Raw genomic sequence first — 72,089 nt, forward strand, 5'->3', positions numbered from 1 at the left:
AGGAAACCGGCTGTTCCCGGATTCATCCACCCCTCCAGCTGACTGCCTGTGGAATTCTGACTGAATTAACCTGAAAATCGCAGTGAAACTCAGTTTGGAGGCAATTAATATCTGTCACCTCAGCCAAAGTGTTCCATTTTATTTTCATAAACACAAAAACTCACCTTGGTCATGTTACCTGTAGATTTCTAAGCTTCAAACGCCTATTTGTTGTGTTTTTTATTTCATAATGGCTATTCTGTACAAACTCTTCTTTGCATTGCATCAGAATACAAAATTTGGGAAGGAAGAAGGCAAAGCCAACTCAGACCCTGAAAACATTTGGGAAATTGCCACACAAGAAACCACAAATCGGCTGAGGCACTCAAAACAATGACAGCAAGCCAGAAGTGGAGCAGGCCAACAGCTGTGCCCTGATTGAAAAAGAACCATCCTCTTGTGCCCTGAACTCAATATGCCAGCCTCAAATCCAAAGCACACATCAGAAAATTCATTACAAAACATGATAAATAAGAAAAAAGAGAAAAAAGCCAAAGAAATGCAAGAATCCATAATGATATTGGGTTTGATTTAGCTGCAAGGAAACCGGCTGTTCCCAGATTCATCCACCACTAAAGCTGACTGCCTGTGGAATTCTGACTGAATTAACCTGACAATCACAGTGCAACTCAAGAAACCAAATTTCAGCTGAGGCACCCAAAAGAAAGACAATAGCCAGAATTGGAGCAAGCCAACAGCTGTGCCCTGTTTGAAAAAGACCATTCTTCCGGTGCCCTGAACTCTATATTGCAGCCTCAAAACCAAAGCTCACATCAGAAAATTCATTACAAACCATGATAAATAAGGGAAATGTGAAAAAGCCAAAGAAATGCAAGAGTCCTTTGTGATATTTGGCTGGATTTAGACACAAAGAAACTGGCTGTTTCCAGATTCATCCCCCCGTTCCACAGACTGACTTTGGAATTCTGATTGAATTCACCTCAAAATCGCACTCACACTCATTTTGGAGGGAATTAGAATCTGTCCCCTCAGCAGAAGCGTTCTATGTCATTTTCCAACACACAGAAACTCATCTTGCTCGTGTTGCCTGTAGATTTCTAATCCTGAAAGGGCAATGCGCTGTGTTTTTTTTTTTTCTTTCATAATGGCTACTCTGTCCAAAATCTTGCTTGTATTGCATCAGAATACAAAATTTGGGAAGGAAGAAGGCAAAACCAACTCAGACCCAGAAAACATTTAGGAAATGGCCACACAAGAAACCACAAATCAGCTGAGGCACCCAAAACCATGACAGCAAGCCAGAATTGGAGCAAGCCAACAGCTGTGCCCTGATTGAAAAAGAACCTTCCTCTTGTGCCCTGAACTCAATATGCCAGCCTCAAAATCAAAGCTCACATCAGAAAATTCATTACAAACCATGATAAATAAGAAAAAAGAGAAAAAAGCCAAAAAAATGCAAGAATCCATAATGATATAGGGCTTGATTTAGTCGCTAGGAAACTGGCTGTTCCCGGATTATCCACCCCTCCAGCTGACTGCCTGTGGAATTCTGACTGAATTAACCTGAAAATCGCAGTGAAACTCAGTTTGGAGGCAATTAATATCTGTCACCTCAGCCAAAGTGTTCCATTTCATTTTCATACACACAAAAACTAACCTTGGTCATGTTACCTGTAGATTTCTAAGCTTCAAACGCCTATTTGTTGTGTTTTTTATTTCATAATGGCTATTCTGTACAAACTCTTCTTTGCATTGCATCAGAATACAAAATTTGGGAAGGAAGAAGGCAAAGCCAACTCAGACCCTGAAAACATTTGGGAAATTGCCACACAAGAAACCACAAATCGGCTGAGGCACTCAAAACAATGACAGCAAGCCAGAAGTGGAGCAGGCCAACAGCTGTGCCCTGATTGAAAAAGAACCATCCTCTTGTGCCCTGAACTCAATATGCCAGCCTCAAACCAAAGCTCACATCAGAAAATTCATTAAAAACCATGATAAATAAGAAAAATGAGAAAAAAGCCAAAGAAATGCAAGAATCCATAATGATATTGGGTTTGATTTAGCTGCAAGGAAACCGGCTGTTCCCAGATTCATCCACCACTAAAGCTGACTGCCTGTGGAATTCTGACTGAATTAACCTGACAATCGCAGTGAAACTCAAGAAACCAAATTTCAGCTGAGGCACCCAAAAGAAAGACAATAGCCAGAATTGGAGCAAGCCAACAGCTGTGCCCTGTTTGAAAAAGACCATTCTTCCGGTGCCCTGAACTCTATATTGCAGCCTCAAAACCAAAGCTCACATCAGAAAATTCATTACAAACCATGATAAATAAGGGAAATGTGAAAAAGCCAAAGAAATGCAAGAGTCCTTTGTGATATTTGGCTGGATTTAGACACAAAGAAACTGGCTGTTTCCAGATTCATCCCCCCCTTCCACAGACTGACTTTGGAATTCTGATTGAATTCACCTCAAAATCGCACTCACACTCATTTTGGAGGGAATTAGAATCTGTCCCCTCAGCAGAAGCGTTCTATGTCATTTTCCAACACACAGAAACTCATCTTGCTCGTGTTGCCTGTAGATTTCTAATCCTGAAAGGGCAATGCGCTGTGTTTTTTTTTTTTTTTTCCTTTCATAATGGCTACTCTGTCCAAAATCTTGCTTGTATTGCATCAGAATACAAAATTTGGGAAGGAAGAAGGCAAAACCAACTCAGACCCAGAAAACATTTAGGAAATTGCCGCTCAAGAAATCACAAATCAGCTGAGGCACCCAAAACAATGACAGCAAGCCAGAATTGGAGCAAGCCAACAGCTGTGCCCTGATTGAAAAAGAACCTTCCTCTTGTGCCCTGAACTCAATATGCCAGCCTCAAAACCAAAGCTCACATCAGAAAATTCATTACAAACCATGATAAATAAGAAAAAAGAGAAAAAAGCCAAAAAAATGCAAGAATCCATAATGATATAGGGCTTGATTTAGTCGCTAGGAAACCGGCTGTTCCCGGATTCATCCACCCCTCCAGCTGACTGCCTGTGGAATTCTGACTGAATTAACCTGAAAATCGCAGTGAAACTCAGTTTGGAGGCAATTAATATCTGTCACCTCAGCCAAAGTGTTCCATTTTATTTTCATAAACACAAAAACTCACCTTGGTCATGTTACCTGTAGATTTCTAAGCTTCAAATGCCTATTTGTTGTGTTTTTTATTTCATAATGGCTATTCTGTACAAACTCTTCTTTGCATTGCATCAGAATACAAAATTTGGGAAGGAAGAAGGCAAAGCCAACTCAGACCCTGAAAACATTTGGGAAATTGCCACACAAGAAACCACAAATCGGCTGAGGCACTCAAAACAATGACAGCAAGCCAGAAGTGGAGCAAGCCAACAGCTGTGCCCTGATTGAAAAAGAACCATCCTCTTGTGCCCTGAACTCAATATGCCAGCCTCAAACCAAAGCTCACATCAGAAAATTCATTAAAAACCATGATAAATAAGAAAAAAGAGAAAAAAGCCAAAGAAATGCAAGAATCCATAATGATATTGGGTTTGATTTAGCTGCAAGGAAACCGGCTGTTCCCAGATTCATCCACCACTAAAGCTGACTGCCTGTGGAATTCTGACTGAATTAACCTGACAATCACAGTGAAACTCAAGAAACCAAATTTCAGCTGAGGCACCCAAAAGAAAGACAATAGCCAGAATTGGAGCAAGCCAACAGCTCTGCCCTGTTTGAAAAAGACCATTCCTCCGGTGCCCTGAACTCCATATTGCAGCCTCAAAACCAAAGCTCACATCAGAAAATTCATTACAAACCATGATAAATAAGGGAAATGTGAAAAAGCCAAAGAAATGCAAGAGTCCTTTGTGATATTTGGCTGGATTTAGACACGAAGAAACTGGCTGTTTCCAGATTCATCCCCCCCTTCCACAGACTGACTTTGGAATTCTGATTGAATTCACCTCAAAATCGCACTCACACTCATTTTGGAGGGAATTAGAATCTGTCCCCTCAGCAGAAGCGTTCTATGTCATTTTCCAAAACACAGAAACTCATCTTGGTCGTGTTGCCTGTAGATTTCTAATCCTGAAAGGGCAATGCGCTGTGTTTTTGTTTTTTTTTTCTTTCATAATGGCTACTCTCCAAAACTTGCTTGTATTGCATCAGAATACAAAATTTGGGAAAAAGAACGCAAAACCGACTCAGACCCACAAAACATTTAGGAAATTGCCACTCAAGAAACCACAAATCGGCTGAGGCAACCAAAACAATGACAGCAAGCCAGAATTGGAGCAAGCCAACAGCTGTGCCCTGATTGAAAAAGACCATTCCTCCAGTGCTCTGAACTCCATGTTTCAGCCTCAAAACCAAAGCTCACATCAGAAAATTCATTACAAACCATGATAAATAAGGGAAATGTGAAAAAGCCAAAGAAATGCAAGAGTCCTTTGTGATATTTGAAAGGATTTAGACACAAAGAAACTGGCTGTTTCCAGATTCATCCCCCCCTTCCACAGACTGACTTTGGAATTCTGATTGAATTCACCTCAAAATCGCTCTCACACTCCATTTGGAGGGAATTAGAATCTGTCACCTCAGCAGAAGCGTTCTATGTCATTTTCCAAAACACAGAAACTCATCTTGCTCGTGTTGCCTGTAGATTTCTAATCCTGAAAGGGCAATGTTCTGTGTTTTTTTTTTTTTTTCCTTTCATAATGGCTACTCTGTCCAAAATCTTGCTTGTATTGCATCAGAATACAAAATTTGGGAAGGAAGAAGGCAAAACCAACTCAGACCCAGAAAACATTTAGGAAATTGCCGCTCAAGAAACCACAAATCAGCTGAGGCACCCAAAACAATGACAGCAAGCCAGAATTGGAGCAAGCCAACAGCTGTGCCCTGATTGAAAAAGAACCTTCCTCTTGTGCCCTGAACTCAATATGCCAGCCTCAAAACCAAAGCTCACATCAGAAAATTCATTACAAACCATGATAAATAAGAAAAAAGAGAAAAAAGCCAAAAAAATGCAAGAATCCATAATGATATAGGGCTTGATTTAGTCGCTAGGAAACTGGCTGTTCCCGGATTCATCCACCCCTCCAGCTGACTGCCTGTGGAATTCTGACTGAATTAAGCTGAAAATCGCAGTGAAACTCAGTTTGGAGGCAATTAATATCTGTCACCTCAGCCAAAGTGTTCCATTTTATTTTCATAAACACAAAAACTCACCTTGGTCATGTTACCTGTAGATTTCTAAGCTTCAAATGCCTATTTGTTGTGTTTTTTATTTCATAATGGCTATTCTGTACAAACTCTTCTTTGCATTGCATCAGAATACAAAATTTGGGAAGGAAGAAGGCAAAGCCAACTCAGACCCTGAAAACATTTGGGAAATTGCCACACAAGAAACCACAAATCGGCTGAGGCACTCAAAACAATGACAGCAAGCCAGAAGTAGAGCAAGCCAACAGCTGTGCCCTGATTGAAAAAGAACCATCCTCTTGTGCCCTGAACTCAATATGCCAGCCTCAAAACCAAAGCTCACATCAGAAAATTCATTACAAACCATGATAAATAAGAAAAAAGAGAAAAAAGCCAAAGAAATGCAAGAATCCATAATGATATAGGGCTTGATTTAGTTGCTAGGAAACCGGCTGTTCCCGGATTCATCCACCCCTCCAGCTGACTGCCTGTGGAATTCTGACTGAATTAACCTGAAAATCGCAGTGAAACTCAGTTTGGAGGCAATTAATATCTGTCACCTCAGCCAAAGTGTTCCATTTTATTTTCATAAACACAAAAACTCACCTTGGTCATGTTACCTGTAGATTTCTAAGCTTCAAACGCCTATTTGTTGTGTTTTTCATTTCATAATGGCTATTCTGTACAAACTCTTCTTTGCATTGCATCAGAATACAAAATTTGGGAAGGAAGAAGGCAAAGCCAACTCAGACCCTGAAAACATTTGGGAAATTGCCACACAAGAAACCACAAATCGGCTGAGGCACTCAAAACAATGACAGCAAGCCAGAAGTGGAGCAAGCCAACAGCTGTGCCCTGATTGAAAAAGAACCATCCTCTTGTGCCCTGAACTCAATATGCCAGCCTCAAACCAAAGCTCACATCAGAAAATTCATTAAAAACCATGATAAATAAGAAAAAAGAGAAAAAAGCCAAAGAAATGCAAGAATCCATAATGATATTGGGTTTGATTTAGCTGCAAGGAAACCAGCTGTTCCCAGATTCATCCACCACTAAAGCTGACTGCCTGTGGAATTCTGACTGAATTAACCTGACAATCACAGTGAAACTCAAGAAACCAAATTTCAGCTGAGGCACCCAAAAGAAAGACAATAGCCAGAATTGGAGCAAGCCAACAGCTGTGCCCTGTTTGAAAAAGACCATTCCTCCGGTGCCCTGAACTCCATATTGCAGCCTCAAAACCAAAGCTCACATCAGAAAATTCATTACAAACCATGATAAATAAGGGAAATGTGAAAAAGCCAAAGAAATGCAAGAGTCCTTTGTGATATTTGGCTGGATTTAGATACGAAGAAACTGGCTGTTTCCAGATTCATCCCCCCCTTCCACAGACTGACTTTGGAATTCTGATTGAATTCACCTCAAAATCGCACTCACACTCATTTTGGAGGGAATTAGAATCTGTCCCCTCAGCAGAAGCGTTCTATGTCATTTTCCAAAACACAGAAACTCATCTTGGTCGTGTTGCCTGTAGATTTCTAATCCTGAAAGGGCAATGCGCTGTGTTTTTGTTTTTTTTTTTTTTTTCTTTCATAATGGCTACTCTCCAAAACTTGCTTGTATTGCATCAGAATACAAAATTTGGGAATAAGAAGGCAAATCCGACTCAGACCCACAAAACATTTAGGAAATTGCCACTCAAGAAACCACAAATCGGCTGAGGCAACCAAAACAATGACAGCAAGCCAGAATTTGAGCAAGCCAACAGCTGTGCCCTGATTGAAAAAGACCATTCCTCCGGTGCCCTGAACTCTATATTGCAGCCTCAAAACCAAAGCTCACATCAGAAAATTCATTACAAACCATGAAAAAAAGAAAAATGAGAAAAAAGCCAAAGAAATGCAAGAGTCCTTTGTGATATTTGGCTGGATTTAGACACAAGGAAACCAGCTGTTTCCGGATTCATCCACCCCTCCTAGCTGACTGGCTGTGGAATTCTGATTGAATTCACCTGAAAATCGCACTCACTCTCGATTTGGAGGAAATTAATATCTGCCCCTCAGTGGAAGGGTTCTATGTCATTTTCCAAAACCCAAAAACTCATCTTGGTCATGTTGCCTATGATTTCTAATCATCAAAACCCAGTATGTTCTGTTTTTCAATTTCATAATGGACCCTCGTTCTAAACCCTTGTTTGTATTGCATCAGAATACACAATTTGAAAAGGAAAAAGGCAAAACCAACTCAGACCAACAAAACATTTAGGAAAAAGTTGCTCAAAATGAAAAATTGGCTGAGGCACCCAAAGCAATGACAGAAAGCCAGAATTGGAGAGAGCCAACAGCTGTGCCCTAATTGAAAAAGACCATTCCTCTGGTTCCCTGAACTCCTTAAGCCAGCCTCAAAACCACAACCCACATTAGAAAATTTATTACAAACCATGATAAATAAGAAAATGTGAAAAATGCAAAAAAGAAAAAGAAATGTAAGAGTCCTTTGTGATATGGCGCTTGTTTTAGTACAAGGAAACCAGCTGTTTCTGGATTCATCCACCCCTCCCAGCTGACTGACTGTGGAATTCTGATTGTATTCACCTGAAAAGAGAGAACATTTATAAGTATATTGGGACTGTGGAACCTGTCATTTACCAATCACATGTTAGACTGAATCATAGACCAAATATAGGGAAGAAATCCTATGCATGTAAACCTTGTGGGAAGTCATTCAGTATTAAATTCTGCCATACCCTCCATCACAGCACTCATATTGTGGAAAACCCTCATGTGTGTAATGATTGTGTGGAAACCACTCACCAGAAGTCAGATCTCATTAGACATCAGAGAATTCACACAGGGTTGAAATCTTACAAATGTAATGACTGTGGGAAGTTCTTTGGCCAGAAGAAACACCTCATAAATCATCAGAGAATTCACACAGGTGAGAAACCTTATGAATGCAATGACTATGGAAAATCCTTTGGCCAGAAGGCAAACCTCATAAATCATCAGAGAATTCACAGAGGGGAGAAACCTTATGAATGCAATCATTGTGGAAAAGCCTTTGCTGAGAAATCAAAGCTCACAAAGCATCAGACAATTTGTACTGGGGGAAACCTTATGATTGCAACGACTGTGGAAAAACCTTTGCTGAGAAGTCAAACCTCAGAAAGTATCAGAGCCTTCACACCATGGAGAAAGCTTATAAATGAAATGACTGTGGAAAAGCCTTTGGTTCCATCCTTGCATACCAAGGATAAATCCCACTTGGTCTGGGTGGATGATCTTTCTGATGCATTGTTGGATTCAATTGGCCAGAATTCTGTTGCAGATCTTTGCATGTATGTTCATCAGGGAAATTGGTCTATAATTACTTTCTTTGTTGCACTTTTTTCAAGTTTAGGAATGAAGGTGATGTTGGCTTCATAGAAAGAATTTGGGAGAATCGCCTCTCTCTCAATTGTTTTGAATAACTTGAGAAGAATTGCAGTTAGTGCTTTAAATGTCTGTTAGAATTCAGCAGTGAAGCCTTCCAGTTTTGGGGTTTTCTTGGTAGTGATAGTCTTTATTACTGGTATCATTTCCATCTGGTTATGTGTGTGTTTACGTTTTCTATATCTTTGTTGCTCAATTTAGGTAGGTTTTATGGATGGAAGAATGGTGGAAAGCCTCTTTGCTGTACTTCATAACTCATAAGATATAAGAGTATCCACACAGGGAATTTTCTACTTGACCTTTTTGTGCAAGTTATATCTCATGAAATATTAGAGAATTCACCAAGGGGAGAAATGCATGAATATAATACATGTGAATAGCCTTTGTGGTGCAAATCAGACCTCATCAAACATAAAAGAATTCTCATGGGGAGCAATTTTATGAATGTAATGACTCAGAGCCTTTTACCATAATTCAGCCCTCATTGTACATCATCAAATTCATATAGGGAAAAACTCCTTTGAAAGTAAAATCCCTTTAATTAGAAGCCATACCTCATACGACAACAGGGAATTCACGTGGGAGAGAAACCTTATGGGTGTAATGAGTGTTGGAAAGCTCTGCCCAAATCTCTCCTTATATCAGAATGCACAACATATATATCTAATGAATGAAATAAATGTGAGAAAGTCATTTCACATAGGTAATGCCTCATAATCCATCATGGAATTTGAACAAGGGAGAGACCTTAACAATATAATGAAAGTGGAAGAGCTTTTCTCCAAAATTCATGTAAGTATTGTGACAAAACCTTTTGCTGGAAATCACATCCTATCCAACAGAGACTCATGTAAAGGAGAAAGCTTATAAATATTATTAGAGTCAGAAGTCAATGGTACATCAGAGAATTGACACAGGTGGTTTCTTAGGCGTATACTGATTGTGCAAAAGCATTTTCTTTATTTCAGGCTTGTATAGATACAGAATTCACAAAAGGTGATAGTCTTTGCATGCTGTAAATACAATAAAACCTTTAGCCAGAAATTAGACATCAACAGACTTCAGAGAATTCATAAGGAACAAAAGTCTATGCAATGAATTTGGAAAATGTATTTCTGCTATAAATCAGTCTTCAATTCCCATGAATAGACTCACAAATGAGAAAACATGCATGCATAGAAAAGTTTTGTACCATAAATTATCTCTAGATGGTAAACTAATAACTCACACAAAAGAAAAATCATGAGTGTAATGGAATTGGGAATCGCTTTGCTATAAGGCAGATTTCCAGAAAGCTTAGCAAGATTACAGAAAAGTCTCTGAAAATGTAACATGTCTGAAAGATTTGTTGGCATCACAAACTGGAGGATAGCTCAAGTGCATGTGTTTTTGTGCCTGGCATCCAAATTGATATCTCTTTTTCTTTGATGAATTCCATGTTTATTTATTTAGCAGATTTAGAGACAAAGGATTCCTGTCCATTGATTTACTACTATATGCCCACAATTGCCATGGTAAGGTATATGGCAAAAACTGAGTGCTGGGGTCTGTGAATCTGATTCATCACTGATAACATTGAAGACATTGGTTCCTGGTTCTTATGCTGCTATGCATGGAAATGTTTCTCTAATTTCATTTTCAAATAGTTCATTGTTAATATAAAGAAATGCTTCTAATTTTTAAAATTTCATTGAAATAATTTGTGATTAATGTGTCCTAGTCATGCATTATTACAGGGTGTAGTGCAATATTTGCACACATTTATGCAGTAAAAAGTGATCAAGCTAAGCAACTACAGTTTTATTAAGTTTTTAAAAAGTTATTTATTTGAAAGACAGAGTTACAGAGAGAAGTAGCAGCAGAGAGAGAGAGAGGTCTTCCTCTGCTGGTTCACTCCCCAGATGGCCACAATGGCCGGAGCTCTGCCAATCTGATTCCAGGAACCAGGAGCTTCTTCCAGATCTCCCACTTGGGTGCAGGGACCCAAGGACTTGGGCCATCTTCTACTGCTTTCCCAGGCCATAGCAGAGAGTTGGATCAGAAGAGGAGCAGCCAGGACTAGAACTGGTACCCACATGGGATGCTGGTGCTTCAGGCCAGGGTGTTAGCCCACTGTGCCACAATGCTGGCCCCCAAGCAACTACAGTTTCTAATTCTTCTCCATGATTTGAGACTACCAGCTCCTCTCTTTCAGTTCTTTACACAGAACCTAATATGGTTGAATGTAGTCATCTCATTATATTATGGGACACCAGAAGTTCTTTCTGCCTCTTTGTATTTTGTTACCTATTATCCAATCCCCCTCTATCCCTAGCTGCTTCCCTTCTCAGCCTCTAGTAATCACAGTTCTGTGTTCAGATCCATTATTTTCTTTCACTTCCACATGTGACAAGGACCAGGTGACATTTGTGTTCCTGCTTCTGGCTTATTTCAATTAATTTAATAATATTTTGTTCTTTTTTTGTATCTAAAAGAGGTTGCCCTGTCCATTGTTTTTCACTGATGGACAGCTAGATTGGTTTCAAATCCTGGCTGCAGTGAACTGTGTTATAGTGGCTGTGTTATGGGAAAATTGCTGTATCTTTGATATGCTCTCCTCCTTTCCTTCTAATAAAATTTCCTTATTCTATATAGCCAAGAGCAAGATAACTCTCACATGGTAGGTCAATTTTTATCTTAGTTTAATTTTTGTTATTTATTTGAAAGAGTTACAATAGAGGTAGAGACACAGAGAGGTCCTCCATTAGCTGGTTCACTCTACAGATGACTACAAAGGCCAGAGTTATGCCATTCTGAAACCTGGAGACAGGAGCTTCCTCTGGGTCTCCCACATGGGTGCATGGGCCCAAGGACTTGGGCCATCTACTGCTATCCCAGGAGATAGCAGAGAGCTGTATTGGAAGAAGAGCAGCTGGAACTAGAACTGGCACCCAAATGGGATGCTGGCCCTTCAGGCCAGGGCTTTAACTCATTGCACAACAGCGCCGGCCCCAATTTTTATCCTTTTTAAGGAATGACCATACTGTTCTGCATAACATCTGTACTAACTTGTGTTTTCACCCACCATATATGACGGTTTTCTTTTCCCATGTGCTCTCTAGCATTTGTTATTTTTTATCAGTTTGGCATAAAAATGATATAGTATTGTTCACGTTTTTGTGTATTTTGAAATCAGTTAATTTGTTTATTAAATCTTTATTATTTGAAAGGTGGATTTAGAGAGAGAGGGAAAGACATAGATAGCTTTCATCTGCTGGCTCACACCCCAGAGAGTTTCAACAGTTGAGCCTGGGGCATGCTGGAGTCAGGAGCTTCATCCAAGTCTCCCACATCAGTGGCAAGGACCCAAGTCCTTCGTCCATCTTCTGCTGGTTTCCCAGGTGTTTAGCAGTGAGCTAAATTGGAAGTGGAGATTCCTAAACTCAAAGTGGAACTCAGATGTTATGCTGGCCTCACAGATTGCAGCTTTCCCCACTTGGCCACAATGCCAGCCCCTCTATCAATTTAATTCCTCAAAAATAGCTCAGTAATGTTGGCATCTATCTCATTTTGTTTTTTCTCTGTTATTATTCAACTTATTGATGTCTTATTTTTGTTCACATTATTCCTCTCAATTGCTCTACCTGAGGTGAGTAGGGCTGCTGTGTTGCTTAAATGAAGTGTATGCTTTAGATTACTCATTTAATGAGTGCATGTCATTCACATAGCACTTCACTGAAGTTCTACTATGTCCCAAATCCTCTTCTAGGCACAGAATTTAGACCACTTTTCTCTTAGGCCCAGATCTTGCCTTTAACATACTACTTGGAATTTAGTAGCTCATGAAATCTGCAGACTGCATAAATGAATGAATATCTTAAGGGCTGTGCTTTTGTGGAGGAACTTCATAGGAGACTGAAGGAATAAAATAAATCAAAAGTATCCACAGTATATAGAATGTATACTATTTTACAAGTCACAGAGAAGAGGAAGAAGAAGGAAAGTAGTAAGACTAGAAAGTTTGTAGCAAGACTAACAGGCGCTGGTCAAGAACTTAATAAGCACATTAGGAAAGCAGTAAGGTTTCTTTTTTTTTTTGAGGAAAAGTTTTTATTTCTAGTGATGAAATTGGCAACAGAACATTATGAAAGTTTAAAAATACAAAGAGAAATTGTCTATAATTAATAGATTCAAAATTTGACAATCAGTGAATATCATTATTAGTCATTACCAACAACAGTTATTGATTTGAAAGGCAGAGTGACAGGAAGAGGGAACCACTGTTTCACTCCCCAGACACTTGCAATAGCCAAAGCTTGACCAAGCCAAAACCAGGAACTGGGAATTCATTCTGGATGTCCCATTTGGGTGCAGGGACCCAAGCACTTCTGCCATCTTCCGTCTCCTCCCAGGGTGCACACTAGCAGAAACTTGCCTCAAAGCAGAGAAGCTACCACTCAAGCCAGGCATTTGTATATGGGATGTGGGTGTGTGGTGGTGATAGCAAGCCCTTATAGATAAAAAAAAAAAAGACAAAGTTATTTCTATGCCAAGGAAATTACTCTGTAGTCTTTCTCTTATAAACTACGTATTGCTGAACCTAGATAATTTTTCCTTTATTTAACAATGACATGAAAATGTCAGTTGAGTTGGCTTTCCTGAAGACCTTGTTTCTTGAATATTAGTGGCTAGCTGAGATAAATTCTTTTCATCTCTTTCTCGCTTCGGCAGCACATGTGCTCGCTTTGGCAGCACATATACTAAAATTGGAACGATACAGAGAAGATTAGCATGCCCCTGCGCAGTAAGGTTTCTTTACCTCCCTGTAGACTCTGCTCTCCAGAGGTGAACAGGGTCCTCTAAACCCACTTGCTGCACACACAAACACCTGAGTGTTGTATTCTCCCACAGGTGTTGGAGACTGATATGGTGCTCTGATTTATATTTACATAATGGCTAGTGACATCGGGCATATTCACATGTTTTGACCATTTACATTTCTTCTGAGAAATGTCTATTCAGATGTTTCTTCACTGTATTTTTTGGAGTTTTTCCAATTCATGTAAATGTTCTGGAAATCTGTAAACATTCAGAGTTTTAATTTTTCCTGCCATCTGTTCATTGTATCTACACTCTGATGTTTACTTTGTTGTGAAGAAGTATCTTAGTTGGATATACTCAAATGTCTCTGTTTTTATTTTTGTGACTATTGCTATTGGAATCTTACTCAAAAGCTATTGTGTGTTGACAATATTTAGAGATCCCCTATGTTTACTTGGGTTTGGGTCTTATGATTACATTTTAATTCACTGTGAGTTCACTTTCACATAGTGTAAGAGATGTTGGAGTCTCTTTTCAGGCTTCTACATATGGATAATCAAGTTCCTCTGCACCACTTGTGAAATAGATTCTTCTTTCTCCAGTTCATTTTAGTTCCTTTGTTAAATATGAGTTGCTGGTAGAAATTTGGGTTTATTTCTATGCTACCAAGTCTTTTCCATTGAACTATGTGTCTGTTATTATATCAGTGCTAACACTTCTTCTTTTTTTTTTTTTGCAGTTTATTTATTTGAAAGGCAGAGTTACAGAGAGGTAGAGGCAGAGAGAGAGAGAGGTCTTCCATCCACTGGTTTACTCCCCAAATGGCCACAATGGCCGGAGCTCTGTTGATCTGAATCCAAGTGTCAGGAGCTTCTTCCAGGTCTCTATGCAGGTGCAGGGCCCCAAAGACTTTGGCCATTTTCTACTTTTTTCTCAGGCTATACCAGAGAGGGGTATAAGAAGTGGAGCAGCTGGGAAACATACTGGCACCCATATGAGATGCCGGCACTGCAGACGGTGACTTTACCTGCTTTGTCATAGTGCTGACCCCTGTAATATGTCTTAAAATATGGTGTGATGTCTCCAGCTTTTTTTTGCTTTATAATATTGCTTTAGATGTTAAGCATCTCTCATGTTTCTATGTGAATTTTAGCATCATTTTTTCTAGCTCTGAGAACATCGTTGGTATGTTGATTGGGATTGCATTGAATTTGCAAATTGCTTTTGGTAGTTTGGATATTTTGGTATTATTCTTCCCATTCACAAACATAAGTTTTCTGTGAGACTGTCAAAAAGCCTTGACAAAAATTGGACTTTATTACACAAAAATTCATCACTTTTTGGGATCATTTAAATCCATAATTTTGCACTAATATTTGATAAATAATTACAGACTTTGAGCATTTTAGTAGGAGAAATTAAAATATTTATCAATTTATTCAAATATTGTTTAGATGTGATATTCAAATATTGTTTAGAGCCATTGTCTGTATTCCCTCTAAATTAGGATCTTTTTGCTTTTTGCCTGTTAAACTTGTCCCTTGACTCAACAACCCTTTTTAATGTAATGTAAACTGAAAATGTCATTTCATAAGCTAAAAAAAATGACAAAGAAGGAAAAAGAAGGGAGGGAGGTTGAGTATATAATTATGTTCTCCGAATTTTTTCTATAAAACATATTGAATCATTTAAAAGCTAATTAAAATTAAACTCAAAATTGGACCATTATGACCAATATTTAAAACAAGTGATTAAAAACTGTAGATGTCTTCAATTTTGATTATCATTCTTCTTTAGAATATCTGAAAGAAATCCGGTTTCTCACTTTAAAATATACCAGTGTGTTAGAATTCAGTATTAAATGACTTTGTTTAAAAGTGTTATTTAATCTATTGCTTTAAGTGGTAATACTATGGCCATTGTAAAACAAAATCCTTATCATTTTCCATTAAACAGAAAGGGCCTTTAAAACATCATCACTAAAAATATTAAGAGACCTAAAATATAACATTCTTAAAACCCAAGTGATACCATTCAAAATTTTCAAATATGCAGGGATAGGTCGTGTCAAGTAACTAAATAATTGTTAAGTGTATATATGGAATAGCTTCTATAAATTCTTTTGGCAAGGGCTGGCACTGTGCCATAGTGGGTGAGGCTGCCACCTGCAGTGCTGGTATTCCATAGGGGCATCAGTTCAAGACCTGGCTGCTCCACTTCCTATCCAGCTCTCTGCTACGGCCTGGGAAAGCATTATAAAATGGTCCAAGTCCTTGGGCCCCTGCACCTGCATAGGAGACCAGGAAGAGGCTCCTGGCTCCTGCCTTCCAGTCAGCACAGCTCCAGCCATGGAGGCCAACTGTGGAGTGAACCAGTGAATGGAAGACCACTCTCTCTGCCTGTCCTACTCTCTCTGTGTAATTCTGACTTTCAAATAATATGAATAAATCTTCAAAAAATTCTTTTGGCAAATAGATGAAGCTACTTGTTATACATTTCAAATAAATAGCAAACATACTAGAAAAATATATTGAATAAAATTTAAGCAACTCATAGCTATACACAGAAATTTCTCACCATAACAACATAGCAACCACTAAATTTCCAAATTCAATTTTCCACAACTTAGAATCTTTAACTCCAGAAGGAGTACAAAATTGACAGAACAGTGGCCTATGTATCAGGATACCTAATGCTAATACAGAATTATCCCTGCCACAACTTACCTATGTGACCTTGAACAGTTCACTTTACTTCTCTGGGCTTGGCATTTAGCATCCTCATGTGATAAAGGAGGCTTGGATAAGATCAGTTGTACTCTATCTTGAGACTTCAATGATCTCTCAGTTTCCAAACAGGCACCTTAAGGGAAAGTAAACCTTTAGATCAAAGCTTACATTTTTAAATATAAATATATTTTAAACTGTCTCTACAACTAGTACAAAACAACACATTCAAATGTGTACCATGCCACTTTTCAATATTTGGGAATAATTAATGCATCATTTTAGAGCATTGTCTTGAGGCCAGTGCTGTGGTGTAGCTAGTAAAGCCACTGCATGCAGTGGGGGCATCCCATATGGAGGCCGGTTCAAGTCCAGGCTGCTCCACTTTCCATTCAGCTGTCTGCTATAGCCTGGGAGAGCAGTAGGAAGTTGGCCCAAGTCCTTGGGCCCCTGAATCTGCATGGGAGACCCTGAAGAGGTCCTGGCTCCTGGTTTCAGATTGGCATATCTCTGACCTTTTAGGCCATCTGGGGAGTGAACCAGCAGATGGAGGACCTCTCTCTCTCTCTCTCTCTTCCTCTTGTTCAATATCTGTGTAACTCTGACTTCCAAATAAATAAATAAATAAATCTTTTAAAAAATCAAAAGAATATTGTCTGGCACACAGCGAACCACTAAGTACAAGATATTATTAGTAATATTAGATTGAAATGTTGAAATAAACTAGGCAATAAGCCTTAAGATGCAAATTAATACCAAGAAATATAATCTCAAATTTCTGTGTTCAACAAGGTAGTCTCTTTTCACTACTAACTTTATACTAAATAAGATATTTTGATATTTTGTTAAGAGTAAATTTATCGGGGGCCAGCGCCGTGGCTCACTTGGTTAATTCTCCACCTGTGGTGCTGGTATCCCTTATGGGCAAAGTGTTCTAGTCCTGGTTGCTCCTCTTTCAGTCCAGCTTTCTGCTATGGCCCGGGAAGGCAGTGGAGGATGGCCCAAGTGCTTGGGCCCTGCACCCGGATGGGAAACCAGGAGAAAGCACCTGACTCCTGGCTTTGGATGGGCACAGCTCCAACTGTGGCAGCCATTTGGGGACTGAACCAATGGAAGGAAGACCTTTCTGATTTCTCACTGTATATAACTCTACCTGTCAAATAAAAAAATTATTAGTTTTTCATAAAAACTGCAGTATTGAAAAAGTTCTAAAATCCCTCTAATTCTAAATGTCTGTGACTGCTAACTCATTAGCACATATTGCATTCTTTACATCTGGGTAATCATGACAATTCACTTTTAAATGATTAACAGATCTGCTGTTATATATAAATACATGCTTTTCCGAAAATCATACAATAAGCAGGCTACATACTTTACTTCAAGTAAAACTGCCATATCCAGTCCTACAATTGTAAATAAGACAGTTTCAATTGTTCAGCATTATCAATTATAAATTCCAATCGTGTAGCAATACTCATAAGAATTTAGGGGGCCGATGCTGTGGAGTAGCAAGTAGAGCTGTGGCTTGCAGTGCTGACATTCCAATTGGGTGCCAGTTCAAGTCCTGGCTACTCAAATTACTATCCATCTTTTTAGGCAAGTAAGACTTACTATCCAGCAGTAGAGGATGGCCCAGGCCCTTGGGCTCCTGCACCTGCATAGGAGACCCAAAAGAAGCTGCTGGCTCCTGGCTTTGAATCGGCACAAATCCAGCCATTGTGGCCAAATGGGGAGTGAACCAGTGGTTGGAAGACTGCTCTCCCTCTCTCTCTCTCCTTCTCTGTGTAACTCTGACTTTCAAGTAAAATAAATGAAACTTTTTTTAAAAAGGATGAAATAAAAAGGAAGATGAAGATTACAAAATTGTTTAATTTTTTTAATAAATATAAATTTCCAAAGTACAGCTTTTGGATTACAGTGGCTTCCCCTCCCCAAAACATCCCTCCCACCCATAATCCTCCTATTTCCTGCTTCCTCTCCCATCCCAGAAGATTACAAAATTGTATGAAGGACATTTGTACAGTAAACAAATATACTGATTTCCAATGCAATATTTGAATACTTGAAGCAGGAACGCTAAGTACTTCTTTGCCAAAATAACATGTTTTGTCCAGTGTAAAACCCATTTGCCATCCCAATACACAAAGGGATTTGGGGCAAGAAGGAAAAAAGAAGTCCACACATGCAGAAATTTTAAGCAAAACAAAATAGAGAATGTATTTAGTTTCATGAAAATCACACAAGAATTAATAGTATTCCACCCATTTCCAACAAATATTTTTAACTTTAATGAATGAATAAATTTTCAGTTACATAGCAGAAAACTTCTACCCTCTCCCATAAAACTGAAAAAGAAACTTTTTAAAAGTAAAAACTGATGAAAGAATTCTGCAATACATGTTAATGTTAAGTAGCCCAGCAGAGTTTATTTAGAAATACAAACACACACACAGAAAATAAATACATTAAAATCTTACTGAATAGTCCAGTAATAGTTCAGGATCCAATATGTGTGCAAAAGATTCTGGATTTCCCAGTCACTTTGTATAGGAAATGATGTGCTTTGCTATGTAGCATGTACCTTTAGATTCCTGAACACCTCCACTTTGCTTCTTACCCTGAGTCCCAGCAAATACAGGAACACAGCTGTTGAGTCATTCATTTTCTGGATTTGGGAATATCAAAGAATTAATGAGTATAGAAAGTTGTACAGCAAAGACCAAGAATATCCAAGGGAGTTCAGGAAAATCAATTGAACAAGTCAAAATACTATGAATGTATACTGAATGCTCTGTTTTTAATATGTCTTACTTACCTAAAAAGACATGAGGGCTATTGCTCTCTCTCTTAATACAACTAAGGAGAAGATATCACCAATGCTCAAGAAAAATGAATACACAGCAGAGCTAATACAAAATCCCAAAATTCCAAAATAGAAAAACTGGATATGCACTCCTTACACACACCCTGAAGTGGCAATGAAGTAGAACAAATCTAAAATTAGAAAAAATTCTTTTTTTAAAAGATTTATTTATTTGTTTGAAAGTCAGAGTTGCACAGAGAGAGGCAGAGAAGAGAGAGGGGTCTTCCATTCACTGGTTCTCTCCCCAGTTGGCTGCAATGGCCAGAGTTGTGCCAATCCAAAGCCAGGAGCAAGGAGCTTCTTCCAGGTCTCCCACATGGGTGCAGGGGCCCAGGACTTGGGCCATCTTCTACTGCTTTCCCAGGCTTTAGCAGAGATCTGGATCCATATGAGCTGCCAGCACTGCAAGTGGTGGCTCTACCCACTATGCCACACCACTGGCCCTGAAAATTCTTGTCAAATTAAGAACATTTAACCTTTGTTTTAGAGTGCATTATTAAAATATCTAAACTGGGGGAATACATAATTTCTTTCTTTAGAAATCAGAAGAGAAAAAGAACACTTCAAGCCTACTGTGACACCACACAGAAGGAATGGAGAATCATGACCTCAATTAGCCTAGGGACAGAATAAAAGGGAGGGAAATAGGAACAACAGAATTAAGATGAATAAGCTTTGACAGCTGAGGGAATCTGAATGTAAAGAAAAGGCATGCAGTTAACTGAAACAATAGAGATAAGTCTGAGAGGAAAAAACATTGTTAAGTCATATTAATGGGGCCAGAGCTGTGACTTAGTAAAGTAAAAAAAAAATCTAAAATTTGTTTTTAAATTATATAATTAAAAAAGATTAAAAAAAGATGTTCAATCTTAAGTCTCTACAGCATAAGATATACATGAATTTTCCCAGGTTCTATTTGCATTAATTAACAAAGTTTCATGGGTATAATCACTAAAGTGGCTCCAATAAGTCTTTTTATAAAAATTATTTTTTATTTTGACAGGCAGAGTGGACAGTGAGAGAGACAGAGAGAAAGGTCTTCCTTTTTCTGTTGGTTTACCCCCTAGTGACCGCTGCTGCCAGTGTGCTGCGGCTGGCACACTGCGCTGATCCAAAGCCAGGAGCCAAGTGCTTCCTCCTGGTCTCCCATGCAGGAACGGGGCCCAAGCACTTTGGCCATCCTCCATTGCACTCCTGGGCCATAGCAGAGAGCTGGACTGGAAGAGGAGCAACTGGGACAGAATCTGGCTCTCCCAGCAGGACTAGAACTTGGTGTGCCTGCACCGCAGGTGGAGGATTAGCTTATTGAGCCATGGCGCCTGCCTCCAATAAGTCTTAACCTGGGATGCAACTAAATTTAACAAGGATACTCAATAGGAATTTTAGAAGAATTCCAAAATATGTATCAGAATAAAAATACTTTACTTGGTACATCTCATTTTAACTATACTATTGTCTAAATTTCCAAATGTCAGATGTACTAAAAAAATCCCCAAAGCAGCAGAGTTGGTCCGACATGATGAGGAATAAAATAAAGAAAATGAGAATTCACAGATCCCAGATTAAAATAACCAAGAAGGCCCAATAACAGAAAACTCAATGTCTTCATACACTAACATTTATTACCTCAGATTTATTTAACAAAAAGGTGATTATTCCAGCTACATCCCATTAGGTAGCCCAATTTTACCTGCTAAATCCATTTAAAAAAAGCACCTCATGATATATTACTAAAATCATATTGCTATATGCCATCCACCATGTCCACTGTACCTTATACCTAATGTTAACAGATTTGATGAAAATCAGTAGATAAATGATGTGTTTTAACCAAGTGTGGGAAATGTCTTTTGTTCAACGTTTTTCCAAAAACCCCTCAGTCTCAGTTTGCCTTCACATTGAAAAGACACTTCTGAGGTTTACTAATCAGTCCAGCTTCTTCGCGCCTCCCTCCAATGAAAGGGGCTAAAATCCATCAAAATAAACTCTAGGCACTGTCCTTGTGCTCCCTGTGACTTTTTCACTCTAGGGGCTCACAAACCTTCTAAATTCTTTAGATCACCTGTGATGTCCATTAGTTCTCAAAGACTATGATGCAAGTAATTTCCCCTCTTGGAACCTTGTTATTAACTGTGCTGTATGAGAAATGAAGTCTCCTACACACCTTGTGCTTACGATTCTCCAAACCATGTTGCCTGCTAGGACTTTGGCCATGAATATAGGACAGCAATACCTGAACATGATTACTGAGATCTCCTTAATAAAGGATAGACTGGGGCCAGCACTGTGGTGCAGTGGTGTAATCCTTTACCTGCAGTGCTGGCACCCCATATGAGCACCAGTTCTAGTCCCCATTTCTCCTTTTCCCATCCAGCTCTCTGCAATAGCCTGGGAAAGCAGTAGAAGCTGTTCCAAGTGCTTTGGTCCCTGCCAAAATGTGGGAGACCTGGAAGCTCCTAGCTCAGATTGGCCCAGCTGCAGACATTGCAGTCATTAGGGGAGTAAATGAGCATATGGAAGACCTTTCTCTCTGTCTCTTCCTTTCACTGTCTGTAAGTACACCTGTCAAATACGTAAATAAATTCTATATATATATATTTACATTTATTTATATATATTTATGTATATAAATATATTCATATATAAAATATATTATGCTTTATCATATAATATATTATATAATATATAATAATTATAAACAGATAATATTATATAATTTACTATAACTATTATATATATTATATATATATATTATTGAGATGACTTCAATAGCCAGAGTGTGGCCAGGTTGAAGCCAGGAGCTCCTCCTCCAATGTGTGTGGCAGCAACCCAGGCACTTGGACCATCTTTCACTGCTTTTTCAATCCATTGGTATGGAGCTGGATCAGAAATAATTATATATTTATATATAAATAAATTCATATATAATATTTATATAATTATATATTATATATTTATGATAATTATATGTAATTCCATATTATGTATAGAAATATATAATATATATTATAATATATAAATATATATACGATGGATCAAAATGCGGCATTCTCCATTTGGCAGAAGAGACAGGCTCCAATATCTACTGTCTATGTCAGTATGTCAGTATAATGCAGGAGGTAACCCCTCTACCAAATAAGAAAAGCTATTTCAGTTCAGCTGGACATCATTCTGCTGACTGTTGACCTTATTACTGTTAGTCTGGATGCTTTCATTGGTTGCAATCCAGAGACCCAATTTTCCCATAGATATAAACATCAGCAAACATGAAAATTTGGTAAGAAAAGCTTAAACTGATAGTTATGATCAATAACTATTTTAACAAAATTTCTCAGAAGCCATCTAATCCAAACCTTGGACAATTGGGAGCTGTTGTACTTAGCCCACCCATAATCAAAATGGATTCTAAATCCTTCAACTGCAAGGAGAGTATCATAGACATTAATGCTCCAAACGGATCCAGTTCCCTGCTAATGTGTCTGGAAAAGCAGCACAGGGTGACTCAAATATTGGGGCTCCTGCACCAATGTGAGAGACCTGGAAGAAGCCCCTGGCTCCTGATATCAGTCTGTCCTAGCCACAGTCATTGCAGCCATTTGAGGAGTGAACAAACCAGGAGGAAGATCCATCTCTCCCACTCTCTCTTTCTAGTGCTGCCTTTCAAATTCATAAATAGACCTTTAAGAAAGTCGATCACTTCAATAAATTTGCCATTGCTCAGTCATGATGACTTTTACTACCTTAAATTCTTTTTGAAAAGATTTATTTATTGGAAAGGCAGAAAGAGGAGCTGGTGGTTGTGGTGCAGTGGACAAAGTTGCTATCTGTTACATTGCCATCCTGTATGTGCACCAGTTCAAGTACCAGCTATTCCATTTCTGATCCAGCTCCTTACCAATGGACTGAAAAAGCAGGGAAAGTTGGCCCAAGTGCTGGGATGCTGCCACGCACATCGGAGGAAAAGCTCCTGGCTTCAACCTGGCCACACTCTGGCTATTAAAGTCATCTCAAAAATGAATTAGGTGGTGGAAGATTTCTGTCTCTCCCTCTCTCTGTAACTCTTTCAAATAAGTAATTAAATATTTTAATATGATAAAAAAGGCAGAGAGACACAGAGACAAAGAGAGAAGGAAAGAGAAGCAGAGAGATATCCCATCTGCTGGTTCACTTTCTATATGGCTACAACTGTGCAAGACCAGGTTTCAAGTCCCCATTGAGGTTACAGTTCTCCAAATTAGATGACAAGAAGGAAAGAATTTGAGCTATTATCCATTTCTTCCCAGGGATATTAACATGAAACTGATTTGGAAGTGGAGTACCCAAAACTCAGATTAGCACTGCAATATATGATGCGGGCATCTGTTGTGATGGTTAACAAATTGGAAAACCTAGAGGAAAAATCAACAGATTCAGGGACATACACAATATACCAAAATTGAGTCATGAAGACACATAGAAAAGCTAAACAAATCAAAAACCAAGACAGAGATTGGATGAGTAATAAAGACCCTCCCAAGAAAGAAAAGTCCAGGATCAGACAGCCTCACTATTGAATTCTACAAGTCTTTTAAAGAACGAATGCTTCTCAAACTATTCAACACAATTGAAAGAGAGACAATCCTCTCAAACTACTTCTATTAATCTGACAATGACTCATTCTATCATTTATTTATACATAATGTTGAGAAAATCAGAAGTATTTGTTAGGACTTCTGCTAAAATGCACTAGATTTATAATTTTTAAATACATCTTTCCTAGATGTAATGCAGTCCTTTGCTACTTTAGAGTATCGGAAATTTAAAATGTTGGACTGGTGCTGTGGTGGAGCAGGTTAACACCCTGGCCTGAAGCTCCAGCATCCCATATGGGGGCCGGTTCAATACTCAGCTGCTCCACTTCTGATCCTGCTCTCTGCTATGGCCTGGCAAAGTAGTACAAGATGGCCCAAGTCCTTGGGCCCCTGTACCGATCTGGGAGACCTGGAACTAGCTCCTGGCTCCTGGCTTCGGATCAGCACAGCTCTGGCAGTTGCAATCAATTAGGGAGTGAACATCAGATGGAAGACCTCTCTCTTTCTCTCTGGCTCTCCTCTCTGTCTGTAACTCAACTTGTAAATAAATAAATAAATAAATCTTTAAAACAATTAAGAAATTTAAAAAGGGAAAGATTTTTAAAAGATGTATTTATTTATTGTGAGGCAGAGTGACAGATATAGAGAGGAAGAGAAAGAGAGGTCTGCTATCCACTGGTTCACCCCTAAATGGCCAGAATGGCTGGAGCTGGGCCGATCTGAAGCCAGGTGCCAGAAGCCAGGAGTCAGCAGCTTCCTCCAGGTCTCTCACATGGGTGCAGGGGCCCAAGAACTCAGGGCATATTCCACTGCATTTCTAGGCCATTAGCAAAGAGCTGGATTGGAAGTGCAGGAGCAGGGACTCAAACTGGTGCCCATGTGGGATGCTGGTGCTGCAGGTGGATGCTTAATCTACTATGCCACAGAGTGGGCCCAGGGAAAGGTTTTAGGAAGACATCTTTCATGTAGACTAGGCTGCAATATTGCAAGGTAAGGTTTAGCTTTTATTTCCACACATCAGTATTCATCTTTTAGCAACTATAAATACTGAATATCATACATATAGACATAAATATAGGTAACTGCAGATTTTGTTGTCATTCTTTCTAATTCTCTTTTAATGTCTGCTAATAGGCCATCTTATGGATTATTATATTGATGTTACCTGTACACAACCATCAGGCATTTCCACTGTTGAATGTGTTTATGTGTACAGGTAGTTTTGTTTGTGTGTACATGAATGCACATTTGATGGAGATAGCACTGACAGTAATACTGTGAGAACTCCTAATGCTGATTTCACACTTTCTGTCCTCCGCAGAGATGGCTGTCATTGAAGTAGACCACAGGGCCCCTTTGCTGTTGTGGACTGAAATGTGCCTCCCTAAAACTCAAACACTGAAGTGCTAACCACCAACATGACTCTACCTGAAGAAAGTAGTTTTAAGCAGATCAAATGATAGATGTGTCTGTCACATCAGAGAAGGGCTTCTGGAAAAATCGAGCCTATTAGCACCTTGATCTGATATTTTCAAGCTCTACAACTCTGAGAAGTAAAATTCCATGATTTAAATCATATTCTCTGTGGTATTTTCTTAGCAAATTAATATATCCTCATTTCTGCTAGCATTTTCTGCTGTCATCTAGAAGGTCCTTGTGATTAGCAGAGAAATATAGAAAGTAAAAACTATGATTTTAGATTACCAAGTATCTACTAACACAAAAAAGATATCCCAGAAGCAACCTACTACCATCCTCCAGGACCCAGAAAAAAAAAAAAAAAAAAAAAAAAAAAAACAGGAATGAGTCAAGTTGTGGGGCAGTAGAAAAGTGAATAATGAAAGATCACAGCAGAAGTAAATAAGGAAGGGTTTGATGCTGTGGTGTAGTAGGTTAATGCCTTGTCCTGCTGTGCATGCATCCCATATGTTGTTGCTAGAAGACCAGGTTCTCCACTTCCAATCCAGCTCCCTACTAATGCACCTGGGAAATTGGTGGAAGATGGACCATGTTCTTGGGTGCTGGCACCCACATGAGAGACTTGGAAGAAGCATCTGGCCTTTCAAATAAAGAAATCTTAAAAAAATAGAAGCAGTGTTAGCACTGTTGGAAAAACAGACACATAGTTCAATGGAAAAAATAGGCAGCTGAAATAAACTGACTTTTCTACAGCCAACCCCTATTTAATAAAGGAAATAAAACAAACAGGAGAAAGAAGAATCCCTTTAGCAAATGGTTTAAAGGAAAGTGATTATCCATATGTAGAAGCCTGAAAAGATACCCCAACACCTCATACACTATGTAAAAGCAACTCAAGGTAAATTAAAAGTCTAAATATAAAACCAAAACCTTGAGAGCTTGTTTTGAGGTTCTAGCAGGGGAGTGCAGCTACTCGTATACCCTTGACCGAAGACCGGTCCTCCTCTAGCGGGGAAGGTCATCCTCTTCGACCGAGCACGCAGCTTCGGGAGGGATGCACATGGAGTGGTGAGGGAGGAAGGGGACACCCGTCTAGCCAGCCAGATCAGCTGAAGCAACCCTGGCGATCAATGGGGTGACAGATGTCGCAGCCAGATCGCCCTCACATACTGAGTTCATGCCGGAGCTGAGGGAAGGAAGCAATGCCGTTGGATCTGGCCGCTCTGCGGGAGTCTGAGGAACAACTTGCACCAGGTGGCCGCCGTTCCGTTGTCATGGGTAAAGGAGACCCCAACAAGCCGAGGGGCAAAATGTCCTCCTATGCCTTCTTCGTGCAGACGTGCCGGGAAGAGCACAAGAAGAAACACCCTGACTCTTCGGTCAATTTCGCAGAATTTTCTAAGAAATGCTCGGAGAGATGGAAGACCATGTATGCAAAGGAAAAGTCCAAGTTTGAAGATATGGCAAAAAGTGATAAAGCTCGTTATGACAGGGAGATGAAAAATTACGTTGCTCCCAAGGGTGATAAGAAGGGAAAGAAAAAGGATCCTAATGCTCCTAAAAGACCACCATCTGCCTTCTTTCTCTTTTGCTCTGAACATCGCCCAAAGATCAAAAGTGAACACCCTGGCCTGTCCATTGGGGACACTGCAAAAAAATTGGGTGAGATGTGGTCTGAACAGTCAGCCAAAGATAAACAACCATATGAACAGAAAGCAGCTAAGCTAAAGGAGAAATATGAAAAGGATATTGCTGCATACCGTGCCAAGGGCAAAAGTGAAGCGGGAAAGAAGGGCCCTGGTAGGCCCACAGGCTCAAAGAAGAAGAATGAACCTGAAGATGAGGAGGAAGAAGAGGAAGAGGAAGAAGATGAAGATGATGAGGAAGAGGATGAAGGTGAAGAATAAATGGCTATCCTGTAATGATGAGTGTGGAGTGTGCGTGTGTGCTCAGGCAGTTGTTTTGCTAAGAATGTGAATTCAAGTGCAGCTCAATATTAGCTTCAGTATAAAAAAACTGTACAGATTTTTGTATAGCTGATAAGATTCTTTGTAGAGAAAATACTTTTTTTAAAAAATGCAGGTTGTAGCTTTTTGAGGGGCTACTACATACAGTTAGATTTTAAAGCTTCTGATGTTGAATGTTCCTAAATATTTAATGGTTTCTTTAATTTCTTGACTTGTGTATGGTAGCACAGCAAAGTTGTAGGAATTAGTATCATTTGTAAATTTGGATTTTTTGTTAGGATGTTGCATTCTGTGTTGTTTTTTTTTTAAAAAAATTTGTAATAAAATCATGTATGTTAAAAAAAACCCAAAGCCTAAGTAAACCTATGAGAAACTGTAAAACATTAGCATAGACAACAGTTTTGGGTCAGATTCCAAAAGCACAAGTAACAAAATAAAATATACAAATTTGAGCATATCAAATTAAGATACATCTTCATAACAAAGTAATCAACAGAGTGAAGATACAATGGACAGAATGGCAGGAAACATTGAAAACTCTGACTATGACAAAACATTGATAGCCAGAACATACATATATAGAACTGGAAAAACTCCAAACAAGAAGCAAAATGTACACGTAAGAAATGGGCAATGATCAGAATAGATGTTTCTCAGAAGAAGAAATCTCAATGGTCAAGACATAGATGAACATGCCCAATATCACTAGCCATTAGGGAAATGTAAATCAAAACCAATAGCAGACTCCATCTGTGGGAGAAGACAATGCTTGGGTTTTCATTTGTGCAACAAGTGGGTTTAGAGGACCCTGTTCACCATAAGAGGGCAGAGTCTACATGGAAGTAAGGAAACCTTAATGTTTTCCTAATGGGCTTGTTAAATTCTTGACCAGTGCCTATTACCTTTGCCACAAACTTTCCAGTCTCACTACTTCCCTGCTTCTTCCTCTTCTCTGTGGCTTGTAAAAACAGTATACCTTCTATATATGGAGGATACTTTTGTTTTGTTTTATTCCTTCTGTCTCATGATGTTCCTCTAAGAAATCACAACCCTCCAAGTATTCATTCATTTATGCAGTCTGCAGTTTTCATGGGCTACTACATGGCAAAGTACTAGGTTAAAGGAAAGGTATAGGTCAGGAACTGAGCAAAGTTCACAATGATGAAGCCATTGGGGAAATGAACCTGATGGAAGACCTCTCTCTCTCTCTCTCTCTCTCTCTGCTTCTCCTTCTCTCTCTGTGTAGCTCTGATTTTCAAGTAAATAAATAAATCTTTAAAAACTAACTAAATAAATATACTAATAACCCGGTGGCAACACCTTTCTATCAGAACATGTGAAGCACTCAAATACAGTTTGTCCCAGAAAGTCAGCCATAGTTTTCAAGGGCACATCTTCTACTCCATTTGTGGATACCTCTGTGTGGCGTAAGGGGCACTTATTTCTTCCCTTCTTCTTTCTTACCACTCTCACAGTTATAACTTCTATCGATGCTTCCACAGACCAGTCTCTATGAAATTGTAGAACTAATATCCTCCCATGTCAAAAATGTCATGGGTTTAAACACAGAACCCAAAATAAGACAAGTAACTGACCTTCTTATTTACACAGTGTGGAAAGTAAGATTCTCAGTGGATCACTGGGTAACTGTAAAGTACTGCGCAGAGAAAAACTGTAACTTATCTGTATTTATGATGCTGTAATTCTCCACTTTATGCATACTCAGATTAAATGAGCTCCCGTTAGTGGGCAGCACTGTTGCATAGTGGGTAAAGCTACTGCCTGCAGTGTCAGCATCCTATATGGGTGCCGGTTGGGATCCTGGCTGCTGCACTTCCCATCCAGCTCTCTGCTGTGGCCTGGGAAAACAGTAGAAGATGGCCCAAATCCCTCATCTCCTGCACCCACCTATGAGACCTGGACAAAGCTCCTGGCTTCTGGTTTTGGATCCAAACAGCTCCAGCCATTGATCTCTGTTTCTGCCACTCTGTAACTCTGCCTTTCAATTAAATAAATAATTATTTCAAAAAGCAGCTTCATCCCAGAAGAAGCTCCTGGCTACAGGCTTCAGACTGGCACAGCTCCAGCTGTTGCTGCCAATTGGGGAGTGAACCATCGGACGGAAGACGTCTCTCTCTCTCTCTCTCTCTGTCTCTCTCCTCTCTCTGTGTAACTCTTTCAAATGAATAAATAAATCTTTAAAAATGTAGCTCCAGTTATTGACAACACAGTAGACTTGCATTAATTTTAGTTCCCTTCTCACTTTGCAAAGGGATCAGTGGCAGGTCAAAACAGTTGACAGCCTTGCTAACAGGAGAAGAGATAGCTGAAGACAGAAAATGAAAAGCAGCCAAATACATCATCAAAGAAAGAGAAGTGGACCCCATCCAACACAAACCTTTAAAAGTGGATGCTCACAATTAACGAGTGAAACAGCTGCCCACTGAAATCTTGTCTAGGGAGGGAAGATATCCTAAGTTCTGCTTCTGTAAACTCCAGTCATAAATCTGTCCTAATAAATCTGTCCCTGGCATCTCTTTTACAAACATACTGGACCCACTGACCATTGGAAATTGTGGTCCTAAGTCATGTAGGCTGCCATTTAAACCCACCAATGCTGTAACAGCTAAGAAACTTGAATTTGATGCTGAGTTCTCAGGAAATCATTCCAGCTGTGCCTAGGGCCATTAATAGAAACTCCTTGGATCCTCCACTGTCTCTGTGCCTGTTTGAAAGAAGGGAGTTTTCCCACCCCAGGTTTCTGGAACAGCTTCAAATTCCACATTGGGAAAATCTGATAATTAATACTTGAGAGGGATCAAGGCACAAAGCAGCTATTCACGCTTCACACTGCTCCCCACCAGGAAGATGAGGTGCAGGATGAGAGCAGTGGGGCAGATCCTTGTCAGATCCTCCTTCCCACCCCTCTGCTGCCCCAGGCTCCCTGCTGAAGACCATCCAGCCCCACCCTGCAGGAACCAGCCCAGGAAACATCAAGAGACCAGGCCAGACTGCATTCTGAAAACACCCACAGTGGGAACCCAGCTTATTTAACTGTAGAGAGTGGGAGTCTTTCTGCCTTTCTTCCCTGCATATGCAGGTTCCCAGAACGCTGCCCTCTCTCTCCTGTAACCACTAAATAAAGCACATTAGGGACAGTTTGGATGAGGTTCTGCAGGAGAGAGTCCAGGCACTGGGAGCCTGAGAAGCAGAGGTGGGAGACAGAACAGCCCAGGTCCCAGCCCTGACCTCAGGGGAAATTGCCAGGATGACTGGTGCCCTGGCACCCACCCTTCTCCCACACATGTCCCCACCCCTTACTGCATGTCAAATCTGCAGCAGAAAGTCCCTGGAGCAGGTACGCTTTCTTCTAGAAACATGGGGAGCGAAGCGGGCAGTGTGGGGAAGAGAGTCCCTGGTACATGGGACCCACAGGCAGAAGATGAAGAGGGAAGAAGCAGCAGGAGGCAGGCTCGGGTGAACACTTGGAAACTGCCTGGGATTGCACGTGCAGAGCAGGAGTTGCAGTAAATGCCAGAGAAGGAGCAGCACAGCCCCTAGGGCTGACCCTGATCAGGGAATGAACTCCCTCTGGTCCAACTCAGACCCCCAGGGACTGGCTGTTAGCAGGCACATGGGCACAGGCATTTGGAAGGCAGAATAGGTTGGAGCTCCTGGGAACTCTGGGAAATGGAGTCCAGGCTGCAGCATTCATAGAGACACCAGCTGGCCCTCCCCAAAGGCTGCAGTCGGGGGTGGGTGCCCACAACCAGAGGGCCTTTGCTTTTATTCAGTCCCTCCTTCCTTTCCTTCCCACACCAAAATCTCAGGGATCAGTTGCTATTCTTCCTTTCCTGAATCAAATCTGAAAGAGTGACACTCACTGCTGCTAACTGACCCCAAATCCTGGCTCCCTCATAACCTCTGTCTCTTCCAGAAAAATCTTATTTACTACTTTGGCCCTAGAAATCATAAATGACTATGATAGAATGTAACTTTTAACAGAGGTGTGGAAGGCATGGGTTAATATCCAGTTTTGAGAATACAATTTTCATTTGTATTTTATTGATGTTTATAGTTCTTTTAAGATTTATTGATTTATTTGGAAGTCAGAGTTACAGAGAAGGAGAGGCAGAGACAGAGAGAGAGAGAGAGGTGTTTTCCATCGGCTGGTTCACTCCCCAATTGGCAGCAGCACCACAGCACCGACTCCTTATAGTTCTTTTCAAATCATTTTACACTGTCTTTTTATTCATCTAGTACAGAGACAGAAGAATGGACACAGAGCTAACATAGCTGAGTATTCAAGGAGACAGGTTAAGGGGTTAAATGCCTCATATCATATCATTTATACCTTAGATTAATTCTGGGGACAGTATTATCTGGAGTTTACAAAGTAGAAACTGAATGGAAAGAGCTTAGAAAAATACGGTGTTTTTTAATATCATTAAAAAGGCCAATCAAGGGGCCAGCACTGTGAAATAGCAGGTAAAGCTACTGCCAGCATGGACATTCCATATGGGTGGAGGTTGAGCCCGGCTACTCTGCTTTCAATCCAACTCTCTGCTATGGCCAGGGAAAGCAGTGGAAGATGGCCCAAGTCCTTGGGCAGCTGCACCTGTGTGAGAGACCCAGAAGAAGCTCCTGGCTGCTGGCATTGGAGCTGTACAGCTCCAGCCATTGTAACCAATTGGTGGGTGAACCAAAAGATGGAAGATGTCTCTCTCTCTCTCTCTCTCTCGCCTTCTACTCTGTGTAACTCTGACTTTCAAATAAATAAATAAATCTTTTTTAGAGAGCCAATCAACATATAACACTAGCTTAAAAATCTTTCTTTTCTCTTGGGTCTCAGTTTTTAAAATCTGATTTCTCAAAGAGAAAAAATGTGAGAGAGATGAAGTATACCGACAAAAATAATTTACTGTAATTATTTACTGTAATTATTTACTGTAATGATGTACTGTAATTTACTGTAATAATTTGCTGTAAAGAACCATATAGGATTATAACTTGTCTAGAAAACAAAGGAGATTCAAAGTTGCTATTATTTCATGGTTATTTGTTCTTATTTTTAATATCAAGATAGTATATAAATATTATGCACTCCTAGGTATTTGTGTGTTGTTTGATGTTTTATTTTTAAGCAGAAATTCAAAGAGATAACTGGGTAACATGGAGTTCTGTGTTTCTGATTACTTCTCTCAATTAGAGATCATGGGATTAGAGGTGGTGCTAGATTAAGAATGCTTCAATCTTTATCCACTGACTTCACACCAGCATTTACTATGTTAAACAATATTCTTGGGGTAGATGGCTCTTTCTTGCCAGACTGTAAACTTCATGGGGTCTAGAAACATATTTGCTTTGACACTAAAACTCAGCATCTTGACAGTCAGTCTTTTAGTTGAATAAATACATGATATACAAAATAAATATTTCTGCCCCTCAAGAACTGCCTAAGAGAGAAGAAAATAGAAATCAATTTGATGACTCTCAGTATTAGGTGAATATATAATTTGTCATTCTGACATAAGCCTTGTCATAAAAAGGGCATATGAATAATCACACAGAGTTGAAGTGTATGAACACCTAGGGCCAAGTGGATTAAAAGTTCAGCCTAGCTATGTAAGGCATTCCATGTCAATAGGAGAGGAAGGAGGAAGAGGGGAGGGAGTGTAGGTGGGAAGGTGGTTACGGTGGGAAGAATCACCATGCTCATTACTTAGCAGCAAAGAGAGAATCTGTGATCATTTGTTGCTTAAGAAAGGGTGATAGGCATTATTTAATTAAAATGCAGGCATCACTGTTCTCCTGTCTCTGAAATAGGAAGTCTATAACTCAGAATTCCTTGCTGTTTCATCAAAAACAATTCAAAACAAAAACCTAATTAAGCATAAGTGGAAGTTGTGCATTAGAAGTCTATTCTAATCTCTAGGAGTTCAGGGGTTGGAAAATTCATCTAAAATCTTGCTGCCAAACATTGTCCCACACATTTTCCATGAACACTACCCTTAAGCATAAGCTTTTTTTAAAAAAAAGATTTATTTATTTGAAAGTCAGAATTACAGAGAGAGGAGAGGCAGAGAGAGAGAGAGAGAGAGAGAGAGAGAGAATCTTCCATCTGCTGGTTTACTCCCCAATTGGATGCAATGGCCAGAGCTGAGCTGATCCAAAGCCAGGAGCTAGGAGCTTCTTCCAGGTCTCCCATGTGGGTTCAGGGGTCCAAGGACATGGGACATTTTCTACTGCTTTCTCAGGCCACAGCACACCTGGATTGGAAGTGGAGCAGGCTGGACTCCAACCGGTGACCATATGGGATGCTGGCACTGCAGGAGGCAGCCTTACCTGCTATATCACAGCACCAGCCCCCATAAGCCCTATCTTCTGCAGAACCAGCACCCCAGACACCAGCCACCACATAGCATCCCATGGCACATTCAACCCTGGCAATGTTCTGCAGCTCTTGCTCCTCTCCACTTTCACTGGAAGAATCTGCAACTCCTTGTTTTCATGCAAGTAATTCTGATTCAGATGATGCCCCTGACACAATTGGCTGGCAAGTGCCATGGCATGTGTCCACGGCCTAGCTAAATGCAAAGCTGGAACATTTTAAACTTTTCACTGCCATGGTGAGACACGGACTCCATCTAATGAAGTAGGGGATTTTTCAGGGAGTCTAGAGAATCAAATATGACAAAATGACAAATCTTAACCAAAGAGTGCCATGGTACAGATGAAGAGAACCCAAAATGTATTTTTCTATCTTTTCTTTTCTGAGTTAAGTGCCTAAAAACAAAGCCAATGAGGGTTAAACAGACCCATTCTGAAAATTCCTTAACATCTTCATTTTCATCCAAATTAATATATTACTTGAAGGAAATAAATTTTACATAAATGAAAATGCAGTAACAAAAACAATTGTACAGAACATAGCCCTTCAGTTAGCTTCAAACCATCTGGGTCCATCAATGTGTTCTTCCAGAACCCAAGCTGCAGTACAATAGAACCACAGCCTCTGACATTCCTCCTCCACCCTGATGGATCTTGGGTTTTCCTCCCACCTCCCCTCTCCTGTGAATACATCAGTAGCAGGATAAATGGAATCCAAAGATACGATGATGTTATTTAACATGGAATAAACATAGTGTTTTAGTCAGTACAATCCTCAATACTACAATAATAATTCCGAGTTCACTGACTATGAAACTAAGTATATGAAATCTATTCCTAAGTAATCTACTATCGAGAGCTGAATGTAGACTTTCAGAGGGAAAGAAACAGAGAATTGTGTAGACATGTGTATCTCTATAATAGAGATTTACCGCTGTACTTTATAGACAGTACACTATGTTTGTATTTTCTTGTTTTTTTTTTGTTTTGTTTTGTTTTATTTTTTTTGCATTCTGGCATAGTTGATTACATCCAGCTTGTCACTTTGGAAATTTTATGATTAGACACTAATATACAACAAATTTTGAATCCTTACAGACAATATAGAGCACCCTAGGCCCTCCCAAGGGCAGAAAACAGACCAAGAGCTCATAGACTAGCTGCAACTGCAAGAAGCAGATGAAGATATCGTCAGAAAGATACATATTCCTGCAGTGTGGCTGCTGAGCAGTTCTGCCCTTATGGATCTCATCTCTGTTTCAGATGGTTAAAGAAAGTTACATGCTTTCTGACATTTCTAAAGATTTCAATAATGAGAATCTAATATATGTTCACTATGCTAAGAGCTTCAGAACAGCCCAAAGATGTGGGCCATCTATTGCTTTCCCAGGCCATAGCAGAGAGCTGGATCAGAAGAGGAGCAGCTGGGACTAGAACCGGAGCCCATATGGGATGCTGGCACTTCAGGCCAGTGCTTTAACCTGCTGTGCCACAGCACTGGCCACAACGTAGTATTTCTAATAGAAGAGATGGTTAAGTCATTAAATCCTCTAAAATACAAGTTAAGTATTAGTTTTGAAACTCTGATTCATTCATGAGAAAAACAAAAGGTTAATTTTCACTCTTTGCTTCTGGGTATGTAAATTTTCTTCTAAGAAATTAATCATGACTTTTACATCTCAGACCCTATTATGAGTAAGTAGAGAATATTGTGGGGTCATACACTCATTCTATCAAAGGAACATTTCTCCAATTAAAGAAAACATTATGGGCATCCCATATGGGCACTGGTTTGAGTCCTTGCTGCTCCACTTCTGATCTAGCTCCTGGCTATGTCCTGGGAAAGCAGTAGAAAATGGCCCAAGTGCTTGGGCCCATGCACATGCATGGGAGAACTTGAAGCTCTTAGCTCCTGGCTTCAGATCAGCGCAGCTCCAGCCATTGCAACCAGCTGGGGAGTAAACCATCAGATGGAAGACCTCTCTCTCTCTCTCTCTCTCTGTGTGTGTGTGTGTGGGTGGGTGTTTGTAACTCTTTCAAATAAATAAACAAATCTTTAAAAAAAAAAGCCAGGGGTCAGGGAAATTTCATCCAGGTCTCTCGCTTGGGTGCAAGACTCAAGGATTTCTACCATATTCTACGGCTTTCCCAGTATGTTTTCAGAGACCTGCATCAGAAGTAGAACATGCAATGGTGCCCATAGAGGATGCTAGTGCTGCAGGTGTTGCTATAACCCATTTTGCCACAGTGCTTGCCCCGTAACAATTTTTAATTCCTAGGAATTAACAGGGAAGAAAGAAGTATGGCAGGATACCTTTTTTAAAAAAATATTTTATTCATTTGAAAAAGTTATATGGAGAGGTAGAGAGTGAGCTGATCAGAAGCCAGGAGCCAGGAGCTTTTTCTGGGTCACCCACATGAGCAAAAGGGCCCAAGGACTTGGGCCATCCTCTACTGTTTTCCCAGGTGCATTAGCAGGAGGCTGGACTGGAAGTGGAGCAGCCGGAACTCTACCAGCACTCATATGGGATGCCTGTATTTCAGGCCAGGGCTTTAACCTGATGTGCCACAGTGCTGGCTCCAACAGGTGACCTTTTACTCTCAATAATCTCTTCTTGGTATTGGCAGCAGTTTGTAATTTTTTGTTTATTTGCCTTCTTCTTAATCTATATTTTTAAAAAAATTACAAAAAGTTCCAGCACCCTAAGAACCTCCATCACAAGGGCATACAATCAGATGTTTGTCCAGAAAAGGGTGGTGTAGATGCAAGGTGGAAAATGCAAGGTGAGTTGATTCATCTTTCTCAGGCTGTGGTTTCCATGGGCAACTTTTACAACCAACTGCCTTATTTGTTCCTCTTCCACAGAGTGGAAAACATGTTAAGTCATCCTATTTAGCCAAAAGCCAGTGGCAGCACTTCAATATGTCATCAATCCAGGGCCAGCATTGTGGCACAAAGGAGTAAGTTGCCAACTGCAACAGCAGCATGCCTTATGGCACTGCTTTGAGACTCACCTCCTTCACTTCTCGTCCAGCTCTTTGCTTGGGAAAGCAGCAAAGATTGCCCAAGAGTTTGGGTTCCTGCACCCCCATGGGGGACTGGGGCAGACTTCCAGGGTCCTGGCTTCGGCCTGGCTCACCCCAGCTATTGTGGCCATCTGGAAGTGAGCCAGCAGATGAAAGATAGATCGATCTCTCTCTCTCTCTCTCTCTCTTCCTTTTACCTAAACATACATTACATACATAAATGAAGATGCATCAATGTAGCAACTTTTTGAGGAAAAGTCTTCTGATTATTGCAGGTACTGTCTCAATGCATAAAAATATTCAGACACAAAAATTATAAACTGATTTATATTTAAATTTCTCAACCACATACTTTTCAGAAAAAATTGTCTGCCACTCAGCATCAGGTATCAGTCTGAAAGCATTCATTAAAAAATCAAGTAATTTAACTAAACACAAAAACATCTAGTATAGGCTGCATATAAACCAGTGGCTTCCATGGGTATACACAGATTGATTTTTGTTAATTTACAGGGATCACTGCACTTCCCTGGCACGGAGCTGTCTGAAGAGTTTAAACACTGATGGGTGTGGCATTATTTCTGATATTTGCTTATTATCCAGAGTGCATTTATTCAATATCTATCATGAACTCCACACTCTATATATAAATCTATTTTAAATATGTTGATATTTAATGGTACTGACACACTTAAAAACTGAGCTAATCCTCCTAACTTCTCTCTGGAATAGCTGTGCCTTTGACATTGCCTTTTTTCACACATATGGAAATGCATAATATGCTTCTGTATGGTACTTCAGAATTTATAAAAGGCTTTTCAGGTAAAATTTACATAACATCATGTGAAAGTGGCCAAAGGACACAGTCTTCTCATTACAGAGGGGAGAGGTATGAAGTGACTCTCCGAACAGTTACTCAGATTCTGTCAATCATGTTCAGAACCTTCTTAGGTATCAGATACACATCTAGATTTTTTCCCTACTGTCTCTTTGTCAGAATTCCCAGCTTATGAGTGAACTTCAGTCTGAATGAATGCTAATATTCAAGGTTCAAAGTGAAAAAGTTACTGAGGTTTGTATTGGTGAGTAAAGCATGTATCTAAATGTTACTTGTATTTAATAATAAGTATTGAATCATGAAACTGAATATAAGATTATGCAAATTTTTAAGATGAAGAGCATATATTTAAAACCACATTCTTACATTTTGCAAATGTGTTGAAACACCTTACTGGAGCATGTGTTTGTCATAGTGGTAAAGCCTTCCACATCCCAGTCAGAATGCCCAGGGCTCAAGCCCTAGCCCTGCTTCTGCTTCTGGCTTCCTGCTAACAGAACCCTGGGAGGCAGCAGCTGATGGCTCAAGTACTGGAGTCCCTGCCACCTGTGTGGGGGACCCACACTGAGTTCCTGGCTTCAGCCTGACCCAGCTCTGGTTGGTGCAGACATTTGAGGAATGAGCAATAAATGGAAGGGCTCTCTCTGCCTTGCAAATAAACAAAAATAAATATACAGACATTTACTTAAGGTGTCTTGTTCACATCTAAATGATTTCCCTTTTCACAGTAAAATGCCTAACTGTCCTCTTTAGTAACAATGCATGTTTTGCTCTCCATGTCCACTCCTGAGTTCCAAGTACTGGCAGCTCACCCTAGCATGCTGACTGGTTCCAATGTTCAAGTACTCATCTCCCATTCTCTTTTGGTGGGTCTACCGGAAAGAAAGGAGAGTATCTACAGTAGTTAATATCTTACTGTTGCTCTTGCTGTCCACCTGCAGGCCTGAAGGATGATCAGCTGAATACACACTGTGATGTTCTGGATGTAGTTTCCAAACTTCAGTCACTTTGCAGCGGAGGGACTCTGTCCTCGTCAATCACCTGAAAGCCTGCAGGAGTAGGGAGAAGCTGTGTTTGAAGAATTCACAAATACAGTGCATTGAAGCCAACCACTACCACCCCCACCACACCCCTACTTCAGGGTTCTGGCAAATCCCAAACCAGGAGTTTGGGACCAGCAGTGGTTCAGGAGGTGACCTCAACTCCTTACTCTGAACAGCTCCAAAGTGCCTGGTGCACCCAGCGGGAGCTCAGCGCCTCGACCTCCTGCCCTCCTGCCCTTGCCACCAGGACGCCCAGCTCCCAGAGCCTCCAGGAGGCCTGCAGCAGACCCGCAGGTCCAGGCGCACTGGGTTGTGCATCCAGAGCAAACCCAAAATACAGGCCCAGCTCAAGTGTCACCTCCCCACAAAGTCTCTGTCTCCTACTCCCTCCCGGAAGGCTGCGGGCCAGCACTCAGAACTGGGAGTCGCGGCATTTGGGGTTCACCCATGCTCCCATGAAGGAAGATGCCCCGTGGGAACCCCGCTCCACCTGTGGGCAGGGCTGGGGAAGGAGGGCCGAGTCAGCCTCCACCCTAGGACTGCAGCCTGGGAAAGTCCAGGGCCCCAGCGCCCTTGCCGGGCATGGGGTCTCACTAAGTGTGCTCTGAGCCAGGGCCTCAGCCATCAGCAGCTCTCTTGCTTCCAGAATCTGCTGCAGGACAGCTCAGGCTCCGCCCAGCGGGGGAACCTCGGGCCAATCCTTCCTGCCCTGGGGCAGGACCAGTGCTGCCAGACCCGCCCCATGTAGGCTGGCTATAAAGGCGGTGGTCATTGGTGGGCAGCTGGTAGTTGCGGTGTAGGCCGGTGATGTGGGTCGTTTAGCTTCTTGGCTGTTTTGTACCTTGGGGCTAGAATGCAGGTGGAGGCCCCAGAGTCAGGAGGGTCAGGAGAAGAAGAGACAGACCTGGTGAGTGCGACCGCCCACCTCTCTCGCCGGCCCTGCTGGCTGAGGCTTGCAGCACGTGCTGCACTTGGGGAAGTAATGAAGGCCAAGTCTCATCAAGAAAACCAAGTGTGCGGTGCTGATTTACTCACTGACACAGCATCTGTGTGGTCTGCATGGGCAGACAGGGGGAAAGGTTTCGTAGGAGGGCGCTGTTGGCACACTGGGCCGCATGCAGCTGCCTGCTATAGGCATCCAGGGCAGCAGAGTCCTGCAGGGTCCCTAGAGTCCTGGCCATGCTGTGCCTTCCATCATCCACCCTCCTGCACTGATGCTGGGGGAAGTGCTTCTGCGGTTGATATCTCATTTGAATCCATGGTCATTTTCTCATTATGGGATGATCTCACACAGTGACAATCATGGGACAAATCACTGTTCTGCGGCATCTTCCTACCAGGAGCATTGCAGGTAGACAGGGGGCAACGGGTGACCAATGGCACCTCCTGTGCATGGTCTCTGGCCCATCCAGGACCGAAGGTGGAAAGGAAAGGAGAGGAGCCGGCTCAAGGCAGTTCTGCTGTGGGTTCCATCAGGTGCAAAATGTCTCCCGATTGCGGTTAACCTTGCAGGGAAATTGTCTCCTTTTGTGGGCCAGAGACAGCATCTGCTTTATTAGCTGTGCAGTGTATTGATAATTAAAATTTGGGCAGTCCTATCTTTAGTCCTCAGAGCGTAGTTACATTCTGAGGAACTGATGAAACTGCTCAGTACTTCGGGGCTGAGTGTAATATTAGATGGGCAAGCCTGTTGTTGGCTTTTGGTTTATAGCTATTGGGCAACTTTATTTGGTAAAAATGCATTCAGGCTCAGTAGTGTATTCAAGGATAACCACTTAGTGAATTGTATTTTTTTTAAGAATAAGAGTATTGAAGACCAGGTTGAGCTACCTATGGCAAAACTCCACCATTCCTGGGAAGGCCACAATTGGCAAGAAAAGCAGGTAGCAAGCTTTCATCAAGTAAGTTGAGATTCCTGTGTTTGCAATCTGAAGAGCTCACTGCTGAGCTGGGAGGGGAACTGCTCTGAGCACAACTCATTAGAGAACTGCTCTTGCAGACCTTCCCCGAAGGAAGCACTGTTGTGGTCAGAAGCATTCCAGGAGCTGCTGGCCAGCAACTGTGAATTAGGCTTGAATTGAATCCATTGCAAGTATCACAAGAGTGCAGAAAGGCTGTGTCCTCAAATGAGCAGCTCACCAGGGAGAATTTGACTTAACCTAGAAGGTCTGTTTATCTCCATTTATTTCGCAGCATATTCACACCAGGTGGGGAAGATAAATCAGCCTTCAGCTCTGCAATGGCAGTGCTCTTGGTTGAGGCTGAGGATGCCTTTCATTGCGTGCAGTGTTTGCAAGAGACTTAGTTCCCTGAGGATTTATGCCTCTCCTGTAAATACATTTTTGGCACTAAAACAAACTGAAGTATTTCTGTTTTAGTACTATGGAACCAACTGAAGTATTTTGCCTACAGGCATCTTTGTCTTTAAAGAGCTAAATCCGCAGGATTACAGGGTTGAGTAAAAACTAGAGAATAGCTAATCCTAGTACTAGAAAAGCACAAGGGATTATTTGATCATTAGCTTCCTCATATTCCTCATGTTTCCTTTTATTTTTCTACCTTCTCTTCCCTACATACAGATGGTCTGGCTGTATTGGAGGCTTTTCTAAAAACTGAATTCTGTGAAGAAAATATAGGCTACTGGCTGGCTTGTGAAAACTTCCAAAAAAGATCCACCCACCCCAGAAGCCATCCTTATATGCAAGAAAAATATATACACTCTTCTTAGAAAAAGGCCCAAAAGAGGTAAGACACAATTCCTCATTTCAGCATAAAGAGTACACTCTTGACATCAAGATGCAGCAAAAGAAGTAAAGACATAAGACTAAAGCAAGGGCCAGGGAATCTGAAAAGCTTCCTCTCCTGGTGTCCTGTCTTTCAAATAAGTCTCCCCAGACCTGGCAGGTGGAGCTCATCACACATTACCACTTCTAATTTTCACTTTCAAAGAGCAGAGCCCCCTTCTCTAACAAAGGATAATGAGTGATCTTTGTCTCAGATGAACATGCTTTCAAACCAAAACTCTTATTATCCAAAATATAAGAGAAGCTATGACTCCCAGCTTTACAACTGCCTGGAAAAGGGTGTATTGCTTGATGGAGAATAACTTTTTGAAGTTGTATTTATTTGCAAGGCATAGTTACAGAGAGAAAAAGAGAGGGAAAGACAGAGGTCCATCTGCTGACTCACTCCCTAAATGGCCACAATGGCCAGGGCAGGGCCAGGCTGAAGCCAGCAGCTTCCTCCAGGTCTCCCATGTGGGGGCAGAGGACCAAGTGCTTGGGCCATTCTCTGCTGCTTTACCCAGCAAGGAGCTAGGGAAGAAGTAGAGCAGCTGGGAGTCAAACTGGCATCCATGTGGGATGTTAGTGCTGCAGGCAGCAGTGTAACTTGCTATGCCACAACACCAGCCCCCAGAAAGAACTCTTATCCCTGGTCTTTCTTTTGAGTCAGAATGCTACCAGGATTTGTGTTGAAAACCAGAGATCACCACAGAACCCCATGAGAAGAAAAAGGAGCCCCAGAGTAGAGGACATGTTCTGTTTCCTAAGGCAGAAGTTTTTGACTGCCAGAGACAAACATTCAGTTCAGCCTGGGTGTTTGGGAAACATCCCTCACAACTGTTGATTCCAGTTCAGGTAGTAAATCAGGAAGCTGGTGACTGTCCAGGAGATGCCTGTATCAGAACAGCTTCCACCACCGTGAAGACATAGGCAGGAAACACGTGGTGTATTTGGGGTGGGTCTCACTGGAAAAGCAGGACTCTGAGATGGAAGATAATGCAATGGAATGCTGTTGTTCTAGACTCACTTAAAATCAATAGGTCTGGGATTCTGTGGCCTTAGCTACCTAGCTCTACATCTTTCCTTAAATCCATCCATATTACCACATGGTTTTAATTCTAGGTTTTAAGTCCAAACTAATGTAACATGTTTATTATGTAGAATCATCCATTCTATTGCTGTGTATTACTGAAGCTGAAGTGATGTTTGAATTGTTAAATGGTATATAAAATAGTGAGTGCTCATGTGTAGAAAACCACAGTGGCTGTTCCAGTGTCAAAAACTCTTGAAGGCAGTTAAGCTTTGAAGTGGTCTTTGAATATTTGAATACATTTATTTTGATAACTAATGTCATTGAATACTCAGAGTCCAGGTGTGAGTTGATTTGATTTTGGTAACTGGAAATATGACCAACATAAGATCTTTGTAGTAGAGAAGAAGCATGCATTACTGAATCTGTTCAGGGATCACAAAGTGACCTGAATTGACCAGTTTGGGGTGGAAATCCCTAAGGCATGACTGGGCCTGGGCTGGGCTGCTGTGGGTGGGGCAGAAGGAGAGGGGAGGTGCCTGGGACCTGCTGGCCAAGGCTGCAGGTGTTCCTATTGGCCCCTGGTCACCCGTGGGGCCTCAGCCCCTCTCACAATGGAACCACACATGCACCTCAGATCGTTTTTACCCCTAATTCCACTTTAAAGAAAAGTTTATCAAGGCTGGCACCATGGTTTGGGGTGCAACCAGAACTGCAGGGCCTGCATCACAGTTGCTGATTCAAGTCCCTGCCGCCCAAATTCCTGTCCCACTCCAGCCAACAGGTGCAGTGGTGATGGACAGGTGCTTGGACCCCACACCACATGGGAGAACTGGAAGGGGGCTCATCAGCCTTCAGCCTCACCCAAACATTGGGGGATCAAACCAGCAGATGGAAGACCCCTGTCTCTATGCCTTTCAAATAAATCTCTTAAAATAAATAAAAAAGAAATGCAAAAATAAAAAAGAACCAGCTAAATAGAAGTGAACTGTATGGAGACAAACACCAATATTACATTACTCAACTCTCCACTGCTCCAATGAACAAAGAAGACAAATAAGAGGGATATAGGCCTCCCCTTTTTTGTTATGCTTCCCTTGGTTCTAACTAGCATGGGCTTGCAGAAAATGCACAAGGAATCCATTCTCTTCTGTGGTCAATACATGATCTCAGAATTTCCTTTATTCATTTGCCTAACAGATTTTGATTATGTTACTCTAAGGAAAGGGAAGGCAACAAAACTGCCCTTTTCCCCCATTTTAAAAATCTATTATTTATTTGAAAGGCAGAGTTACAGAGAAGTGGTAGAGACAGATCTTCCATCTGCTGGTTCACTTCCCAAATTGGCCTCAGCTGAGCCAATCTAAAGCCAGGTGCTTCTTCCAGGCCTCCCACATGAATGCAGTAGTTCAAGCACTTGGGCCACCTTCTGATGCTTTCCCAGGCACATTAGCAGGGAGCTAGATTGGAAGTGGAGCAGCTGGGACTTGAATCAGCACCCATATGGGATGCTGGCACAGCAGGCCATGGCTTTACCCACTGTGTTGGTACTGTGTGTGTGTGTGTATGTATTTTTATTTCAAAGACTCATTTATTTATTTGAAAGGCAAGGTTAGAGAGGGAGAGACATAAGAAGAGAGATCTTTCAACCTCTGGTTCACTCCCCAAATGTCCACAACAGCAGAGGCTGAGCCAAGCCAAAGCCTGGAGGCTGAACAGCAGATAATCTTAGTTATTAATTTAAAATGAATAGGCTGTAGCTGGTGCTGTGGCATATAAGGTGAAGCCACCACCTGCAGTGCTGGCATCCCCTATGGGCACTGGTTCATATCCCAGCTGCTCTGCTTCTAATCTAGCTCCCTGCTAATGTGCCGGGGAAAGCAGCAGGAGATGGCCCAAATACTTGGGCCCCTGAATCCATGTGGGAGACCTGGAAGAAGCACCTGGCTTTGGATTAGCCCAGCTCCAGCTGCTTGCAGCCATGTGGGGAGTAAAACAGCATACAGAACATCTCTGTCTATTTCTGTGTCTCTCTCTATAATTCTGTCTTTCAAATTAATAAATAAATCTTTAAAAAGGGTTTATTAACATATACTATAATCCAATCCAGGAACAGTAAGAGAAGCATTAAATATTGCTACCTATATTTTTATTTATTTTTTATTTTTTAATTTTTTAAACTTTTATTTAGTAAATATAATTTTCCAAAGTACAGTTTATGGATTACAAAGGCTTCCCCCCATAACTTCCCTCCCACCAGCACCCCTCCCATTTCCCACTCCCTCTCCCATTCCATTCATATCAAGATTAATTTTCAATTATCTTTATACACAGAAGATCGATTTAGTTTATATTAAGTTAAGATTTCATCAGTTTGCAGCACACAGAACATAAAGTGTAAAATACTGTTTGAGTACTAGTTATAGCATTACTTCACATTGGACAACACATTAAGGACAGAGATCCCACATAAGGAGTAAGCACACAGTGATTCCTGTTGTTGACTGAACAATCTGACACTCTTGTTTATGGCATCAGAAATCTCCCTGGGCTCTAGTCATGAGTTGCCAAGGCTATGGAAGCCTCTTGAGTTCACTGAGTTCGATCTTACTTAGACAAGGTCATAGTCAAAGGGGAAGTTCTCTCCTCCCTTCAGAGAAAGGTATCTCCTTCTTTGATGGCCTGTTCTTTCTACTGGGATCTCACTCACAGAGATCTTTTATTTAGGTCCTTTTTTTTTTTTCTTTTTTGCCAGAGTGGCTTTCTGCTGCTCCTCCGCACGCGGAGGAGCCACACCGGACCGGATGCTTGTTGTTCCCTTTTTTTACAAGTCCTTTCTATAGTAAAGTAAGAATAAGTAAACAGCAAACTCCCAAAGCAAGAATGAGTAGAGAGAAGTGAGAAAGAACGAAGTAACGAACTTCCCCGCGAACTCTCCAACGCACTCTCCAACCAACCCACACCACCATGCTGTCTCTCTCCTCCTATATAGTCCTCTCCACCAATCCATGCTCTGCTACCCACACGCCGAGCGCGCCGCTCTCCTCCAATCAGGAGCGGCTCTTGCAGCTTATGAAGTTGGTAAGGGGCAGCTGGGTAGAAGCTGTACGCTCCTCTCCCAGCGCCACATTGTGGGAGAGCAGATGCATAGAATAAGTCTTAATTCCAGTAACAGTATAGTCTGAGTTGCTCCCCACAGATCCCCCTTTCTTTTTATTTTTTTGGCGTTGATACGCGCCTGTGTAAAGTTCAGCGTGATCTTCATGCTATTGACTGTCTTGTTTGTCGTGCTACTTCAGAGTTCGTTGAAAAATGTCCCATATTCAAGATCCCAGGGATTGGTTATTCATTGTTTTTCTTCCTCAAATAGAGTTTTTTTCTTCTAGCTCTTCTGCTGGTAGGTTTACCAACCGAATTCTTCTCTCAGGGGTCCATATTGGTTGTGCCGCACCCTGTGGAAAAAAACAAACGGCGCCTCGTATTCTTCTGAGTAAGGGGAATGGGCCTTTCCATTGGTTGTCCTGTAAATCCTTCCACATTACCCACTGTATTGATTCCTTATCAGCTGATTGAGCATGCATTTCTGCAGGTGTTTTACCATTCTTTTTCTTGTTCAAAAAATTAATTGTATAAAGAGCTAGGGCCAAGGCATCCTTGTTGGATGTGGCCATTTCCCCTATTCCCCCTTTTTGTTTAATTATTAAATTTTTTAAATATAAGTGAGTGCGTTCTACCACAGCTTGCCCTTGTGGATTGTATGGAATACCGGTAATATGAGAGATTCCGAATTCTTTCAAAAATGCAGCAAAACGAGTTGATGTATACGCTGGGCCGTTATCCGTTTTGATCACATGAGGAACTCCCCAGGCTGCAAAAGCCTGCAAGCAGTGTTGGATTACTTGTTGTACTCCTTCTTTATTCATGGCTGTGGCCATAACTACACCTGAATATGTATCTACAGTGACGTGAACACAGCTTTGTCGCCCAAAAGAGGGGATATGTGTAACGTCCATCTGCCAGATATGTCCTGGTTTAAGGCCACGGGGATTGGCTCCCGCAGGAATCTTTGGAACTATGGTAACAACGCACTTTTCACAGGATCTAATAATATCTTCTGCTTGCTTGCGGGGAATATTAAATTTAAAACTTTAAGTGTGGGTGTTAACATGCCATTTAGAGTGATATTCTTTAGCTTGTTCCAAAGCGGTGCATGCAAGCAAGAATCTTGAATAATGATCTGCCATCATGTTTCCTCGAGTAAGTGGGCCAGGTAAATTAGAATGAGCTCTTATGTGGCCTATGTAAATAGCATGCTCTCTTTGATTTAATAACCCCTGATTTTCACTTAAATAAGAATAGACTGAGGAGGATTTAAGAATAAGGCACTGTGTAGCAAGCATCTGAACTGCATTCACCACATATGCACTATCAGACAAAATATTCATGGGTGCGCTCTCTCTGCGTAATACTGTTGCGATAATAGCTAATTCTGCATGTTGTGGAGAAGGGGATGCTGTTAAGACAAAATATCGTTGATTGTTAAATATAGCTGCTCCTGTTCCGCCTTTAGCTCCATCCGTAAATATGGTAACTGCCCCTTGAATTGGATCCCTTCGCACCTTCTGCACCCATTTTATTGAAACCTGTGTGCAGAAGTTAACAAATGGATGGCGAGGGTAGTGATTGTCAATCTCTATTTGTAGAATGAGAACTATGTATGCCCATTGCCAGCATTCCCTTGTAAAGGCTTCTACTGCCTCTTGAGCAAAGGGAACTACACATTGCTTTGGAGTCTTCCCCGCCATTTCTGTCACCTTTTTTATTGCTGTTAATATCAAATCAGCCACCGCTATGCCTTGGGTGTATAGTACACGCGGTGCATGTGAATGTGGGTATACAAACAACAAGGGTCCTCCTTGCCAAATGACTGCGAAGGGATACAGCTGTTCCATAAAAATTAATGTTTCTAGGGCTTGTTGTGGATCACATCTTTCCATCTGCATTGCTTTAATTTGTTTTTCGATTTTCTGTAACGCCAAGCGGGCTTCTTTTGTCAATCTACGAGGGGAATCAAGCTGGGCATCTCCTTCTAAAATATTGAATAATGGCATCATATCTTCGGTGGTTAATTTACAATAGGGCCTCAACCAATTTAAATTGCCACATAATTTTTGGAAGTCATTAAGGGTCTGCAACCCATCTATTGCAATTTCAAATTCTAATGGGGTCACCTTTTCAGAAGTTACTTAAAGCCCTAAGTACTGTACTACTTCCCCTTTTTGTATCTTCTCTGGCGCTACTTGTAACCCAACTTTTTCCAAATATAATAGCAGCAGCTTATATGCTTCCATAAGGTGACTTTCACTTTCAGCCGTTATTAACAAATCATCCATGTAGTGTAAAATTTGTACTTTTGGGCACTGTTGTCGAACCGGCTCTACTGCCTGGTCAACATATAGCTGGCATATGGCAGGACTGTTAGTCATTCCTTGGGGAAGTACCTTCCATTCATATCTTTTGTCGGGACCTTGATGATTAATGGAAGGTACGGTGAAAGCAAACCTCTGAATGTCTTGTTCATGTAGAGGTATGCTAAAAAAGCAGTCCTTCAGATCGAGTACTATTAATGGCCAATGCTTTGGGATCATAGTAGGAACCGGGAGTCCGGGTTGTAATGCCCCCATGGGTTGCATCTGCTGATTAACAGCCCGTAAATCATGCAACAACCGGTATTTCCCCGATTTTTTCTTTATCACGAATATTGGCGTATTCCATGGGGAGGTTGATGGTTGCAAATGGCCTGCCTCTAATTGTTGTAACACTATATCATTTACCGCAGCCAGCTTTTCCTGGGTAAGGGGCCACTGTGGTATCCACTTTGGCTTGTTGTCCAGCCATGACAATGGCAGCGGCTGCATCTCAGTGGCCCCCACGAAAAACCTGTGTCCTGTCTTTTAAAATCGCCTTTGGGCTGGGCTAGGTCCCTTCTGCCTTCTCTGGAGCCTAATCCTCTCTCCTGATATCCCTTTTTATACATAATACGCCGTCCTGTAGAACTCTCCAATTGGTCCTCATTTGTTAATGTCAGTCCCAATTGTTCTAAAATGTCTCTTCCCCATAATGTGATAGGGAGTGCACTAACATAAGGTTGCACATTTCCCTTGTTCCCTTCTTGATCCTGCCAATGAAGCACCTGAGCACTTCTTGATGGTGTCATGGCCGCACCTAGGCCTACTAAAGTATTATCTCCTGGCTGAAGGGGCCATGACTTCGGCCAATCATTTTCTGAAATTATACTTACATCTGCACCTGTATCTAGCAGGCCCTGAATCGACTTTCCTCTAATGGTTAAGGTCCACAGAGGTCGATCTGCTAAAGATAGGGACAAGGCTGCAAATTTCTCCCCTTGGGGTCCGTGAACATCCTGTGCTCCAATCATGATCAGCATTTGAGCCACAGGTTCTTCTGGCTTGATTTGAATAATACCCTTTGTAGATTGTATTAGCACTTTTAACTTATCAAAAGGTAATTGAATGACTCCGGTAATGACCATTAGGCCTCTTAAAGCATTTGTTTCTTTTCCTATGATTATTCCAAGTCCCTTATGCTCCACTGAAATTGTTTCTGCCCTCACCTCTATGGCTTGTGGCCCCATTTGAGGTGTTAGTACCGAATATTCGGTGTCTCGTAACTCTGCGCAGTAAATATTTGGTTTTTGTATTGTTGGGACCGTGGCACCCACCGATTGTTTTGGCCCCAGGGTGCAGGGGCCCACATTCCGTTTTTTTGCTGTTGTCCATATACACCTGATCTTCTTATGGGGCCCGGCTCATTTGGCATCCTCAGGGGATTGCCTGCGCTTTTCATTTTAAAGTAACATTCACTGACCCAATGATTCCCTCTTCTACAGCGTGGGCAAAGGCCTGGTCTTCTTGAGTTCTCTATGCCCTGCCGATCTCGGGCTGGAAATTTCGCCCTACATTCCCTCATTAGATGCCCTTCTCGACCACATCTAAAGCATTTTCGTCCCCTCATTTTCTGTCTAAATTGTCGGGTTACAGCTACTGCAGCATGTGATCCAGAAGCTACATCATCCATGACATCCCTACAGATTTTCAAAAAGGTAGGGATGTCTTTATGCTGCCATTTTCTAAGAGCTTCACGACATGTTTTATTGGCCTGTTCATACGCCAATCTTCTGACTAAGGGCATTGCTTCTTCCACAGTTTCAAAAATGTTTCCTGCTGCTTCCATTAATCTGTTCACGAAGTCAGCGTAAGGTTCAGTAGGGCCCTGTACTATCTTAGTTAGGCTGTGTCTTATTTCTCCTTTTCTGGGTATCACCTTCCAGGCTCTTCTTGCTATCTCTCTCACTTGTAAGAGGACAGCTGTTGGTAATCGGGCCTGCTCATCGGGATTGGCAAATCGCCCTTCTCCATTTAACATTTCCTCATCCCATGCTTGATTCCCTGCTTGATAGTTCTGCTTTGAATATTCTCGCGTGAATTCTTTATAAGCAGCTAACCATAAGAGGAAGTCACCCCCGCCCAACACCGCCTTTACTAAGTTTCTCCAATCCTCGGGTATTAGGCCTTGCTGCCCAATGTTATCAAGGATTGCCTGAGTGTAACTTGCATGGGGCCCATACAATTGTACTGATTGTTGCAACTCTTTAAGTAATTTATGGTCAAGAGGCGTCCAACCCCTGTTTCCCTGTTGATCCTGAATTACAGGAAACACCTGGCCTGGTTCCTGGTACTGCTCCCAAGCAGGTTTTCTATAAACAGCTCCCCTTTGCTTGCTTTCGGTTCTCGGCCTTTCTATCTCCTCCTGCATACCTACTCCCTCCATCACTCCTTTTTCCTCCTCCCACTCTTCTTCAATCTCATGTGGAAAAAAGGGGCTTTTCTTTACAGGAGGAAACTTTGGTAGTACTAATGGGCGATACCGGGGTGGTGATTCATCCTTTATGGTTGAATTTGCCAGCCTTGTAGGGCCAGGATATATTCTTGGCATCTCTCTCGGGGGCAAGGTTCCCTCTTCAGCTTCCTTCTCCCCCACGTAAGCTTCCTGGCTCTCTAAATCCTTCTTTGATTTTCTTCTCACCTGTTTGTTACAATAGCTACTCGCCTGGCTGCCCTGCCATAATTCTTCCTGCAATTCACTCCCCTCATTAAGCAACAACTCGATCCCTTCCGTGGGGTCCTGAAGCACCTGATCAACGAGTTGCCACAGCTTCAGCACTTCTATCGATTCCCCAGCCTCACGTAATTTCCGTCCCACCTGCCTCCACTGCTGTAGAAACCAGGGGGACGTCTCCACGACTGCTCTTACGAATGCATGAATTTTCCTGCCCCCTCGTTTCCCTCGCTTAGAAGAAAAGCTGCGAGGAGGTGGGGAGTAGGAAGAGAGAGAAACCACATTCAGCCCACAATGGATGATCTTTAGGGAGAAATAGAGAATGGTGCCTAGCAGGAGGAAGAGGTAGCCAGTGGGCAAAGAGTAGCCAAAGAACTCCATTGTCTGTACCGTCTGTGACATGTTGGAGCGGTGGGCGTAATGGAAGACTGAGTCTCCCAGACGTTCCCAGTTAATACCTCTTTCCTAGCTTCTAATTTTCTTCCCCCACGGCTTTTTTCCTGGGTTCTAACTAGCTTTTCACCGGCACTCTTTCCGTCCGGCCTTCCCCTAGGCTCTTTGCTAGTCTCTCTCTCCGGTAATTTCCCACTTCTTCCCATTTTTTGCCTCCTAGGTTTCCTATCTGAGTCACGGCACCATTTGCTGCTCCTCCGCACACGGAGGAGCCACACCGGACTGGACGCTTGTTGTTCCCTTTTTTTACAAGTCCTTTCTATAGTAAAGTAAGAATAAGTAAACAGCAAACTCCCAAAGCAAGAATGAGTAGAGAGAAGTGAGAAAGAATGAAGTAACGAACTTCCCTGCGAACTCTCCAACGCACTCTCCAACCAACCCACACCACCATGCCGTCTCTCTCCTCCTATATAGTCCTCTCCACCAATCTGTGCTCTGCTACCCACACGCCGAGCGCGCCGCTCTCCTCCAATCAGGAGTGGCTCTTGCAGCTTATCAAGTTGGTAAGGGGAAGCTGGGTAGAAGCTGTACGCTCCTCTCCCAGCGCCACATTGTGGGAGAGCAGATGCATAGAATAAGTCTTAATTCCATTAACGGTATAGTCCGAGTTGCTCCCCACAGCTTTCCATACCTAAAATACTCTCATGGGCTCTTCAGCCAGATCTGAGTGCCTTAAGGGCTGATTCTGAGGCCAGAGTGCTGTTTAGGACATCTGCCATTCTACAAGACTGCTGTGTATCGCACTTCCCATGCTACCTATATTTTATATAGTCTAAGTATTGTATAAACTAAAATATACAACACTAGGAGTATGCTATCAGTAATTACACTACCAATCTCAGTGATTATAAATAAGAATTTTAGCAACTATACTGATTCTGAACAGTGATTCAATGATTCTGTTTTTAAATTTAAAAATGCCCCTGAACTTGAATGTTTCTGTGTAGCTCCTCATAGAACTACAAGCTTTAGAATTTCTATGCTGTTTAGCATTTCATCTTCTGTGCCAACTTGATTTTTACACTGCCAGTTTATAAAACACTTCACAGTCATGTGAACCTTACCATAAGATAGGACTGTGTAGAATAAATCCTTTAACTACAAAGACAATCTTATCTCACAAGGGAGGAAGATCCAGAGGGGTCAAATGACTTGCTAATGTCACTTAGCTCTGTTGGCACAGAAACAAGGAAAGCTCTCAGCTTCCTGCCACCTCCCCTTACACCACCTGCCTCAACTAGATGAGCCTGTAATTTTAAGGACGCTCAGGCCCCATGAGTTTAAATGAATTTTTCAAGGTTACATGACAAGTACCAAAGCCAGAAGTAAAAATTATTGCTTCCATCTTTCTCTTCCTTGTCCACAATGGAAGTTTGATGTACACTTATGCATTATTCAAATATCATTTACAACCAAGAAGCATTATTTTTCCCCAAAAATAACAATGACACTACTTTTTCCATTGAGGAAGTTATTTTAATGGATCATGCAAACATACTTGTTTTGTTTTTTACTTTGAGATGCAAAGAAATGAACAAGCAGACAGAGAAGTGGTATTCACCCTCTAGTTCACTGCTGAAATGTCCACAGCAGTCAGGGCTGGCCCAGGAGCAGGGAACCTAATCATCTGAACCATCACTTGCTAGCTACCAGGGTCTACATTATCTGAAAGTTGGAGTCAGGGGCTGGAACCGGGAATCAAACCCAAAAACTCCAATGTGGGACACAGACATCTGAACCATAAGGCTGCACCCTGGCTTCCAGACTTGTTTTGTCACCAGTCCTCTGAAAATTAAAGTTAATTACAACCTGAAATCCAAGACTAAGTAGTCCTCAAGTGTGTGTGTCTATGCAAGTTTATGCATGAGAGTTACTTAGGTTGCCCAAGAGTCTGCAGTTTAGAGAGAACAGAAGAGTGAAACATGTGTCAGAGGATGTCAGCATTGGAGAGGTGGCTGTGCTCTAGTCAGAGGCTGAGGAGGACAAGTCCACAGAGAGCAGCAGCACCAAGGGAGAATGCTATACTAGCAAGTAAGGAGAAAAAATGTTGAAAAACAAATATGTGAAAAGGATTTATTTATCTGGAAGACGGAGTTATAAAGAAGGAGAGACAGGGAGGGGGAGAGAGAGATCTTCCATCTGCAGGTCAACCCACCAAATACTCACAATGGCTGGGACTGGGTCAGATCAAAGCCAGGATCTGGAACTCCACCCAAGTCTCCCTCATGGGTGGCAGGGACTCAAGAACTTGGGTTGTCTGCTGCTTTCTCAGATGCATTGGCAGAGAGCTGGATGGGAAGTACAGCAGCTGAGACACAAACAGTGGCCATATGGGATGCCAGCATCAGTGGCAACAGATTATCCTAATGCATCACAACACTGGCTCCAACAAATGAACTTAGGTAAACAAGTCCAAATGCCAGGGAAACATCACATAAAATGCCAAGGATGAGCATTGTGGTGCAGCAGGGTAAACCACTACTTAGGAGGCATACCTCATTCTTAAGTATGAGGATGTCTTTTAACCACTTTTGTACAAGAGAGTACAAGCCAGAACACCATAGCATCTTCCAGATTCGGCACTGCCTGTTCTCAGGGGGCCCCCTACAAACTCCTGTGCTTCCGCTGGGCAGTTTGTTTTGGCTGGAGCCAGCCAGAACCCTGGGGTCATTGGAGTAGGAAATGGGATTAAAGGATTTCATGCTGCAAAACTGCTCCAAGCCAGTTTTTTCACTGAGAGACAGAGACCCAGAATGACCTCCCCGGAGCTCACAAGACCATGCCTGGACACCTGGCAGGGAAAAAGTTGGAAAAAAAAAATCCAGATTCTGGAATCTTCTGGAGCATTCTAGAATATTCTAGAATTTTCCCAGAATGTCCTAGAGATTTTGTAGGATGTTCCAGAATGTTCCAAAATGCCACCTAGTGATCCTAGGGTTATTCCGGGATGCAGGTCTGAGTGGAAATTCCCCAGCCAGGTGCGGCGGGTGTCCTGGTGCTGTGCCCAGCCCGGCTATTTACACAGCGCACATAGCCTAAGCACCTGCACACATGGGAGGAGAGTCAATGGGGTGTGGCCACTCCAGGACATCCTGTGCTGATCTCTGGGGGCCGTAGTAATTTCCAGCCCATCAGAAGAGGTCCTCGGCCCCCCAAGATGGTCACCGGGCAATCTGGAATGTTCTAGGACATTCTACAAAAATCTAGAAATACTGAGAACATTCTAAAAAATTCCAGGACCCCCAAAGACTTTCACTGCATGTTCTGGGAACATTCTAGAAAATTCTGAGAATATTCACCATTGTTTCTAGAACATTTCTAAAACCCCAATGATGCCTACCTGGTGTTCAGGAAAAATTCCAAGAACATTCTGGAAACATTCTGGAAAAATTTCTGAGAGCATTCTTGAAAATTCTGAGTGTATTCTAGAACGTTTTAGTAAATTCTATGACCCCTGAAGACACTCAGCAGGTATTCTAGAAAAAGTTCTAAGAACATTCTAGAAAGTTCTAAAAAAACTCCATAAAATTCTAGAATATTCTAAGACCTGAGAAACACTCGCCTAGTGTCCTTGAAACATTCTAGAAAATTCTGGAAAATCCCTAGCCCCAGAGAATCCATAATGGAAGCTCCTGGAAGCTCCTGGAACATTCTGGAATGCCCCGGGACCTCATCCCATCCCAGTGCCAACCTGGATGTTTGCACAACCTCAGCCCTGCCCACTTCTCCCAAGGCCTGGCTATAAAGAGATGCCTGGTAGCAGCCGGTTCCAGACGACGAAAAGACGATGATGAAGGCTCTCATTCTTGCCCTTGTGGTGGGCGTGGCCTGTGCCCAGGTATCAATCACTCGCATCATTTGTGCAATGTTCCATAATGTCCTAGAATGTTCCAGAATGTTCCAGATGATTGCAATAGACTCTCTAGCAGGCCCTACGGGAGCAACTGGAATGTTCCAGAATATTCCAGGATGTTCTAGAACACATCCAGACAATTCCACAATGTTCTAGAATGTTCCAGAATCTAGCCAATTTTGTTTCTAACAATTCTAGGATGTTCTGGAATGTTCTAGAATCTCTCCCCCAGAATATTACAGAACATTCCGGAATGTTACAGACAGTCCCAGTAGACTCTAGCAGGCCCTAGGGAAGCATCCAGAGTGTTCCAGAAAAATTCCATAATGTTCTAGAATGTTCCAGAATGTTCTAGAAAATGCTTCTGGAACATCCCAGCATGCCCCAGGATGTCCCAGCATGCTCCACAATGCCCTGAAACATTCCACCATGTTCCAGCATGCCCTGGCACACCCTGAATGCCCACCTCTCCCCCTGAAGTTGAAGGCCAGAACTACTTCAAGTTCCTGGTGCAGGAGAATGGCCACATCTTCTTTCTCAATCAGAATGTGGGCACCGATGGCACTGCCACCTGCGTCACCCTTACTGCTGGTGAGCCCCCTGCACACACATGTGGATACAGCCAGCACCTGCTAGAAAGAGAGTCTGACCCTGACTGTATACACAGACCCTGAGTGTATGCAGCCAGTCCAGAGCTTGACCCTGACTGTATACATGGATCCTGAGTGTATACAGTCGGCTCCTACTAGAGACACACATTGCAACCTGAAAGCCTGACCCTGCTGTATTCAGTTAGCACCCACTAGAGAGAGATACATTCTGACCGTGACCGTATACAGTCAGTGCCTACTATGCAGAATAACTTTGACCCTGGTGCATCCTAGAGGGGCTTGGCCAGCTGTATACTGGTGGCACACACTAGAGAGAGAGCCTGACCCTGGCTGTGTTCAGGCAGCACCTACTAAATACAAGATCCTCAACCCCAGCACACCCTAGAGGGGGACTCGGCCAGCTGTATACAGTCAGTGCATACTAAGTAGATCCCATCCTGTCCGGGGTGGGCTTGGCTGACTGTATACAGTCAGCACCCACTAGATGGGGCAAGCACATACAGTCAGCACCTACTAGATATCTGGGGCAGGTTTTGCTGAATGTATACAGTCAGTGCTTACTGAACAGAACCATCCCAGCCCCATCCTATCCTGGGTGATTTTGGTTGACTGTATACAGTCAGCACACACTAGAAGGAGCCATCCTGACTGTGACTGTATACAGTTGGTGCAGACCCAGTGGTAGTTAGTGGGCACCCTCTAGACAGAGGCACCCTCGGTGTACACAGCACGGAGCCCATGCTGCCTGAGGTGCATCTGGCTGGCGGTATACAGTCAGCGCCCACTAGACAGGGCAAGTGTATACAGCTGGCGCCACCCACAGCCCAGGACCAGGAGCTGAGCGATGAGCACCTGGCACAGTTCTTGGTGTTAATGAAGGAGAACGGGATCCCCGGGAGAACATGGAGTGTGTGGCCAGCATGGGTGAGCTGGGGGTGTGGCCAGTGTGGAGGGTTCATGGCCAGGATGGGCATGGCTGTCATGAGTGAGCCAGGGGTGTGGCCAGGGTGGAGGCATGGCTGTGAGCTGGGGGCATGGCTGACATGGATGAGAATCAGGTGTGGTCTGGGTGGAGGGGAATGAACTGGTGGGTGTGGCCTGGGTGGAACATTCCAGGGGGTTCCAGAAAAATCTAGAAAACTCTAGAACGTTCCATGGAGCCACCAGGCCATCCTGTGCTGACTCAGCCAATTTCTCCTCCCTGACAGACACCTGTCCCCAGTGATGATGCTGACGCCCAGGTGAGCAGTGTGGTGCCAGCCAGTCCTCACACCTTCCCAGGGGAACATTCTAGAGTGTTTCCGAAATATCCCAGAATGTTCTAGATGTTCAGGCAACAGGAATATTCTGGAACATTCCAGAGCATTCTGCGACATTTCCAGAATGCTCCACATTTTTTTCTCATCCCCAACAGGTAAAAAGCCAACGTCTCCCTGCCCCTCACTTGCAATCTCTGCTGGAAGCTTCTGGAATGTTCTGGGATGTTTTCAGAATGTTCCAGAATGTTCTGGAATGTCCCATAAGCCTCTGTCCCCAGCTCGCTCTCAGTTTCTCTTTCTCATTGATGTCATAAACTGATTGCACACGACTGTGGATTCTGTGGTCTCTCTGGAATGCTCCCACATCTGGCTCCCAGAGGCCCTTGGGGCCCCCATGTCTGGCTCAGAATCCCCTGGGAGAAGCCACGCCCTCACTTCTGGCTCCCAGAAACCCCTAGGTCCCCTACTCCAGAGCCATCTTCCCCACCACCCACACCTTGTGGGAACATGGGGTTGGGGATCAGGACTATCAATCACCATAGCCCTGCCCATTTCCAGGCCCCAAGCCTGCACCAGGGGCTGCATTGGTGTCTCTAAAGCTCCATACAGGTCTCCATCTGGGTCTCAAAGGCTCCATATGGGTCCCCAGGGGCTCCATACGGGTCTCTAGGGCTTCATCCGGGTCTCCAGAGCTCTATCCAAGTCCCCATGGCTCCATCCATATCTCCAGGGGCTCCATCCAGATCTCTAAGGCTCCATCCAGGTCTCTAGCAGGTGCATGGGCCCACCAGGAGCTCCATCCAGGTCTCTAGGGCTCCATCTGGGTCTCGGGGGCTACAACCAGTTCTCTAACAGGTGCACAGGGCTCCATCCGGGTCCCCATGGCTCCATCCATATCTCTAGAGGCTCCATCTGAGTCTCTAGCAGGTGCCTGGGGCTCCCAGGAGCCCCATCTGGGTCTTTAGGGCTCCATCTGGGTCTCCAGGGGCTGCATCTGGGTCTCTAACAAGTGCACAGGGGCTCCATCTGAGTCTCTAGGGGCTCCATCTGGGTCTCCAGGGATCCATCCAGGTCTCTAAGGCTCCATCTGGGTCCCCAAGGCTCTACCCATATCTCTAGGGGCTCAATCTGGGTCTCTAGGGGCTCCATCCAGATCTCTAACAGGTGCATTGGGCCCCAAGGAGCTCCATCCAGGTCTCTAGGGCTCCATCTGGGTCTCTAGCAAGTGCCTGGGGCTCCCAGGAGCTCCATCCAGGTCTTTAAGGCTCCATCCGAGTCTGCAGGAGCTCCATCTGGGTCTCCAGGGATTCATCCAGGTCTCTAAGGCTCCATCTGGGTCCCCAAGGCTCTACCCATATCTCTAGGGGCTCCATCTGGGTCTCTAGAGGCTCCATCTGGGTCTCTAGCAGGTGCCGGGGCCTCCCAGGAGCTCCTTCCAGGTCTTTAGGGCTCCATCCAGGTCTCCAGGGGCTCCATCTGGGTATCTAGGGGCTCCATACAGGTCTCCAGGGCTCCATTGGGTCTCCAGGGGTTGCATCCAGGTCTCTAGCAAGTGCACCGGGCCTCCATCTGGGTCCCCAGGGCTTCATCCAGGTCCCCAGCAGGTGCCCAGGGCCCCCAGGAGCTCCATTTCCAGTCCAGCTGGAACCCTCCCCCCAAAGCTGGGGACCCCCAAGGCCCCTGGGCCAGAACCGTGGAAAATGCAGAGACTGTGGGAACATGGCTAGGCAACTCCATGAAGGCATCCTCCACGCCTCTGGCTTTCTCTCGTTGCTAGGCAACCCCGTGCAGGCTTGCCCGGGGCTGCGGGGCTTAACCCAGTTGCTAGGCAATCCCTCAAAGGTGCGTTCAGGGCCTCTGGCTTAAGCAAGTTGCTAGGCAATCCCACTCATGCACACTAATTATTTAATTATTTTTTAAATTAATTTTAAAAGAATTTTAATGAATTTTTTTTTAATTTTTTGACAGGCAGAGTGGGCAGTGAGAGAGCGAGACAGAGAGAAAGGTCTTCCTTTGCCATTGGTTCACCCTCCAATGGCTGCTGCCGCCAGCGCGCTGCGGCCGGCGCACCACGCTGATCCAATGGCAGGTGCCAGGTACTTCTCCTGGTCTCCCATGGGGTGCAGGGCCCAAGCACTTGGGCCATCCTCCACTGCACTCCTGGGCCACAGCAGAGAGATGGACTGGAAGAGGGGCAACTGGGACAGAATCCGGTGCCCCGACTGGGACTAGAACCCGGTGTGCTGGTGCTGAAAGGCGGAGGATCAGCCTAGTGTGCCGCGGCGCCGGCCAATTTTAATGAATTTTTAAATGGAATTTGAATGTCTTTTTACATTTTTAATTTTTACTTAATTTTTAATTTTTAATGAATTTTTAAATGAAATTTTTAAGAAATGTATTTTTAGATTTTCTGATGACAGCCATATTGGAGTCTGGCAAATTCTCGTTCTGACATCAGCAGCAGAATGTTGGATCCTGGCAAATTCTCATTATGACAGGAATGACAGGCATCTTGGAGGCTGGCAAATTTTTCTGACAGGAGTGGCAGCCATGTTGGAGTGTGGCAGTGTGTTTTCTGATGTCAGTGGTGGCCATCTTGGATTCTGGCAATTGTTTTGACAGGAGCTATAGCCATATTGGATCCTGACAAATTTTCTCTGACAAAAACTCAAGGGAGTCCCTGTAAGAAAAGGTGTCTTTCAGACCCAGGACCAATTTGCTGACAGAAACTTGTATGAGAATTAAAATGTTTTTCCTGAGTGACAGGTCTATTCTGAGTGATGGACAGGTTTCTGAGTGATGGACAAGGGTGACTGGGTGATGGACAGGTGTCCCCGCCAAGAGCCCTGGGACCCCCAGAGACCCTCAGAGACCCCCAGAGATGCTGAAAGACACTGAGAGAACCCCAGAGACAACTGGGACCCACAGAGACCCCCAGGGACCAACAGAGACCCTCTGGGAAGTGACTATAAGAACCTGGAAGTACACCAGAAGTACCCAAAAATGGGTATAAACAGAACCAAAGTGACTGAAAATGGGTATACAATGGCCGGAAGTGGACCGGAAGTGACTTAGGAACCCAGAAGTAGACTAAAGTGAGTCTGAGAACCCCGAAGTGACATAAATTAGCTGGAAGTTAGTGACTGTAGGAATCGGGAAGTTGACTGGAATTGACTCTGGGAATGCAGAAGTGGACTGGAAGTGGGTCTAGAATGACCAGAAGTGGGTTTAGGAAATTGAAAGTGGACCAGAAATGAATGCAAAGAGGGGAGGGAAGGAAGGAAGGGATGAGTCATGCTGAGACTCCTGCTGAGTCATCAGGAAATTCTGCTGAATCATCACTAGCACACACCTCGTGAGCCATCATTATACATACCCACTTAATCCTCATTATCCCAGACCTGGTGAGTCATTGAGAAACTTCTGCTGAGTCACCATTTTATACCTGCTGAGTCATCATTACCTACCAGGCATCCTTACCCACAAAGGTAGACAACTACACCTGCCAAGTCATACTCTTAGGCCAGTGAGTCGCACTTCTAAAATTGCCGAATCATGCTTCCAGACCTCCTGAGTCGTGCTTCTAAACTTGGTGAGTCATGCTTCAAACATGAACCCTAACCTGAATCCCATCCCCACCCTAACCTTGACATCAAACCTAACCTGCTGAGTCATGGCACCAGGCCAGCTGAGTCATGCTTCTACCCCTAAATCTAACCCAAGGTTGCAAGGAAGGAAGGAGGGGCCCCTTGCACCTGCTGGGACTGGATGGAGGTCCTGAGGACCCCATGCACCTGCTGGAAACCAGGATGGAGCCCCTGGGGACCCAAATTGAGCTCTGGAGACCCAGATGGAGCACTGGAGAACCAGATGGAGCCATGGAAACCCAGATGAGGCTCCTAGAGACTGTATGGATCCCTGTGCACCTGCTAGAGACCCGGATGGAGCCCTAGAGACCTGGATGGAGGCCCCGGTGCCTGGATGGAGGACCTGGGGACCTGGCTGGAGGCCTGGAGACCCAGATGGGGCAATGTATACCTGCTAGAGACCAGGATGGAGCTGCTGGGGACCACCCTATCTCTCAGGACCCCTTGACAGGGCTCAGGTCTCTAAAGAGAACATGTGGGGACCAGGTAGGTGGTAATGATGAGTCAGCAGAAATTTCATGATGACTCAGAAGGTATGGTAATGATGACCCAGCAGAAATTTCATGATGACTCAGCATAAATGGATGGTGCTGACTCAGGAGTGAGGAAATGGATGCACAGGAGGAAGTGGTGGCCCTTTGTGAACTTCTGGCTGTGGGAGACCCTGAGGAAGTGTGCTCCCAGCACTGAAGGATGCAGGATCTCTGTACTTGCGAACTCCAGATAGCTGGGTCTGGGGAGAGTGCAGGGGTGACCTGTGCAGGCCCTGCTGCAGCCACCCTGGGACCTTGAGGCCAACCCATGGGTGCCACAGGGCCCCTCAGGGTCTCTCCCAGCCAGTGCTGTGCCAATCCTCCCTTCTTATCTCTGGCTCTCAACTGATTCTGGGATTTTTCCAACCCGGAGGTGGGTCACCAGACCAGAGGTCAGGGAATGGTGGGGGGTGAGGGCCACCAGGTGCCCCGTGCACCCTGTGGGAGCCAACCCATGACCCCACCACATGGCTGTGGAGGAAGGCTGGCTGCAGGGTTTCTGGAGGCCCCAGGGCTGGGAGAAGCTGTGTTTGAAGAATTCACAAATACAGTGCATTGAAGCCAACCACTACCACCCCCACCACACCCCTACTTCAGGGTTCTGGCAAATCCCAAACCAGGAGTTTGGGACCAGGAGTGGTTCAGGAGGTGACCTCGACTCCTTACTCTGAACAGCTCCAAAGTGCCTGGTGCACCCAGCGGGAGCTCAGCGCCTTGACCTCCCATCCTCCTGCCCTTGCCACCAGGATGCCCAGCTCCCAGAGCCTCCAGGAGGCCTGCAGCAGACCCGCAGGTTCAGGCGCACTGGGTTGTGCATCCAGAGCTAACCCAAAATACAGGCCCAGCTCAAGTGTCACCTCCCCACAAAGTCTCTGTCTCCTACTCCCTCCCAGAAGGGCGCAGGCCAGCACCTGGCACTGGGAATCACCACATTTGCGGTAAACCTGCTCTCCCATGAAGGAAGGTGCCCCTGTGGGAACCCCACTCCACCTGTGAGCAGGGCTGGGGAAGAAGGCTGAACCAACCTCCACCCTAGGACTGCAGCCTGGGAAAGTCCAGGGCCCCAGCACCCTTGCCGAGCATGGAGTCTCCCTAAGTGTGCTCTGAGCCAGGGCCTCAGTCGTCAGCAGCTCCCTTGCTTCCAGAATCTGCTGCAGGGCAGCTCAGGCTCAGCCAATTGGAGGGCTTCGGGCCAATCCTCGCTTCCCTGGGGCAGGACCAGCGCTGCCAGAACACCAAACGCTGGGCTGATTATAAAGGTGGTGGTCATTGGTGGGCAGCTTGTAGTTGCAGTGTGTGCGGTTGACGTGTGTGCTGTTAGGTTCTTGTCCATTTTGTACCTTGGGGCTAGAATGCAGGTGATGGCCCGAGAGTCAGGAGGGGCAGGAGAAGAAGAGACAGACCTGGTGAGTGCGACCTTCCACCTCTTGCGCCAGCTGAGGCTTGCAGCACGTGCTGCAATTGGGGAAGCAATGAAGGCCGAGTCTCAGCAGGACAACCTAGTGCACAGTGCTTATTTGCTCACTGATGCAGCATCTATGTGGTCTGCATTGGCAGTCAGAAGGAAGGGTTTGGTAGGAGGGTGCTGGAGATGCACTGGGCCCTCATGCAGCTGCCTGCTGTAGGCATCCAGGGCAGCAGAGTCCTGCGGGGTCCCTAGAGATCCTGGCCATGCTGTGTCTCCATCATCCACCCTCCTGCACTGATGCTGGAGACAGTGCTTCTGCGGTTCATATCTCATTGGAATCCATGGTCATTTTCTCATGATGGGCTGATCTCACACAGTGACAATCATGGAACAAATCACTGTTCTGTGGCATCTGCCTCCCAGGAGCATTGCAGGTGGACAGGGGGAAACGGGTGACTGGTGGCACCTCCTGTGCATGGTCTCTGTCCCATCCTGGACCGAAGGTGGAAAGGGAAGGAGAGGAGCTGGCTCAAAGCAGTCCCGCTGCGGGTTCCATCAGGTGCAAAATGTCTCCCGATTGCGGTTAACCTTGCAGAGAAACTGTCTCCTTTTGTGGGCAAGAGACAGCATCTGCTTTATTAGCTGTGCAGTGTATTGATAATTAAAATTTGGGCATCCCTCTCTATAGTCCTCACAGCATAGTTACATTCTGAGGAACTGATGAAACTGCTCAGTACTTCGGGGCTGAGTGTAATATTAGGTGGGCAAGCCTGTTGTTGGCTTTTGGTTTATAGCTATTGGGCAACTTTATTTGGTAAAAATGCATTCAGGCTCAGTAGTGTATTCAAGGATGACCACTTAGTGAATTGTCTTTTCTTTTTTTTTTTTTTTTGTAAGAATAAGAGTATTGAAGACTGGGTTGAGCTACCTATGGCAAAACTCCACCATTCCTGGGAAGGCCACAATTGGCAAGAAAAGCAGGTAGCAAGCTTTCATCAAGTAAGTTGAGATTCCTGTGTTTGCAATCTGAAGAGCTCACTGCTGAGCTGGGAGGGGAACTGCTCTGAGCACAACTCATTAGAGAACTGCTCTTGCAGACCTTCCCCGAAGGAAGCACTGTTGTGGTCAGAAGCATTCCAGGAGCTGCTGGCCAGCAATTGTGAATTAGGCTTGAATTGAATCCATTGCAAGTATCACAAGAGTGCAGAAAGGCTGTGTCCTCAAATGAGCAGCTCACCAGGCAGAATTTGACTTAACCTAGAAGGTCTGTTTATCTCTGTTTATTTCGCAGCATATTCACACCAGGTGGGGAAGATAAATCAGCCTTAAGCTCTGTAATGGCAGTGCTCTTGGTTGAGGCTGAGGATGCTTTTCATTGCATGCAGTGTTTGCAAGAGACTTAGTTCCCTGAGGATTTATGCCTCTCCTGTAAATACATTTTTGGCACTAAAACAAACTGAAGTATTTCTGTTTTAGTAGTATGGAACCAACTTAAGTATTTTGCCTACAGGCATCTTTGTCTTTAAAGAGCTAAATCCGCAGGATTACAGGATTGAGTAAAAACGAGAATAGCTAATCCTAGTACTAGAAAAGCACAAGGGATTATTTGATCATTAGCTTCCTCATATTCCTCATGTTTCTTTTTAGTTTTCTACCTTCTCTTCCCTACCTACAGATGGTCTGGCTGTATTGGAGGTTTTTCTAAAAACTGAATTCTGTGAAGAAAATATAGGCTACTGGCTAGCTTGTGAAAACTTCCAAAAAAAAAATCCACCCACCCCAGAAGCTATCCTTATATCCAAGATAAATACATGCACTCTTCTTAGAAAAAGGCCCAAAAGAGGTTAGACACAATTCCTCATTTCAGCATAAAGTGTACACTCTTGACATCAAGAAGCAACAAAAGAAGTAAAGACATAAGACTAAAGCAAGGGCCAGGGAATCTGAAAAGCTTCCTCTCCTGGTGTCCTGTCTTTCAAATAAGTCTCCCCAGACCTGGCAGGTGGAGCTCATCACACATTACCACTTCTGATTTTCACTTTCCAAGAGCAGAGCCCCCTTCTCTAACAAAGGATAATGAGTGATCTTTGTTTCAGATGAACATGCTTTCAAACCAAAACTCTTATTATCCAAAATATACAAGAAGCCATGACTCCCAGCTTTACACTTGCCTGGAAAATGGTGTATTGCTTGATGGAGAATAACTTTTTGAAGTTGTATTTATTTGCAAGGCAGAGTTACAGAGAGAAAAAGAGAGGGAAAGACCGCTTCCTGCTTCCTTCCTTGGGCAGAGGTCAGGGATCACAAAGTGACCTAAAGTGACCAGTTCGAGGCAGAAATCCCAGAGGTGCCACTGGGGCCTGGGCCGGGATGCGGGCGGGGCACAAGCAGATGGGAGATGCCCAGGACCTGTGGGCCAAGGCTGCAGGTGTTTCTGTTGGCCCCCAGGCACCCGCAGGGCCTCAGCTGCTCTCATAATGGAACCGCACATGCACCAAACATTGGGGGATCAAACCAGCAGATGGAGGACTCTATGCCTTTCAAATAAATCTCTTAAAATAAATAAAAAAGAAATGCCAAAAAAAAAGAGCCAGCTAAATACAAGTGAACTGTATGGAGACAAACACCAATATTACATTACTCAACTCTCCACTGCTCCAATGAACAAAGAAGACAAATAAGAGGGATATAGGCCTCCCCTTTTTTGTTATCCTACCCTTGGTTCCAACTAGCATGGGCTTCCAGAAAATGTACAGGGAATACAATCTCTGCTGTGGTCAATACATGATCTCAGAATTTCCCTTATTCATTTGCCTAACAGATTTTGATTATGTTACTCTAGGTAAAGGGAAGGCAACAAAACTGCCCTTTTCCACCATTTTTAAAATCTATTATTTATTTGAAAGGCAGAGTTATAGAGAAGGGGTAGAGACAGATCTTCCATCTGCTGGTTCACTTCCCAAATTGGCCTCAGCTGAGCCAATCTAAAGCCAGGCGCTTCTGCCAGGCCTCCCACATGAATGCAGTGGTTCGAGCACTTGGGCCACCTTCTGATGCTTTCCCAGGCACATTAGCAGGGAGCTAGATTGGAAGTGGAGCAGCTGGGAGTTGAATCAGCACCCATATGGGATGCTGGCACAGCAGGCCATGGCTTTACCCACTGTGTTGGTACTGTGTTTGTGTGTGTGTCTGTGTATGTATGTATTTTTATTGCAAAGACACATTTATTTATTTGAAAGGCAAGGTTAGAGAGGGAGAGACATAAGAAGAGAGATCTTTCAACCTCTGGTTCACTCCCCAAATGTCCACAACAGCAGAGGCTGGGCCAAGCCAAAGCTTTGAGGCTGAACAGCAGATAATCTTTAGTTATTAATTTAAAATGAATAGGCTGTAGCTGGTGCTGTTGCATATAAGGTAAAGCCACCACATGCAGTGCTGGCAAACATTATGGGCACTGGTTCATGTCCCAGCTGCACTGCTTCTAATCTAACTCCCTGCTAATGTGCCTGGGAAAGCAGCAGGAGATGGCCCAAATACTTGGGTGCCTGAATCCATGTGGGAGACCTGGAAGAAGCACCTGGCTTTGGATTAGCCCAGCTCCAGCTGCTTGCAGCCACGTGGGGAGTAAAACAGCAGACAGAACATCTCTGTTTATTTATGTGTCTCTCTCTATAATTCTGTCTTTCAAATAAATAAATAAATCTTTAAAAAGGGTTTATTAACGTATACTATAATCCAATCCAGTAAAAGTAAGAGAAGTACTAAATATTACTACCTATATTATTTATTTTTTATGTTTTAATTTTTTAAACTTTTATTTAGTAAATATAATTTTCCTAAGTACAGTTTATGGATTACAAAGGCTTCCCCCCTTAACTTCCCTCCCACCAGCAGCCCGCCCATCTCCCACTCCCTCTCCCACTCCATTCACATCAAGATTAATTTTCAATCATCTTTATACACAGAAGATCGATTTAGTATATATTAAGTAAAGATTTCATCAGTTTGCAGCACACAGAACATAAAGTGTAAAATACTGTTTGAGTACTAGTTATAGCATTACTTCACATTGGAAAACATATTAAGGACAGAGATCCCACATAAGGAGAAAGCACACAGTGATTCCTGTTGTTGACTGAACAATCTGACACTCTTGTTTATGGCATCAGAAATCTCCCTGGGCTCTAGTCATGAGTTGCCAAGGCTATGGAAGCCTCTTGAGTTCACTGAGTTCGATCTTACTTAGACAAGGTCATAGTCAAAGGGGAAGTTCTCTCCTCCCTTCAGAGAAAGGTACCTCCTTCTTTGATGGCCCGTTCTTTCTACTGGGATCTCACTTACAGAGATCTTTTATTTAGGTCCTTTTTTTTTCTTTTTTGCCAGAGTGGCTTTCCATACCGAAAATACTCTCATGGGCTCTTCAGCCAGATCTGAGGGCCTTAGGGGCTGATTCTGAGGCCAGAGTGCTGTTTAGGACATCTGCCATTCTACGAGACTGCTGTGTATCGCACTTCCCATGCTACCTATATTTTATATAGTCTAAGTATTGTATAAACTAAAATATACAACACTAGGAGTATACTATCAGTAATTATACTACCAATCTCAGTGATTATAAATAAGAATTTTAGCAACTATACTGATTCTGAACAGTGATTCAATGATTCTGTTTTTAAATTTAAAAATGCCCCTGAACTTGAATGTTTCTGTGTAGCTCCTCATAGAACTACAAGCCTTAGAATTTCTATGCTGTTTAGCATTTCATCTTCGGTGCCAACTTGATTATTGCACTGCCAGTTTATAAAACACTTCACAGTCATGTGAACCTTACCATAAGATAGGACTATGTAGAATAAATCCTTTAACTATAAAGACAATCTTATCTCACAAGGGAGGAAGATCCAGAGGGGTCAAATGACTTGCTAATGTCACTTAGCTCTGTTGGCACAGAAACAAGGAAAGCTCTCAGCTTCCTGCCACCTCCCCTTACACCACCTGCCTCAACTAGATGAGCCTGTAATTTGAAGGACACTCAGGCACCATGAGTTTAAATGAATTTTTCAAGGTTACATGACAAGTACCAAAGCCAGAAGTAAAAATTATTGCTTCCATCTTTCTCTTCCTTGTCCACAATGGATGTCTGATGTACAGTTATGCATTATTCATATATCATTTACAACCAAGAAGCATTATTTTTCCCCAAATTTAACAATGAAACTCTTTTTTTCCATTGAGGAAGTTATTTTAATGGATGATACAAACATACTTGATTTGTTTTTTAATTTGAGATGCAAAGAAATGAACAAGGAGACAGAGAAGTGGTATTCACCCTCTAGTTCACTGCTGAAATATCCACAGTGGTCAGGGCTGTCCCAGGAGCAGGGAACCCAATCATCTGAGCCATCAGTTACTAGCTCCATGGTCTGCATTATCAGGAAGTTGGAGGCAGGGACTGGAACCAAACCCAAAATCTCCCATGTGGGACACAGGCATCTGAACCACAAGGCTACACCCTGGCTTCCAGACTTGTTTTTTCACCAGTCCTCTGAAAAGGAAAGTTAATTACAACCTGAAATCCAAGACTCTGGAGTCCTCAGGTGTGTGTATCTATGCACGTTTATCCATGATAGTTACTTATGTTGCCCAAGAGTCTGCAGTTTAGAGAGAACAGAAGAGTGAAATATGTGTCAGAGGATGTCAGCATTGGAGAGGTGGCTGTGCTCTAGTCAGAGGCTGAGGAGGACAAGTCCACAGGGAGCAGCAGCACCAAGGGAGAAAGCTATACTGGCAAGTAAGTAGAAAAATTGTTGAAAAATAAATATGGGAAAAGGATTTATTTATCTAGAAGGCAGAGTTATAAAGAAGGAGAGACAGGGAGGGGGAGGGAGAGATCTTCCATCTGCAGGTCAACCCACCAAATGCTCACAATGGCTGGGTCTGGGTCAGATCAAAGCCAGGATCTGGAACTCCACCCAAGTCTCCCTCATGGGTGGCAAGTGTGGGGAGCAGCTCGGACTAGACTAAGTTACTGGAATTAAGACTTATTCTATGCATCTGTTCTCCCACAATAAGGCGCTGGGAGAGGAGAAAACAGCTTCTACCCAGCTGCCTCCAGTTCAACCAATAAACAGCAGGACTTGCTCCTGATTGGAGGAGAGCAGCGTACTCGGCGTGTGGGCAGCCGAGTTGGGATTGGCAGAGGAGGACTATAAAGGAGGAGAGAGACGGCATGCACCAGGAACATCTAAGGGGAACATCTAAGGGGAACACCTGTGCAGCCCCCGAGAGAGCCGGCCGGCGGTGTGCCGCTCCCCTGCGGAAGTGGGGAATGTGGCCAGGGGGAACTGCCCTTCCACGCAGGTGGAAGGGACAGTAGCCAACCCGGGAAGAACCAGCAGCAAACCCGGGGAGGGCCGAGCAGACCAAAGAACAGCGCAGGGTCCTGTGTCGTTCCTCCACGAAGAGGGGGAGCGACATAATGGTGCCGTGACTCGGATAGGAAACTTAGGAGGGAAGAAACGGGAAGAACTGGGAAAATACCGGAGAGAGAGACTAGCAAACAGCCTTGGGAAAAGCCGGACGAAAAAGGTGCCGGAAGAAGCCTATTGAAAGCCTAGGCATAGACTCAGATACGGACTATGGGGGGAAGCTGGGAGAAATCTCTAAGGTCAAAGGTGAAAGTGAAAGCTAGAACAAACTCGGATGCGGACTGTGGGGAGAGGCCAGGAGAAATGAGGGAGGAGTATTGTTGGAGGAAAGCTTGGGGAAACATACCGGGTAGAGAAAAATGTTAGGGAAATTGAAGCTGCGGGGGGCAGGCCGAGGCGGAGACGAAAGCCACTTTGGGATTCTCAAGTTAGCCCGGGAATAGGGGGCGAAAAGTTGAAACCAGAAGCGGAAACGTAAGCCAGATTGGGATCCATCTGATTAGCCCGGGGAGCAAAGGACGGGAAGCCAAATCGTGGGGCGGAGACGTGAGCTGGGTTGAATTCATCAGGTTAGCCCGGGGAACTTGGATTGAATGCTAGTGGCGGAGACGTAAGCTACGCTGTGTGACTCGCGGAGGCTGCCGCGCGCAGAGAGAGCATGCGGGGCACAAGTAGATAGGGAACGCTGGGCTAGTGAGAGACCACGGAGTGTGCGCGCGAAGCGAAGCCACGCAGATAAGAGAAGCGGGCTGAAGCGGCTCAGCCGGGAAGCCGCCGAGAAGCAGCCTCGGGGCGGGCACCGGGAAGCCGCGGGGATAAGAGAAACAGAAGTTTAGAAGTAAAATGAGAGAAATAGGAATGTTGGCAGACAGAAGTAAAATGGGAGAAATAGGAATGCCCGGAGATAGAGAAATAGAGAAATAGAAAGGCCTCCCCACAATACTGCAATGAGAAGGCTTGGATTCGGTCTGCCTGATTAGTGAGGCGATGAGCACCTGCGGGCGGCTAGCAGCTTATGCGCCGCAGGTCACCGAAAACAGGCACGTTATCAACACCAATAAGTCACCCCACAACATGGCAATGAGAGAGCTTGGATTCGGTCTGCCTGATTAGGGCGGTAAGCACCAACAGGCGGCTCGACCAGAGTATGAGCTGCAGGTCACCGAAGATAGGCACGAATCAACACCAATAAGCCTCCCCACAATATGGCGCTGAGAAGGCTTGGATTCGGTTTGCCTGATTGCTAGGTTTTGTAAGCACCTGCAGGCAGAGCAGAGCATGCGCTGCAGGGCACCGAACACAGGCACACATCAGCGCCTAAAAACCTCCTCACAACATGGTGAAGAGAGGACCCGGATTCGGTTTGCCTGATTGATAGGACTTGTAAGAACCTGTGGCAACTCTAGCAAGCAGAGCAGAGTGTGTGCCGTGGGACACCGAAGACAGGCGCGTATCAACGCCAAAAAAAATAAAAAGAAAGGGGGATCTGTGGGGAGCAGCTCGGACTAGACTAAGATACTGGAATTAAGACTTATTCTATGCATCTGCTCTCCCACAATAAGGCGCTGGGAGAGGAGAAAACAGCTTCTACCCAGCTGCCTCGAGTTCAACCAATAAACAGCAGGACTTGCTCCTGATTGGAGGAGAGCAGCGTACTCGGCGTGTGGGCAGCCGAGTTGGGATTGGCAGAGGAGGACTATAAAGGAGGAGAGAGACGGCATGCACCAGGAACATCTAAGGGGAACATCTAAGGGGAACACCTGTGCAGCCCCCGAGAGAGCCGGCCGGCGGTGTGCCGCTCCCCTGCGGAAGTGGGGAATGTGGCCAGGGGGAACTGCCCTTCCACGCAGGTGGAAGGGACAGTAGCCAACCTGGGAAGAACCAGCAGCAAACCCGGGGATGGCCGAGCAGACCAAAGAACAGCGCAGGGTCCTGTGTCGTTCCTCCACGAAGAGGGGGAGCGACATAATGGTGCCGTGACTCGGATATGAAGCCTAGGCAGGGTTCAGTGTCGTTCCTCCACGAAGAGGGGGAGCGACAGCAAGGACTCAAGAACTTGTGTTGTCTGCTGCTTTCTCAGATGTATTGGCAGAGAGCTAGATGGGAAGTACAGCAGCTGAGACACAAACAGTGGCCATATGGGATGGGATTAATTTTTAATTTTAATGAATTTTTAATAAATTTTTAAATGAAATTTTTAAGAAATGTATTTTTAGATTTTCTGATGGCAGCCATATTGGAGTCTGGCAAATTCTCGTTCTGACATCAGCAGCAGAATGTTGGATCCTGGCAAATTCTCATTATGACAGGAATGACAGGCATCTTGGAGGCTGGTAAATTTTTCTGACAGGAGTGGCAGCCATGTTGGAGTGTGGCAGTGTGTTTTCTGATGTCAGTGGTGGCCATCTTGGATTCTGGCAATTGTTTTGACAGGAGCTATAGCCATATTGGATCCTGACATAATTTCTCTGACAAAACCTCAAGGGAGTCCCTGTAAGAAAAGGTGTCTTTTGGACCCAGGACCAATTTCCTGACAGAAACTTGTATGAGAATTAAAATGTTTTCCTGAGTGACAAGTCTATTCTGAGTGATGAACAGGTATCTTAGTGAAGGACAAGGGTGATGGGTGATGGACAGGTGTCCCCACCAAGAGCCCTGGGACCCCCAGAGATTCTCAGAGAACCCCAGAACCCCCAGAAAACCTGAGACCCCAGAGACCCTCAGAGACCCCCAGAGATGCTGAAAGACACTGAGAGAACCCCAGAGACAACTGGGACCCACAGAGACCCCCAGGGACCAACAGAGACCCTCTGGGAAGTGACTATACGAACCTGGAAGTACACCAGAAGTACCCAAAAATGGGTATAAACAGAACCAAAGTGACTGAAAATGGGTATACAATGGCCGGAAGTGGACCGGAAGTGACTTAGGAACCCAGAAGTAGACTAAAGTGAGTCTGAGAACCCCGAAGTGACATAAATTAGCTGGAAGTTAGTGACTGTAGGAATCGGGAAGTTGACTGGAATTGACTCTGGGAATGCAGAAGTGGACTGGAAGTGGGTCTAGAATGACCAGAAGTGGGTTTAGGAAATTGAAAGTGGACCAGAAATGAATGCAAAGAGGGGAGGGAAGGAAGGAAGGGATGAGTCATGCTGAGACTCCTGCTGAGTCATCAGGAAATTCTGCTGAATCATCACTAGCATACACCTCGTGAGCCATCATTATACATACCCACTTAATCCTCATTATCCCAGACCTGGTGAGTCATTGAGAAACTTCTGCTGAGTCACCATTTTATACCTGCTGAGTCATCATTACCTACCAGGCATCCTTACCCACAAAGGTAGACAACTACACCTGCCAAGTCATACTCTTAGGCCAGTGAGTCGCACTTCTAAAATTGCCGAATCATGCTTCCAGACCTCCTGAGTCGTGCTTCTAAACTTGGTGAGTCATGCTTCAAACATGAACCCTAACCTGAATCCCATCCCCACCCTAACCTTGACATCAAACCTAACCTGCTGAGTCATGGCACCAGGCCAGCTGAGTCATGCTTCTACCCCTAAATCTAACCCAAGGTTGCAAGGAAGGAAGGAGGGGCCCCTTGCACCTGCTGGGACTGGATGGAGGTCCTGAGGACCCCATGCACCTGCTGGAA

The 72,089-nt window shown here is 43.6% G+C and overlaps 1 long non-coding RNA gene and 2 pseudogenes across 3 annotated transcripts; 2 read left to right on the forward strand and 1 right to left on the reverse strand.

Annotated features, from left to right (window-relative positions):
• Positions 1 to 12,766: 12,766 nt before the first annotated feature.
• LOC149122707 (uncharacterized) lies at positions 12,767 to 39,764 on the reverse strand. Of its 2 annotated transcripts, none has more exons than XR_016219365.1 (4): positions 39,192 to 39,764; positions 38,161 to 38,293; positions 16,167 to 16,302; positions 12,767 to 13,129 (listed from the first exon to the last, which is right to left on the reverse strand). It is a non-coding gene; the product is annotated as an uncharacterized LOC149122707 (long non-coding RNA). The 2 variants fall into 2 exon arrangements; XR_016219364.1 differs by having other exon boundaries at positions 12,768 to 13,129; positions 38,778 to 39,755.
• On the forward strand, positions 13,356 to 13,423 carry LOC138845102 (U6 spliceosomal RNA; annotated as a pseudogene).
• On the forward strand, positions 26,251 to 26,944 carry LOC138845066 (high mobility group protein B2 pseudogene; annotated as a pseudogene). The gene has a single exon (XR_016219363.1). The product of XR_016219363.1 is annotated as a high mobility group protein B2 pseudogene (transcript).
• Positions 39,765 to 72,089: the final 32,325 nt, after the last annotated feature.

Source organism: Oryctolagus cuniculus, chromosome 13, assembly GCF_051225735.1.
Source record: "Oryctolagus cuniculus isolate XC-2025 breed Fujian yellow rabbit chromosome 13, ASM5122573v1, whole genome shotgun sequence".
Classification (NCBI taxonomy): Eukaryota; Metazoa; Chordata; class Mammalia; order Lagomorpha; family Leporidae; genus Oryctolagus; species Oryctolagus cuniculus.